The 72,089-nt window shown below is 47.2% G+C and overlaps 2 protein-coding genes across 2 annotated transcripts; one reads left to right on the top strand and one right to left on the bottom strand.

Annotated features, from left to right (window-relative positions):
- Positions 1–12,753: 12,753 nt before the first annotated feature.
- Positions 12,754–24,046, top strand: GPR37L1 (G protein-coupled receptor 37 like 1). Its single transcript, XM_075335737.1, has 2 exons — positions 12,754–13,421; positions 19,452–24,046. Exons 1-2 carry the CDS (start codon positions 12,858–12,860, stop codon positions 20,220–20,222), a joined length of 1,335 nt encoding a protein of 444 aa, XP_075191852.1. The 5' UTR covers positions 12,754–12,857; the 3' UTR covers positions 20,223–24,046.
- Positions 24,047–33,003: 8,957 nt separating this feature from the next.
- LOC142289779 (ADP-ribosylation factor-like protein 8A) lies at positions 33,004–71,609 on the bottom strand. The gene is made up of 7 exons (XM_075333709.1): positions 71,365–71,609; positions 59,912–59,992; positions 58,805–58,878; positions 53,801–53,894; positions 50,481–50,548; positions 38,612–38,682; positions 33,004–34,106 (listed from the first exon to the last, which is right to left on the bottom strand). Exons 1-7 carry the CDS (start codon positions 71,485–71,487, stop codon positions 34,057–34,059), a joined length of 561 nt encoding a protein of 186 aa, XP_075189824.1. The 5' UTR covers positions 71,488–71,609; the 3' UTR covers positions 33,004–34,056.
- Positions 71,610–72,089: the final 480 nt, after the last annotated feature.

Raw genomic sequence — 72,089 nt, 5'->3', positions numbered from 1 at the left:
AGCCCCTTTCTCCTTGATGCAAGGTGAACTGTACTGCGTCTCCAATTTTCAAATTTCTGCCTGAATGTCCTCTGGGCAGGTGGGCTTGAACATCTCTCCGATTCACAAATATGCCCTCTTTTATTCCTCTGGCTACAATAAAGCCGTATCCGCTTTTCAAATTGAAGTCCTCCACTACTCCTCTGCAAAGGGGTCCTCTGACCTGGGCTCTGGACTTTCTCAGTAACCTTTTCTCCCGCAGGTCTCTGGCTGTGACCTCTCTCTGCTCTGGGGATGGCGGTGCAGGGGAAAACTGGGTTCTACTGCGGCGCTGTGTCTTGCGGCCTGAACTCTGCGTGGTACAGCTTGCAAACTCCCAGGTGAGACTTTTGGGCAGTTCTTCGTCAGCGGACGGTGTCAGGTCTTCCTCATCCCAGCGAGAATAGGGCAGCATCTCTGGCTCTGGGTATGGATCCACTGCTGGTGGCTCCGGAGTCAGCTCCTCAGCTTCCTGGCCTCCTCTCCCCCTTAGTTCTTCTTGGCACTCCTTTGGTGGCAGTGCTGGGGATGGGCTTTCTTCAGCTGGTCTGGGCGGTGGACTCTCTGGCGCGGCTGCAGGGGTTGCCGGAATCTCCTTGGGGGTATGCGGAGGGAGCAGATACCGATCCACCATCTCCTGTGGGAACTGGGCCTCTAGGTCAGCCTTCAGCTTCCAGTATTCAGGGTCCTCTCCTATCAGGGTCTTCCTAGCAGGGACCTCTCTGGACTGGGGAGCGGTGTCTGCTCTGGCCTTGCAGGCCGGGGAAAATAGTGAGGTAATCTCTTCTTGGCGGGCCGCGCCTGGCATGGCGGCGGCCTGGTCTTGGCGGGCCGCGCCCTGGATGGCGGCGGCCTGGTCTTGGCTGGCCGCGCCCTGGATGGCGGCGGCCTGGTCTTGGCGGGCCGCGCCCGGCATGGCGGCGGCCTGGTCTTGGCGGGCCGCGCCCGGCATGGCGGCGGCCTGGTCTTGGCGGGCCGCGCCCGGCATGGCGGCGGCCTGGATCTGTGTCGCTGTTGCAGGGGGCTCTGTGCAGGCTGGGCTGGACGTCGCTGCAGCGATCGGAGCTTGGCGGGCCGCACCCGGCGGGGCTGCGGCCTGGTTCAGCATCTCACTTGCGGCGCGGACGAGTGTCGCTGCTGCGGTGGGGTCTTGGCGGACTGGGCTCAGCAGGGTGGCAGCCTGGGTCAGTGTCACACCTGCGGCACGGATCAGTATCGCAGTGGTAGTCGGACCTTTGCGGGCCAGGCGGGGCATGGCTGCGGCGGCCTGGATTTGGCGGGCCGCATCTAGCGTGGCTGCGGCCTGGTTCGGTGGCGCCGCGCCGGGCGCCTCTTCCGGGACCGCGGGCGTGGCAGCAGGGGTCGGGGCACTTGCGCTGGCCGGGGCATCACTCGACTCACCCATCTGTGGCAGCATCGGGGTCTGCGTCGTCGCCGCTCGGTCTGACATGCGTCGCGCGGCTCCCTCCTCGTAGGTCCGCACCGCCGCAGCCATCTCCAGGAGCTCCGTGCGTTCTTCCCTGAGCTGTCGCACAATCCTGGCCTCCAGCTGGTCGCAGAAAATAGCAAGCTCCCGGCACCACCAGGCAGCAGAGCCTGGCTCTGGGTATCCGCGTCTGGACTCCATTTCCTCTAGCACGCTACTGGCTTCTCTTCTGCTCCGCCGTCTCTGGACGCTTCCGCTTTCTTCATAAGCGAGGTCAGAACTCTGCAGGGGATCTCTGGGTAGCCACACCTCTTCGTGGGCGGTAACTTCTTCCAGCGCGGGCTGCTGTTGTTTTTCAGCGCGCTTTTCATGGTGGCAATATGGCGGCGCTTCCAATTTTTCAAGTGGACCGCCCAGGCACATGGTCACCTGTCTGAACAGGTCTAGTCCTTATCCTGTTCGTGACGCCAGATGTGAAGCCCCACAGGTGTTGTGTCGGTGTCGGTGCGTTACCTTCAGGGACTCCACGTTGCTGGATCTCCGTCACTGGTAGGAAATCTTCTGTTTTTGATCGTGACGCCACTCTCAGTATTGCGGCCAGTAGGGACCGCCACTGCAGGTTGAGGGTCGCCTGGGGCTGATGGTGTGTGCAGTTAGATGTAGGAGCCTCCTGAGAGTGAGGCAAGCCCCAGGGCCCTGTGTAGATTTGTAGTACCACAAGTCGCAGAATGACCACACAGGCAGGATGTCTTTCAGGGTTTTTACTCACTTCAGGTGGCAGGGTGAGTAACCCGGGCGTAGCTGAGATGAACCAGGTAGGAACCAGGTATCCTTCAGGCTGACTTTATGAGGGTGACTACTGACTCGCCTTCCTTAGCCCTTGGTGGTTTGGGGTGACCCCGACTTTGAGTCCCTATGGGGGTCACCCAGGGAAGATGCTGCAGCCTCTCTCCCCTTGTTGTTTGCCGTGTGCTTGTTCCCCGGACCAGGCCACTCCAGCTGCTTGCCTCCTGTGACCTATGGGCCCTCACTGCGGTTACGTGGCTGCGGCTTTTGTGGTGTTGTGGTGTGGGCTTTGAGAGCCCCACACCGGCAGGTTTAGCAGAAGAAAGCTGGATCTATCTTCGCTTCGGGATCTGCCGCCCGGTTGGGCCTGGTGCTCTCTAGCAGTCTCCTTACTTCCCACTCCGTTGCACTCTCTAGCTGAAGCTGGCTTTCAGGTAGCACTCCTAGTTGACCGTTCTCCCCCGTCTGTAGCCACTGCGCGGACGCTGTCAGATTGCACAGCTCCAGGGATCTGCTCCTCACTTGAGCTCCCTGGACTCTACACTGAACTGGCTCACTGCTCCTCCTCTCCTGTTCTTGCCTACGCCACCTAGCAACCAGACTCTCCACCACACCCCTTGAGAGGAGATGGAGGCTCTACCCCCTCCACTATTCCAGTGAAGGTGAAGGCTTGCCCCCTCCTGGGATCCCCAGGGGTCCTCTCATGGGTACATGTGTGAGACCTGGTCACTATGCGCCTGTGTTCCACACCCCGGTCAGCCTTCTGGATTACCTGTGTTGTACTGTCCCCAGCATGGGTGCAGTACTCAGTGGTGCCTGACCAGGTCAGGGGCGCCACAGAACGACGCGTCAACGATCAACGATTAGGTAAGTTATTTTGATCGTTAACGGTCGTTCCTGTGTTTCACACTCAATGACGTCGCTTACGAGGCCAGATGTGTGTCACGAATTCCATGACCCCAACGACATCTCGTTAGCAATGTCGTTGCGTGTAAAGCGGCCTTAAGCCAAAACTAGGAGTGGGTTAAACAAATACAACTACAAATACAACTACAAATACTGAGGTAAAATACTGACCAAATACTCAACATGGGCACATGACCTTAGAATAGGCGATTACAGTGAGAGGTTAAACATCTAAGTATTTAATCTCTACTGGAAATAATCTTCCCTTTATTGATAGAGAGAAAAAATGTCCTCCAGACACAACACAATCCACTATACCAAGACCAATAATACCACATAAAAGGGAGAAATACCGCCACACCGTGACCAGACAACATATTACCACCACATAGTAAGCGAATACAACCACATACAAGAAAGAAATACTGCCACACCATAATCAGAGCACATAATGACCAAATATTACCACATACAAGGGAGAAATACCTCAAGACTATGGGGTACTTTGCACACTACGACATCGCAAGCCGATGCTGCGATGCCGAGCGCGATAGTCCCAGCCCCCGTCGCAACTGCGATATCCTTGTGATAGCTGCCGTAGCGAACATTATCACTACGGCAGCTTCACATGGACTCACCTGTCCTGCGACCGTCGCTCTGGCCGGCGACCCGCCTCCTTATTAAGGGGGCGGGTTGTATGGCGTCACTGCGACGTCACACAGCAGACGGCCAATAGAGGCAGAGATGAGCAGGATGTAAACATCCCGCCCACCTCCTTCCTTCCGCATATCCTACAGAAGCCGCAGTGACGCCGGTAGGAGATGTTCCTCGCTCCTGCGGCTTCACACACAGCGATGTGTGCTGCCGCAGGAACGAGGAACAACATCGGACCGTCGCGTCAGCGTAATCATGGATTACGCCGACGCTGCACCGATGATACGATTACGACGCTTTTGCACTCGTTAATCGTATCATCGAGCCTTTACACACTACGATGTCGCCTGCGATGCCGGAAGTGCGTCATTTTCAATTTGACCCCACCGACATCGCACCTGCGATGTCGTAGTGTGCAAAGTACCCCTATGACCAGACCACATAAATTACCAAATAATACCACATACAACAGAGAAATACCACCACACAGTGCCCGAATAATACTACAATAATGATCATGAATAAAAACCACAATACTAATAACACTACTATTACCATCAGTGCCATTATACACAGGAGCTCTGTATATAGTGTCAGTGTACAGGTAATACAGTGATCACCAGTGACATTAATTACTGACATTATACACAGGAGCTCTGTATATAGTGTGTGTGTGTGTGTGTACTAATACACTGACTTACCAGTGACGTCTCTAGCTGAAGTTATTCATCTTCGCTTTTCCGCTTCATCCAGCGCTGACCGCCATCACTTCTTCCTGCCATGACTCAACTCTGCAGAAAATAACACACAGTCACCTATAGCTGATCACTCCCAGAGCACATTCCTCACTTTTCCACCAATTTTTACTCCACGGCAGACTTTTGTTCCACCCCATGAAAGACAGCATCCTCAAAATTACAGTAAAGGCCACTTTACACACTGCGATATCGGTACCGATATCGCTAGTGTGGGTACCTGCCCCCATCTGTTGTGCGACACGGGCAAATCGCTGCCCGTGGCGCACGACATCGCCCAGAGCAGTCACACATACTTACCTGCCTAGCGACGTCGCTGTGACCGGCGAACCGCCTCCTTTCTAAGGGGGCGGTCCGTGCGGCGTCGCAGTGACGTCACAGCAGCGTCACTGAACGCCGCCCAATAGCAGCGGAGGGGCGGAGATAAGCGGGACGTAACATCCCGCCCACCTCCTTCCTTCCGCATTGTGGCCGGGAGGCAGGTAAGGAGAGCTTCCTCGTTCCTGCGGTGTCACACGGAGCGATGTGTGCTGCCGCAGGAACGAGGAACAACTTCGTTACTGCTGCAGTAACGATAATCAAGAATGGACCCCCATATCACTGATGAGCGATTTTGCACGTTTTTGCAGCGATGCAAAATCGCTCATAGGTGTCACACGCAACGGCATCGCTAATGCGGCCGGATGTGCATCACGAATTCCGTGACCCCAACGAGATCGCATTAGTGATGTCGTAGTGTGTAAAGCCCCCTTTAGTTATATTACAGCAGTAATAATGTCCCCTAATTTTCCCCTACAGTAATTATCTCCCTATTTGCCACCATAAACCAATAATGTATGTTCCTCGTTCTGGCCCCATATAGTAATAATATCTCCCATCCTGGCCCCCTTTACAGTGCTGGCCAAAAGTATTGGCACCCCTGCAATTCTGTCAGATAATACTCAGTTTCTTCTTGAAAATGATTGCAATCACACATTCTTTGGTATTATCTTCATTTATTTTGCTTGCAATGAAAAAACACAAAAGAGAATGAAACAAAAATCAAATCATTGATCATTTCACACAAAACTCCAATAATGGGTCAGACAAAAGTATTGGCACCCTTAGCCTAAAGGCTGCTTTACACCAGACAATCTATCGTGCGATAGATCGTCGGGGTCACGGTTTTTGTGACGCACATCCGGCATCGCTGGCGATGGCGGCCTGTGTGACACCTCCTAGTGACGCAGTATCGCTCACAAATCGTGAGTCGTGTACTGCTCGCTAGGTTCCATAATATCGGTTCTGAAATCGGGCGCCGGTTGTTCATCGTTCTCGTGGCATCACATGTCGCTTCGTGTGACACCACGGGAGTGATGAACATCGCGTACCTGCCTCCCGCATCAGCCGCCGGCTCTATGTGGAAGGAAGGTTGGTGGGCGGGATGTTTACATCCTGCTCATCTCCGCCCCTCCGCTTCTATTGGCCGGCGGCCGTGTGACGTCGCTGTGACACCGAACGTCCCTCCCACTCCAGGAAGTGGACGTTCGCCGCCCACAGCAAGGTCGCACGAGAGGTAAGTATGTGTGACAGGGGTTACCGACTTTGTGCGCCACGGGCAGCGATTTGCCCGTGACACAAAAAGGACGGGGGCGGGTACGATCGATTGTGAAATCGCACAATCGGTCGTACCATGTACAGCAGCCTTAATACTTAGTTGCACAACCTTTAGCCAAAATAACGGCGAACAACCGCTTCCAGTAACAATCAATGAGTTTCTTACAATGCTCTGCTGGAATTTTAGACCATTCTTCTTTGGCAAACTGCTCCAGGTCCCTGAGATTTGAAGGGTGCCTTCTCCAAACTGCCATTTTGAGATCTCTCCACAGGTGTTCTATGGGATTCAGGTCTGGACTCATTACTGGCCACTTTAGTAGTCTCCAGTGCTTTCTATCAAACCATTTTCTAGTGCTTTTTGAAGTGTGTTTTGGATCATTGTCCTGCTGGAAGACCCATGACCTCTGAGGAAGACCCAGCTTTCTCACACTGGGCCCAACATTATGCTGCAATATTTGTTGGTAGTCTTCAGACGTCATAATGCCATGCACACGGTCAAGCAGTCCAGTGCCAGAGGCAGCAAAGCAACCCCAAAACATCAGGGAACTTCTGCCATGTTCTGTAGGGACCGTGTTCTTTTCTTTGAATGCCTCTTTTTTTTCCCTGTAAACTCTATGTTGATGGCTTTTCCCAAAAACCTCTACTTTTGTCTCATCTGACCAGAGAACATTCTTCCAAAACGTATTAGGCTTTCTCAGGTAATTTTTGCAAACTCCAGCCTGGCTTTTTTATGTCTCGGGGTAAGAAGTGGGGTCTTCCTGGGTATCCTACCATACAGTCCCTTTTCATTCAGACGCCGACGGATAGTATGGGTTGACACTGTTGTACCCTCGGATTGCAGGGCAACTTGAACTTGTTTGGATGTTAGTCGAGGTTCTTTATCCACCATCCGCACAATCTTGCGTTGAAATCTCTCGTCAATTTTTCTTTTCCTTCCACATCTAGGGAGGTTAGCCACAGTGCCATGGGCTTTAAACTTCTTGATGACACTGTGCACCGTAGACACAAGAACGTTCAGGTCTTTGGAGATGGACTTGTAGCCTTGAGATTGCTTATTCTTCCTCACAATTTGGATTCTCAAGAACTCAGACAGTTCTTTGGTCTTCTTTCCTTTCTCCATGATCAATGTCGTACACACAAGAACACAGGACAGAGGTTGAGTCAACTTAAATCCATGTCAACTGGCTGCAAGTGTGATTTAGTTATTGCCCACACCTGTTAGGTGCCACAGGTAAGTTACAGGTGCTGTTAATTACAGAAATTAGAGAAGCATCACATGATTTTTCAAACAGTGTCAATACTTTTGTCCACCCCCTTTTTATGTTTGGTGTGGCATTATATCCAATTTGGCTTTATGACAATTTTTTTTTTTTAATTGAAGACAAAATGAGTGAAGATAATAAAACCAAAGAATTTGGGATTGCAATCATTTTCAAGAAGAAACTGAGTATTATGTGACAGAATTGCAGGGGTGCCAATACTTTTGGCCAGCACTGTATTTAATAATGTCCTCATCCTGGCCTCCTTTATTTGATAAAGTCTCCCATCCTTGGCCCCTATGTTCCCTCAAATGATAGTTCATTCCTAAGGTGGGGAGACAGAAGCTAGTAGTGATTGGACGTGGGGCTCCCGTGATGTCACAATGTCATTTGAGCCACAAATCATGATTACTGACAGCGCTGAAACGGTGTCAGCACCAAAGGTGAATACAGGGTCTTTTATTTTATCTGGGGGGAAACAAGGAGAATCAGAAGGGGTTTATTTCTTTTGCACAAAATATCCACCCTCCAAAATAGCACCACAAAGTGCCCCTTTCCATAATGTCCCCCAAAACTTGCCATTTCTATAATATCTCCCCCATACTATGTCTCTGCATAAAGACACCCCCGCTCCTCATTATACTAATTATACTATGCCGCCTTTAACAATCTCCTTCCTAATTGCTCCATCCTGTCCCACATAGCCCCATCCTGTCCCACATTGCCCCACCAAGCCTGTCCCACATTGCCCAACACCGTCCATCATTGCCCTATCATGTCCCACATTACCCTATCCTGTCCCACATTGCCCCCTCATATCCCACATTGCCCTATCCTGTCCCACATTGCCCCATCATGTCCCACAAATTTCCCTATCCAGTCCCACAAATTTCCCTAACCTGTACCACATTGCCCCATCATGTCCCACATTGCCCCATCATGTTCCACATTGCCCCATCATGTCCTACATTGCCCTATCCTGTCCCACATTGCCCAACACTGTCCCACATTGCCCTATCCTGTCCCACATTGCCCCACCATGTCCCACAAATTTCCCTATCCTGTCCCACAAAGTTCCCTATCCTGTCCCACATTACCCCATCATGTCCCACATTGCCCCATCATGTCCCACATTGACCCAACATGTCCCACATTGCCCCATCCTGTGCCACATTGCCCCATCCTGTCCCACATTGCCCTATCCTGTCCTATATTGCCCTATCCTGTCCCACATTGCCCTATCTTGTCCCACATTGCCCCATCCTGTCCCACATTACCCCATGCTGTCCCACATTGACCTACCCTCTCCCACAAATTTCCCTATCCTGTCCCACAAATTTCCCTATCCTGTCCCACATTACCCCATCATGTCCTACATTGCCCCATCATGTCCCACATTGACCCAACATGTTCCACAAATTTCCCTATCCTGTCCCACAAATTTCCCTATCCTGTCCCACATTACCCCATCATGTCCCACATTGACCCATCATGTCCCACATTGACCCAACATGTCCCACATTGCCCCATCCTGTGCCACATTGCCCCATCCTGTCCCACATTGCCCTATCCTGTCCCACATTGCCCTATCCTGTCCCACATTGCCCCATCCTGTCCCACATTACTCCATGCTGTCCCACATTGACCTACCCTCTCCCACAAATTTCCCTATCCTGTCCCAAAAATTTCCCTCTCCTGTTCCACATTGCCCCATTATGTCCCACATTGCACCATCATGTCCCACATTGCCTCATCCTGTCCCACATTGCCCCATCCTTTTCCACATTGCCCTATGATGTCCCAAATTGCCCTATCCTGCCCCATGTTGCCCTATCCTGTCCCACGTTGCCCTATCCTGCCCCACATTACCCCATCATGTTCCACAAATTTCTCTATCCTGTCCCACATTGCCCCATCCTGTCCCACATTGCCCCATCCTGTCCCACAGTACCCCATCCTGTCCCACATTGCCCCATCATGTCCCACATTGCCCTGTGCTGTCCCACTTTGCCCTATCCTGTCCCACTTTGCCCTATCCTGTCCCACATTGCCCTATCATGTCCCACATTGCCTTATCCTGCCCTATGTTGTATCCTGTCCCACATTACCCCATCATGTTCCACAAATTTCCCTATCCTGTCCCACATTGCCCCATCCTGTCCCACATTGCCCCATCCTGTCCCACATTGCCCAACCCTGTCCCACATTGCCCAACCCTGTCCCACATTGCCCTATCCTGTCCCACATTGCCCCATCCTGTCCCACATTACCCCATGCTGTCCCACATTGACCTACCCTCTCCCACAAATTTCCCTATCCTGTCCCACATTACCCCATCATGTCCCACATTGCCCCATCATGTCCCACATTGACCCAACATGTCCCACATTGCCCCATCCTGTGCCACATTGCCCCATCCTGTCCCACATTGCCCTATCCTGTCCTACATTGCCCTATCCTGTCCCACATTGCCCCATCCTGTCCCACATTGCCCCATCCTGTCCCACATTGCCCCATCCTGTCCCACATTGCCCAACCCTGTCCCCAATTGACTCCAGGGGCCCACCCTACAGCTATGTGTAAATACCTGTTAGCCGTTATCCTCGTTTTAGTGGCGCTTCGACTGTGAAACACAGGCGGCTCCTGCACATCTCCTGTGCACACACAATAACTGTACAATTACAGTAGTTTGCAGTAAGGGGGAACTTTGGTGAAAACAAGTTATCACCGATCCACAGGTTAGGTAGATGATAAATTAGTGAATGAATGGAACAGGGGACGAGTCGGACATGAGCTCCACTTACCCACATTGCCCTATCCTGTTCCACATTGTCCTATCCTGTCCACATTGCCCTATCCTGTCCCACATTGCCCTATCCTGTCCCACATTGCCCTATCCTGTACCACTTTGCCCGATCCTGTCCCACAAATTTCCCTATCCTGTACCACAAATTTCTAATTCGTGCCCCACATTGCCCCATCATATCACACAGAATTTGTGCGATCTCTTCAGTTTATGATGGAAAGGCTGGGAGGCCCCTCAGAGCATGGGGGCCCAGTCTGCCCACTCTAACACTGGCCCTGAGAAACACCCCTGCCCAGCCTGTAGTAACAAGCCCCCATTGGAGGATTCCCCGGTGCTCCGGTGGGCCAGTCTGACGTTGTATATGTGACGCCCTGGAATAGTCAGGTAGTCACAAGCACAACATCACACACACCCCTCCCCTGGATAGTCAACAACAGTCAAACAAAATCCTTGTTGCCTCCTCCAGGGTCTGATGTCCACACCAGGTGGGGCGGAGCCAGGCAGTTGGCCCCACCCACCGAGGAGTTCACAGGCCTGGAGGCGGGAAAAAGCAGTTTAGTTTAAGTTGGGAGTTAAAAGTGACAGGAGCAAAACTGTTGGTGTCTGGGTAGGAGCCCAGGCACTGTCAGCAAGGTCGGCAGACGGTGGTGGCCGTCTGCAGGAGGTGGTGCAAGTCAGCGGAACCGTAGGAGCAAGGATGGGTGGTGGCCCGCCGGTACCGAGCCGGGGAGCAGATCTGCACCAAGCACAAAGGCAGGGCCATCAGACCCCGACCAGGCTAGGAGCCGCTGACAACGGTCAAATCCGATAGTGACCGGAACCCTAGGGGTTCCCTAACACCCAAGACCCGACAGAAGGCAACCGTGAGGATAAAAAGCCACCGCCATAGGCTAGAGATCCAAGGGCCAGCGCCTGCGGGTAAAACGGGCTCCTTCGGTACATACACGCCGGGGAGTTGACTACCAGTGGGAAACCATCGGAGTCAATTCATACACAGCGGTGCAGGGAAAGACAGCCACCATCAACCTGTCCGGGGAGAGCAAAGACACTGCAGCCGGCTGCGGGACCCGTCCATCCAGCCATTTGATTTACCAGAGACTCTGTGAATCTGTGCCTGAGTGAGTACAACAGTGCCATCCGGCACTGTGCCGCGTTGCCTCCGCAACCCTGCACCCCAGCTACCCTGCCTCCCCGTATCACCACCGGGCCCCGGGACGGGATCACCAACCCCTACCCACGGAGGGGGAACCAACATCCTAGCTGCTCCCTGCCATCGCTCCCGGGATCCCCGTCACCAGCAGTGGTGGTGCCCATTATTCCCACGACCCGTGGGTGGCGTCACGGACTATCCCCCCAAATAAAGCACCCCTTTTCACTCGTGGGCGAGGAGCGCTGCTCGAGTCCCCGGGTCCGGCCCACCGCTCAAGCCACCGAGCAGCAGCAGCCCCGGACCCGAGCGTAGCGAGCGCGGCCCCTCCGCCCGCGACACATACAGCACTGGGGTAGGGGGGACATACAGCTCTGGGGGGATATACAGCATTGGAGTGAGGTATATACAGCTCTGGGGGGTATACAGCATTGGGTCGGGGACATACACCACTACTGTGGGGGCATACAGCTCTGAGGGGTGTACAGCACTGAGGTGGAGGCATACAGCTCTGGGGGGTATACAGCACTGGGGTGGGGGACATACAGCACTGGGGTGGGGGACATACAGCTCTGGGGGGTATACAGCACTGGAGTGGGAGGGCATACAGCTGGGGTGGTATACAGTACTGGGGTGGGGGCATACAGCTCTTGGGGGTATATACCACTGGGGTGGGGGACATACAGCTCTGGGGGATATACAGCACTGGGGTGGGGGGGGACATAGAGCTCTGGTGGGGTATACAGCACTGGGGTGAGAGGAATATACAGCTCTGAGGGGATATAAAGCACTGGGGTGTGTGGCATATAGCTTTGGGGGGTATACAGCACTGGGGTAGGGGGACATACAGCTCAGTGCTGACGGGACGCTGTCAGCCCTGCTGTTCCTCTCTCTGTTGTTCATCTGTGGGATGGGAGTGCAGCACATCGTGCGCTATCTCTGCCCACAGATGAATTTTAATGCCCCTGCATGCAGCGTTCAGTGTGCAAGTATGGATTTAAAGCACTGTGAACACTGTGGTCACCCGGAAATCGGCCTGGTGACTATAGAATACATCACCGCCCCTGCCAATGGCAAATTGGCTTCCCCAGCGGTCCCGGGCCCCGGCACTTGCCATGGTGCGCCAGGTGCTGACGCCGGCCATGCATCTTCCCATTCACTTATAATATATAGTTAGGAGGTCATTCTACTCTATACCCCTTTTCACAGATCGATACTTTACACATCAGTAACTGAGATGCATGGCACAGTGCACATTTGGGCCATAGCACTAGGAGGCGGCAGAGAGCAGAAGGCCGAGGCTGGTACACAATGTATGTAAATAGCGAATGAGGAAAGTGTCTGGCACAGTATCAGGTCATGTGGGGAAGACATTGTGAAGCATTCACTGAGGAATAAGTGCTCCTTTGTGTTGCTCTATAGAGTTTCTCGCCACAGTATCACTGCTTTATCTCAGCCTTCTCCTCTCTGCTGTAAAGAAGGGTATTTCTGTCTTTTTGGAAGTATGAAACTTTCAAGGGTTTTATTGGACTCCTTTCTGTTTCTTCTGTTTTTACAGTTTACAAACATCAGGAGCAGTGATGGTAATGAAGGATCCAGACACTCAACAGCAGTACATGAGGCTGCCAAAGCGAGAGTCAGGAGAGGATCACAGGGAGAAGGAACCAAAAAAGATGCTGCGAATTCAGGATACCCAAGGCTCATCCATTCACCAACAACTGGATTACCGGACGTGAATCGAATACAAAATGACTCGTCACAGTCACCGACCTGGGGACCAAAGCTGAAAAACTCATTGTATCCTCTGAGCGAGAACTCCCTCAGCGCTTATGGAGTGCTCCTGTTGTCACTGGTGGTGTTTGCCGTGGGCATTGTTGGCAACCTGTCCATCATGTGCATCGTGTGGCACAGCATGTCCATGAAGAGTGCCTGGGATTCCATCTTGGCTGGCGTCGCTCTGTGGGACTTTCTGCTTCTTTTCTTTTGTTTGCCTGTAGTTGTTTTCCAAGAGATCACACATCGAAGACTTCTGGGGGTCCTCTCCTGTCGCATTGTACCATTCATGGAGGTGAGAGTTTTCTTTCTTCATGTATGTGTATGCAAACAGAAAACTCAGTATAACAAGATTATTATGTATTGAGATCAAAGTCAAAAACTTACATTCTCAAGAGGCGTAAAAATACAATTTCTCTTACTGGCCAGAATCACTTTACGTAATGTTTGCATCACTTTTTTAACAGACATTTTTAGTATTTTTTCTGTTAAATTCTATGATCAGAATAATGAGATAGGTAACATCCAAATTTCAGACAAATCTAGCAAGACTGAATAATGGGGAATGATCTTTAAAGGTATTGTCCATTACTTTTACATTGATGGCCTATCCTTAAGGCTACTTTACACACTGCGATATCGGTCCCGATATCGCTAGTGTGGGTACCTGCCCCCATCTGTTGTGCGACACGGGCAAATCGCTGCCCATGCCGCACAACATCGCGCAGACCCGTCACACATACCTGCCCGGTGACGTCGCTGTGACCGGCGAACCGCCTCCTTTCTAAGGGGGCGGTCCGTGCGGCCGCCCAATAGAAGCGGAGGGGTGGAGATGAGTGGCCGGAACATTCCGCCCACCTCCTTCCTTCCTCATAGCGGCCGGGAGGCAGGTAAGGAGAGGTTCCTCGTTCCTGCGGCGTCACACATACCGATGTGTGCTGCCGCAGGAGCGACGAACTACATCGTTACTGCTGCAGTAACGATAATCGAGAATGGAGCCCCATGTCACCGATGAGCGATTTTGCACGTTTTTGCAACGATGCAAAATCGCTCATCGGTGTCACACGCAGCAACATCGCTAATGCGACCGGATGTGCGTCACAAATTCCGTGACCCCAACGACTCCGCATTAGCGATATCGCAGCGTGTAAAGCCCCCTTTAGGATAGGTCATCAATGTCTGATTGACCGGGGTCCAACACCCGGCACTTCCGCTGATCAGTTGTTCTCGGTGCAGGCGGCCGGAAATGCTTATTTCTGGAGCTGCCCGATCTTCTGATAGGGTACTGCACATCCACCTCCTATTGATTTGAATGGGAGGCGGATGTGCAGTGCCCGACCAAAGGCCGCTATCAGAAGAAGAGTTTGCTCCGGAACTGAGGATTTCATGCTGCCGCTACTGGCACTGAGGTCAGCTGATCGGCGGAGGTACCGGACCCTAGCCAATTTGACATCGATGACCTATCTTAAGTGTAGGCCATTAATGTTAAAGTAGAGGCCAAACTCTTTCAGTGTAGCTATGCATTTGCAAATATAATAGGAAGTACATCCAGAGGATTAACTATGCGCCCCTTAAAATACTGGTGTCTTCTTATGTGTCAGACGCCATTTGAGGCTGTTCAGGCACCTGGGCCTAGCCCTGACTGCTACCTCAACACCCCTTATAGAAAAAACCTTCCCCACAGGCTCACATGTAAAAGTCAAACAGAACTTCAATTACCTTTCTTATCTCCTCCACTTTATGGTGTTTGACTTCAGCGGTGATGTCATGTCGAGATTCGAGAATGCTGCAGCCAATCAGTGAGCTCAGCAGCTCTAACAATGTAGAAAGCATAATGTGATGTCACCACTGCAGCTGAACAACAGAGCTGGAGATACAGCGCTGGACCCAGGGCATGTAAGTAAATCTCTGTTTGCTTTTTGAAATGGGATAACCACTTTAGGTTTTTAACAAACATCATCACTGTTTCCATCTTCACATTAATCAACTTTATAGCTTCTAGAAAATGCTAATGTATCGCCCCATACTCGGCAGCCGAGCCGATCGGATCCGGACCTTCAGTGGGTGGCTCGAGGGTCTCCGGACCCGGGGGTCCTGTGGTCACTCCAATCAAAAGGGGGATTGTGGTTTGGGGACGTAGGTGTACGTCCGGAGCCGTGTTAAGTTCGTGATGCCACCCATGGGATGTGGTGAAGGTGGACACCACCGCTGCAGTTACGGGGCACCCGGGGGAGATGTTTGGCAGCAAGTTGTTAACCCCTCCGTGGGCAAGGATGGTGGCCCCGGGAACCGTTGGGAGAGTGCTTGGTGGTGCAGGGAGATGGGCGGCCGGAGGGCACTGATGTACTCACTATTAGTAAACACACGAGTCTCTGGTAAACCAAGGTGATGGTGGTCAGTGCCCGCAGATGGCTGCAGTCTGGTCCCCCACCCGGCTGGTGGTCTCTGTCTTTCTCCCGCACCTGTTTGTGATGGTGGACTACCTGCGCTTGCAACTTCAGGAGTCCGCTCCTGGCTTGTGGTTGACTGAGGAGCCCTTTGCCCGCAGACGCTGGCCCGTGGGATCTCTGAGCCGTGGCGGTTGCTTTCTATCCCCCTCGTTGGGCTGTTGCGTTCAGTCGGGACTTTGGGTGGGACAGGACCTCTAGTCCTGACCACAATCAGTTAATTAACTAGCTCCCAGTAGCTTCTGGACCTAGCTTCAGGGTCTGAGTACCCCCCTTTGTGCTCCGGTTTCCGAGTCGGTTCCCCGGGTCGGTATCGACGGGCCACTACCCTGTCCCGGTCCAACCTCGGTTCCACCTAGCCGTCTTCCCGGCTCCTGCAGACAGAGGCCTCCGTCTGCCTCCTAGCCAGAGGTACCAGGACTCCTACCCTGCCACCTACCCAAATTGGTTTCTCGCCTCCACTGGAGCTGCACACAGCTCCAGCCCACACACCTCTCCAACTTGAACTCTAGACTTGTTCTATCCTTTACCTTCCCGCCTCAGGCTCTCTGAACTCCTCGGTGGGCGTCTTCCAACCGCCTGGTTCCGCCCCTTGGTGTGTCCATCAAGCCCTGAGGGGGCTGACTAGGGTTTATGTGTTTGGCTGTATGTTACCTATTAGGCACAGGTGTAATGCGGGGCCCTATCTGTGACTATCTGGCTGGCCAGGGCGTCACACTAAAAAAAAGCCATCTTAAAGGGGTTGTCCCGATTCAGAAAATCACAGTCCCTGAGCACATTTTGTTATAAAAATACAAACAGTGCTTTGCTCACCGTCCCCAGGTCCAGTACTGTGTCTTCGCCGGTGCTATATCTAATATTGGTTGCAGCGCTAACATAAACAGTATGGTATCCAATCACTTAGCTCAGCAGCTCTTTCTGTGTAAATAGACCTGCCTTGCACAGCCTCAGAGCTCACTGCTGTTGGTAAACAACTGTACCCAGGGACCAAGATTTTCTTCAAGGGCACATCCTCTTTAATTTTTATTACATATTTTCAGATGACTTCAAGCAATTCTCCACATGAGGAACTTTAACCCATAGATTTAATGTCAAAGGTCTCTCCCCCACTCAAACCAATTCTCCTGCTTTGCATTGAGGGTCAAAATCCCCAAATCCTAAATCGGATAGAACTCGAGTTTCTGCCCTATTCCTATCTGTAGATGCTATTATAGCGCCCAGAGAAGGGGGTACTCGGTTAGTGATGGAGAACCGCCGCTGCTCAATGTGGGTACTCCCAGGGCTGGTGGTAGTGGCAGCTGAGATGGTAGGCCCTCCGCAGGTAGGGCTATGCCTGGGAGATGTAGAGGGGCAATAATGGAGACCACACCAGGTTGTCTTTAATAGTCTCTACTCACTGTGGACCCAGGGGTTACTGGTTCAGGTCCCCGGAGGATCAGTGCCAATGTAGAGACCCAGGTTGCTCTGTCCTCGGCCCTCTCTGTAGATTGAGTCCCCGTAGCGTGGAGCATTTGGGGACCCCAACTGTCCCTTGTGGGGTACAGTCTCCTTCTCCGTACGGCAGGCAGTGCGGACCCTGCGGGGAGGTAATTGTCCGAACCCCGATCCTAGTTTACTGCTGATGCCCCTGGATTATTTGGTTTGATGAAGTACGTGAAGGGGTCCTCACCCGGCAAGTATTTGCCAAACAGTCTAAAACTTGCGCTTGACTTATGGTCCTGTACCCCGTGCGTGCTTCGGTCCCAGCGGTATCTTGGTACCCGACCTGGCGACTTCTCTCCTATGCCCCCGGGGTCACCGTTACACGGACCCAGCTCGGGCATGTCCGCACACCTTACCTGTGTGCTACTCGACTCTCTCCTCACTCCTGACTGACTGACCCCTCCCACCAGGCTGACTATACACAGGGACTCGTTCCTATGGTGACCATCCCCTTACGTGGATGCGCAGTGTGGAGAGGAGAACTAGGATTTAGATTGTGTTTTGGTGGAAAAGGCACTGATACTCCAGCTCCCAGGGGGTAGGGCCTGCATCCCCAAGAGGAAGCAGTTCCCTGTAGTGCCCTGAGGGTCTTGGGGCGCTACACTATTTTGCATATATCAATTTTATACAAATCAGGTGCAGACAGTGAAGGGACCTGTGCAGAAAACATATGTGGGCCCATTACTGTTTAACAGCTGATTTACCAAATGTGAGCTGATCATAGAGCGCCTTAATAGGATTTTCTATTTAATCTTTCATCTGATGAATCAGAATAAGAATACAATCTGTATTTCATTTTTTATTTTTTTTAATCTTGCAATTTTGACACTGAGCACTGGTACTGTTCTAGACTTATACTTCCTGTTGATTGTGGATATGCACATGTACATTAGCAGTCATAGACTGGCTCCAACCATATTTATTGTATTGAAGCATTTAATGAGAGTGTGCAAAGGTAATTGTGATATTGCTTATTATGATTGCTAGATCCTGTGTTAGGGCTCTTTTCCACCTGTGTACCGCTTCCAATGCTAGAGCATCGGAAGCGATATGCTAATGACCCTTTGCTGCGGGTGTCAGCCGAGGGTCATGCGACTGTGATGCGATATTGCGATCGCATCACAGCTACAGAGAAGAGGGAGGGAGTACTTTCTCCCATCTCCTCCGCTGTCTGTCTCTGCATACACCACACTGCAGTCACATAACATGCGAGTGCAGTGCGATTTTACACACGCGTGAGCTGAGACTCGGTGAAAAAGGCAGCATGCTGTGATTGCACCGAGAGCAGGATTCGTGTGGAGAAAAAACGGGACAGAGGAAACTGCCTCATTGATTAACACTGGTGCGAGTGCAATCCAATTTTTTATCGGATCGCACTCGCACAAGAAAATCGCAGGTGGAAAAGCGCCCTGATACAAAGAGTATAGAGGTGTTGCCTGGCATCGTAATACTGCCTCTGATGCTAATAAGCTGCTGGAAACTCTTCATGAGAAAAACAAGAAGTGAGTCTAAAATAGCCCCAGTGACCAATGATAAAATGAAAACATTACTAATTGTATTGTTTAATCAAGATCATAATATAAAAAAGTTGAAAAAAATAGAGTACATGTAACACAAAAATTTTATTAAAACAGTAGGTCATTTTCTGATAATACATTTCTTCTAATTTAATCTAAAACATGAGATCTTAAAGCTGTAATGGTCTGAAATGAGTGTTCGCAACAGAGCGCAATGGAGCTCAGTGCCCCTTTGTTCTCTTATGCTAAGGATATGCCATCAATGTTTATTAGTACAGAATGCCTTTAAAGGGAATCTGTCAGCAGGTTTTTTTCTATGTAAGCTGAAGGTAGAATGCTGCACAGGTTAAAACATAGAATTCAGGAATGCCTGTCATGTCAAGGTCCAATCTTTTGATTATTTGCTATGTTTATTTAAGCAGCAGGACTTCTCATTGCTCGGACTACAATGTCACGCACAAAATAGTCCGGCACTCCCCCTACTCTGACACCTCACTGTGAATGTACAATCTCTATTGAGAGCCTGGTGTGAGGTGGACAGCTCTTTCAGCTCTGCTATGTGGCTAAATCTAAAAGTTCTGATTGTGTCAAAACAGCTGCACCTACTAATCTAAGTAATACATCATTGGATTCAGGCTCTCTTTGTCTAATCATGCTGCTCTCAGATGCGGTAGCAAAAACCTGCTGACAAATTCCCTTTAACACATTTAGGTCTTGTCTCTTTTGTGTATGAAGATCTTAGAATTCAGAGTACATCTGTCTGTTGGATTATAGCTGCAATTTGGAATCTACTGCCTAATGTCTAATCTAATATATGTGCTTACACAATTAATCAAAGCTATAAAATGTATTTATTTTGTGTTTTTTTTACTGGTTTAGGTTTCTTCCCTTGGCGTTACCACATTCTCCTTATGTGCGCTGGGCATAGATCGCTTTCAGTCAATAACTTCATCCCAGCTCACTCCAAGACCAGTGGAGCAGTGCCAATCCATCCTGGGAAAGGTATCAGTTATCTGGATTGGTTCCTTAACCCTGGCACTCCCTGAAATCCTATTGTGGCAGCTGAATCAGGAGCGCTCGCCCGTATCAGGATTAATAAGTGATTCCTGCGTGATGCATCCCTCTCCTGATCAGCTAGAGGTTCTGCACTCCTTAGTGCTGACGTATAAGCATGCCCGCATGTGGTGGTTCCTTGGATGCTACTTCTGCCTACCCCTCCTTTTTACAATGACCTCGCTACTGGTGACTTTGCGAATTGTTGGAAATACAAAGAATATGAAAAATAGCCAGTGTCAGCGCCAGCTGAGCTGGATCGTGGCGGGGCTGGCTATTGTATACGGAGTGTGCATCCTACCGGAAAATATCACAAATATCTTGGTGGCCTACACCAACCTAGACCTCCCCGAGAATCTCCTCACACTTATCACTCAGTTTTTCTTATTCTTGAAGTCTGCAGTAACACCCGTCCTCCTCTTATGCGTCTCCAAACCACTAGGACAGGCTTTCCTGGACTGCTGCTGTTGTTGCTGTGATGATGAGTCGAAACCAGGAGCAGAACATAATGCTGAGGAGAACAGTGCAAAAATGGAGCCTCTGAACCCTCCATACAGTGTCAATGATTCGTCACTACAGCTGGGCACCCCCTGCTAAGAGAGAATAAATGCATACCATATAGACACTGGTAGTGACCCTATCCTCATCACCTAACAAGAGGACGGGGAAGTAGAAGACAACTGGAATAACATGGTCAGGGATGTCTGAGGTGAACAAATTAGACTGAATGGAGAAGAGTGAAGTGTAATGTAAGTGCTGGACAGATCGGACTAAACAAGACAACCTAGAAGGCACCGATGAGTAGAATACACCAATAAAGGGATATTCTGGTCTAAACAAGTGTTCACCTACCCACTATAAGGGATAATTGTTAGATTGGAGTCATTTCCACCGCTGTCTCCTCCATTCTTCCCTGGTACAAAAATGAAGCCAGGACGGGTTGAGCATACGGCCTGATTGCAGATGGGCCATGATGCTCCATTTAAAGAGGACCTGTCACCAGGAAAAAGTGTCCAGTTTTTTTACTCTTACTTTATTCCTGCTGATATCCTGAGTATTCTGTTTTTATTTTTTTTATATGGCCCCAAACATAGGGGCATTTTTAGTTAGTGCAAATTTTTATAATCTTTACAGAGAGGGCATGGGGTGAAAATTCAGAGAAGACTAAAGAATCCTGTGAACCAGACACCTAGTAGAGATCATGAAAAATAGCATTGAATAAAAAGGCCATATCTCTTGAACCTTATGGTGGATTTAAAAACATAAAAATAGAATACTCAAGAACAACAGGAATAAGGTAAGAGAAAAAACGCTCACTTTTGACCTGGTGACAGGTCCTCTAAAAGTTCATGGTAGTCAAGAAAGGAAGATTGGTAAGTACAGCGCAGTAATTGAGAGGCACAGTGTGTGCACAAAGTCATGCACGTATGTGTGTTGGACACACGTTCTGACAAATGGGGCAGGTCTGGATGATGAGACCCACATGCTGAAATTTCTGCAGCGATTTGGCAGCACATGTGCACTGCAAATCGCTGCAGAAACACTGCGCAATGGATGCAGTGTGTCTGCAGATAGATGCCGATTTCATGCGCTCTGAATGCTGCCTGTCCCATAGACAGAGAGGGAGCAGCATCCAAAGCGCACGGAAGAAGTGACATGCTGCATTTTTGAACGCAGTGATTTTGTCAAATTTTTGACTCTCAAATCGCTTCATTGAAAAAACCATCATGCGCACGGATCATGCACAATCTTCATAGATTGTGCAGGGGACGCAGGACGCATGCATTTACGCTGCATGCTAGACGCAGCGTAAATGCATCAAATTATGCAACGTACGCACATAGCCTTATAGTTGTCACCTATCGAGTGTATAGATGGGAATACCTCTTTTGTGACTTAAAGGGGTTTATTATTTTTGCATATGGGGTTCAGAATATATAGCAGTCAATTGCTAACTACCTGTCTTTTCTGCCCGGCGCTGATCTCTACCTGCTCGGAGTAGCAATTCTCCTGCTTCCTATAAAGTCATGTTGACAGAGCAGCTCTTTCTCTTGCTTTGCTCTGTCATCAGGGATTCTCTGCCAATGTCATGAAGATTGACAACCGCCCCCCACTGCCTAACTGCAGGATACCGGCTGTCAATCAGCATAATGTCTGCTGAGACGCAGAGCGGAAGCGAAAGAGCTGCTCTGTCTAAGATAGGTGAACTGAAGCAGGGGAATCACAGGCTGAGCAAGCAGAGATTGTCACTGTCCAGAACTGGAAGGTACCGTAGTTAGCAACTATTAGTTCTTAGCTCAATACGCAAAAATAATACAAGTCCCGGATAACAATTTTAAGTCACAGAAAGTTTAGTAAAAAATCATTAAAGTTTTGGATAACCTGTCATTAGATTCATGCTGCCCAAACCACAGGCAGGTTGTGATTTATGCTGCCCAAACCACAGGCAGGTTGTGATTTATGCTGCCCATGAATCTAAAGACAAGGTCCCTTTAAAAACCGCATCATATATCTGAATAGGATTGTTCTGAAGCAGGTTCATAGATTTCTGTAAACCCCTTTGAGATGAATGGGACATATGCAGAAATCCTGCAGTAAATTTGCCATTTTACATCTAGCACAGCCCTGTTCAAACAGATTCAGAAATACTATGATAAAATAAAATGTTATTCCCTCACATTATATGTGTGTTTGTAAGAAAAGTGTCATCACCAGGTTGCCCTGCAGAATAGAACCGAGACTGAAAGACTATTATGTTTAGTGGGAAATAGAAAATGTGCTTAATTCAGCTGAAGCCAAATGTGAAGATACATTAAATGATAAATCCTAGGTATTTTCTATGAGCACTGGTTGTAGTGTCTGCCTCATAAGCGAGGGATCCTGGGACTCCTGCCTCCCATCATGGTCCATCTACTAATCCTCTGGAATCCAGCACTCTTGGAGTGTGAAGCTCCACATTAGGATCATTACCAGATTTGATGAAAACATACACCATGACCTATGAACATTGTAGCCATATTCTATTTTCTCTTTTCTAGCTGAATACTGTGACTTTTTTCAGGTCTGAAATGCTTTCATTATTTATTGCCCCCTTAAAAAGATAGCCTCCAAAATAATACCTAACATCGTAAAATAAGAGACATACATGTTTTTTATTTTTCTAAAAATACAGAACACACTGTATAGTCATCCTGAATCGTAAGCATCACTAATGTTGTGCTCTGTAGTCACTTAAAGGAAATCTGTCAGCAGGTTTTTGTTATGTAATCTGAGAGCAGCATGATGTAGGATCACAGAGCCTGATTCCAGCATTGTCACTTGCTGGTCTGAAAGCTTAAACTTTGACACAATCACTGTTTTGTCTGCTGAAGATCTGTGAGTGCTCAGAATGCTGAGCCCTTTGTAACCCCACCCACACCACTGATTGACAGCTTCCTGTATACACTGTATACTTCCAGAAATCTGTTAATAAGTGATAGAGGAAGGGGGTAGGGGGTTACAAAGCAATTGGCTAGGAAGCACAAGACACCTAGTCCTGTAATGATAATCTCCTGCTGATAAAACACTGATTTTATTGAAACAGCAACACACAGCTATGTAAACTGAGAGCCCCTACATCAGGCTGCTCTCAGTTTACTATTGAAAACCTGCTACCAGAATCACTTTAAAGGGGCTGTCTGTTATTGGACAACACCTTCTTAAATGCCATAGTCGGATGTAAGAGGAAGGCATGGATGTGCTGCAGCCCATTTGTGGCCACTAATTGGCTGCAGGGCTAACATGACATAATAAAGTTATGCAAACCCTAGGAGACCCGATGCCAATATCATTGTAATGGTACTGATTCAGGAGGTGAATGCTAGTTTATTTCACTTGGGGCACTGCAGTATTTAAGAAGGAGTAGTTTAAGTAGTGGACAATTCCTTTAAAGCGGACAAGTCAGCTCCCCTGGCATATCTGTTTTTAGTAAGTAATTGTATTCCCCATGACATACCAGTGCTGGTACTCTTTACAGGGACCTCCAAACTCTGCTAGTCCTCTGTTTTTCCTCCTGGAATATAAATAAATGGCTACCCGGATCTCACCATTCCCCCCGTCAACCATTCCGCATTACTAACTAGTAACACTCAATTGTAAAAAAATGTTAATACATTTCTAATAGAAATAACAGAGGAACATCAGGCCATTAAAAGGAGGTGATCTAATCATAATCTACAACTACTCCTGTTAATTAGGGCAAATACACAAGACCATATTAAAGATCAGTACAAAACAGATACCATATCCAACTACGGTATGTTGATCGGAATAATCCTTAAAGGGAACCTGTCAGGTCCCATATGTGTTCTGACCTACAAGCATGGTGATGTTTGGCCTAGTAACCCCTTCCTACCCATCCCTGTGTTGTAATATTGTGTAATATGAATGTATGAAAATACGTTTTATTACTTACATGTTCCCTATGTAAATGATCAGAGGGGCTAGTCACCTGGACGACGCATCGCCCCGTGGGCATTTGCATGCTTTCTGTGGGTTCACGCCCCTGTGGTCGTGATACCATGGATTTACATGAGTGACGTCACTGTCAGGTCCTTGAGATCCTGCACGTGCGCATTTACCATTCGCGCAGCCTTCATTTCCGGGTGCTTACTTCTCAGCTTCAGACGCACTCTGCACATGCGCAGAAGACTCCGGTGCTTCCGACCATGCACATTTGAAGCCGAGAAGCAAGCACCCGGATATGAAGGCTGTGCGAATGGTAAATGCGCACGCGCAGGATCTCAAGGAGCTGATGGTGACATCAGTCATGTAAATCCATGGTATCACGCCCACAGGGGCGTGAACCCACAGAAAGCATGCAAATGCCCACGGAGCGATGCAATGCCCAGAGGACTAGCCCCTCTGATCATTTACATAGGGAACATGTAAGTAATAAAACATATCTTTATACATTCATATTACACACTATTACAACACAGGGATGGGTAGGAAGGGGTTACTGGGATACACATCACCCTGCTTGTAGGATAGAACGCATATTGGACCTGACAGGTTCCCTTTAAGGCCTCATCCAGATGTCTGTGATTTCTCATTTCACCGATTTTCATCGGTGTCGGTCAGGGTCAGTTTTTACCATGAGTGTTTCATCGGTGATTTTCCCATATTCTCCTATCCTTTGCAATCTTAAGCACGGACAGCACACGGACAGAACACGGACAGCACACGGACAGCACACGGACTATACCGATGCCATCCATGTGCTGTCTGTGATTTTCACAGACACTGACTTATATGATTTTCATCTGTGACGTCGATAAAAAGTGAACACATCTATGTAATTTTTATTTTGCCGACATAGAGTCTGGTAAATAAACAGTTATGTAAACATCCCAATAGCTTATAATGAGTACATGACCACAGATAGATCACATTAATAAAAAAAACGACGTCGGAATAAGTACTTAAATTGCTATGGATTTTAATGTGTATTCTGCACCAAACACATCTGCCATGTCTGGAACGCTCTACCCCAAGAAGTTAGGACGAATCACAACTTACTCAGCTTCAGACGCACCCTAAAAACGCATCTTTTTAGGGCGGCCTATCACACTCCCTAGCCAAACTAATTTCACCTAATCCCTCTACAACTTCTCAGAACATAACCCCACGTCAAACTCCATGGCACCGAAATGCATCTCAAGGTTCAGGCCAATGGGTCCAGGAAGCCATTATCTATCCCCCATTTCCTTGAGATGGCTGGATTGTCATTGTAAATAAGCACTTGTACCTTGCCCCCCCTTCATATCTCATTGTAGATTGTAAGCTCTCACGAGCAGGGTTGTCTTTTTTTTCCCCTCTAAATATTGTATTTTCTATAACAGTTACTTGTTTGTATATGGTCCTCCTGATTTGTAAAGCGCTGCGGAATATGTTGCCGCTATAGAAATAAAGATTATTATTATTATGCCTGAACGTCTTCAAATTGACCAAATCCACAATAAAATTCCCAGTCCCAAAAAAACATCTAAACGATTGTGAGCAGAGCGAAGTTACTAACGACAGTGTGGCTTTTATTCTTTATTTTAATTTAGAAGTTGATTTATTTTCTTTTTCATAATGTATAACTGTACTTATTTAAATCCATCCGAACACTTTCCGACCAGAGTTTCTTCTCCCGGGTTCTTGTTTCCTTTCCGGCAAGAAAAGTGTAAATAAGCTATGGACAACAAAAAGAAATGATGAATCCACTTGTATTGTATCTGCCATGTATGCGTGAACAAACTTCTAATAAAACTAGTAATTGAGAAAGAGTAACTGCTGATTTACTAACTGTGAGGTTTCCATTTGCTCCCATAGACTCAATATCTACCTAATATAATGAAGTAGTTATACGCTTCAGATGACGCGGCCTAAGTAATGCACATCTTTCTTGTTGCTCACGGACCCATTTGTCTATTTCAGATTGCAGTCCGATTTTGTTGTATTAGTGTCAGATAAAAGGTTATTCTGGAGAATAAAGTCGTCCTGCTGGTCAGAGGCGGCCTCATCTCTTCTCCTTCTTTGTGGCGGAGAAAGCTCTCTTTGTTGTCTTCAGCTGGGTGGGAGTGGGGAACAGCCACTGTTATAAAGAGAAGAAAGCATGGGGACGCTGACGTTTCCATGGAAACCAAACTCGTAACGGCTACAAGAAATCATTTACATGTCCTGACGGAGAAAAAAACAAAACTCATTCATGACTGTAATCAGACATAATCGGGAAAGCTGTTACATACAGTGCCTTGACAAAGTATTTATACACTGTGAACATTTCCAGTTTTTCATGTTACATTGACTAGCTAAAATGGATTTTATTGGGATTTTGTGTGATATACCAACAAAAAGTAAAGGAAATGATACGTGGGTTTCTAAATATTTTAAAAATATAAATCTGAAAAATGTGACGTGAATTTGTATCCAGTCCCCTGTAGTCTGTTACCCCTAAATATAATCCTGAGTGACCAAATGACTCCAGAAGTCACATAATTAGTAAATTGAATCCACCTGTGTAAGTTATTCTCAGTATTAGGGCTCGCTCACACGAGCGTATAACATAGGTGAGTGCTATCTGATGGTTTATCGGATAGCACTCGGACCAGTGTAATATTATCTGCAATGTTTTTCTATTGCTAATTCGGCATGCTGCGAGTGCCTCCGTAAATCAATGAAGTGCAACCATACAAGTCTATGGGTGCGTGTGAAATATCGGACTGCACTTGGATGACCTTTGAGTGCAATCAGATATATGCCAAGACAGACAATAGAGAAGTTGGAGAAATTAGGCTTTCCATCTCATCCGCACTTGTGCTCTAATTCTCGCATTGGAGCACAGAGAATGACACTCGGCTCACGCTCGGAGCAGTGTTTGTGCTGAGTGTCATTAGTTTCGCATCTGATAAACTCGCATGAGAGAATCATCGGATGTTAAACGCCAGTGTAACCCCGACCTTACTACAGCTGTTCTGTGAAGGCCTCAGAGGTTTGTTTGAGAACAATAGAGATCACAAAGCATCATGAAAACCAAGAAGCACACCAGACAGGTCAGGGATAAAGTCGTCGAGAAGAGTAAAGGAGGGTTGGGTTATAACAACATGGAAAAGTTAACTGGGTATGAATATTTTTTTAAGGCACTGTATATGTACAGTATATAGGACTTTTGTAAAGCCAAACATGCCTGCTTAGGAATCTAACGAAAAGCAAAATATGTTGCCTATAAATGCCAATGGGATTCTTCATATCAATTGTTAGAGGCCTTTTTAGTAAATTAAAGCAGCAACCTAATTGGCTGTTAAGGTACATTTTCCTATGTAATAGTCTTTCATAAATCTCTGTGACTTATCCTATTTTAAAGGGAATTTGTCACCAGGTTTTGCAAGCTAATCTCAGAGCTGCATAATGTAGAGACAGAGACCCTAATTGCAGCAGAATGTTACTTAGGGTACCGTCTCACTAAACGATGTACCAGCGATTACGAACACGATACAACCTGGTTAGGATCACTAGTACGTCGCTACATGGTCGCTAGTGAGCTGTCAAACAGTCAGCTCTCACCAGCAACCAGCCACCAGCGACTCGTGTAACGATGCTGCGCTTGGTAACCAGGGTAAATATCGGGTAACTAAGCAAACCGCTTTGCTTAGTTACCCGATATTTACCCTGGTTACCAGTGTACGCTGCTTACACAGAGTCGGTGCTCGTTGGTCTCGCGCTGTGAAACACGCCGATGTGTGCTGCGCAGCGGGAGACCAACGAGCAAAAAATGAACCAGAACAGTGTGTAACGATCAGCGATTTCACAGCAGGGGCCAGGTCGCTGCTTAGTGTCACACACAGCGAGATCGCTGATGAGGTCACTGGTACGTCACAAAACCTGTGACTCAGTAGCAATCTCGCTATGTGAGAAGTACCCCTTCATGAGCTGCATGCTATAGTTATGATCACTTTTATCAGCAGGAAATTAAGAGGACTAGTAAACTTACTGGCATTTAGTCCTCAATATTCATGAGCTCTGTATCACCTTGCCTACTTCTCTGTTTAGCAGCTTTCTGCATATGCACTGTGCACACAAACAGCTGTCAATCAGTGGTGTCTGCAGGGTTATGCCGAATTCCTCATTCAGAGAACTGTATAGACGCACTTCCATCATCGTTAGTGACGTCGTTGCATGTGACACCTACGTGCGACTCTGAACGATCGCAAATAGGTTGAAAATCGTTGATCGTTGACACGTCGTTCAGTTTCAAAATATTGTTCGTTGTTTGGAAAGCAGCAGACATATTGCTAGGTTTGACACCCTGCCAACTACGAACAACATCCACACGACCGCCTTGGTCAAACAATATATCGCTGAACGATGTTGCGTCATTTGTGAGATGTGTACGTGTGACCGCTACTAAACGACCTATGTGCGATCTCGGCAAATCGTAACTACGATCTGGGCGTGTCACATCGCTACTGAGATCGTCAGATAAATGGTAGCGTGTAATGGGGCCTTTAGAGTTACAACAGATAAAACAGAAATTTTATCAAAATTACACCATGCAGTCCTGCAAGTGATACATTTCTGGAATCAGTCTCCATCTCAACATCATGCTGTTCTCAGATGGGGTAGCAAAAACCTTGTCACAGATTCTTTATCAAAAATCTTTTCTAAATGAAAAAGTTTGTAAAAACTTCCCCATTATGCTCTTAAAGGGTGCTTTACACGCTGCGACAACGCTAATGATATATTGTCGGGGTCACGGTGTTTGTGACGCACATCCGGCGTCGTTAGCGACATCGCAGCGTGTGACAGCTAGGAGCGACGATCAACGATCGCAAAAACGTCAAAAATCGTTTTCCTTTTCATAATATCGTTGGTGGTGCATGCCGCTGGTTGTTCGTCGTTCCTGCGGCATCACACATCGCTATGTGTGACAGCGCATGAACGACGAACATTTCTTTACCTGCGTCCACCGGCAATGAGGAAGGAAGGAGGTGGGCGAGGAAGGAAGGAGGTGGGCGGGATATTCCGCCCGCTCATCGCCGCCCCTCCGCTTCTATTGGACGGCTGCCATGTGACGTCGCTGTGACGCCGCACAAACCGCCCCCTTAGAAAGGAGGCGGTTCGCCGGCCACAGCGACGTCGCAGGGAAGGTAAGTCCGTGTGACGGGTGTAAGCCATGCTGTGCGCCACGGGCAGCGATTTGACCGTGACGCACAACCAACAGGGGCGGGTACGCTCGCTAGCGATATCGATAGCGACATCGCAGCGTATAAAGTGCCCTTAAGATTCAAGCTTTAGCTCTACATTCCCAAGCATATATAATTTTGATCCTGTCTTAATTTTTGGCCTGACTGCTGGAACACCCACCACTCACCTGAAGAAAGGGTTGTAAGCATTTAAAGAAATGCAGAAGCCCATTACACTTATCTTCTCTATACAGTACTGCTCTTAACCTGGCGCTGCGTAAGGTCCTAAACTCAGTACGCTGCTGCAGGTACCATTTTCCTGCTCCTTTGACTGCATTGAGTAGAAAATTGTTGCTTATCCAGGCTCCGATATAGAAAGTAATCACTGGGAGCTAGACTGTTGGATGGATGGTTAAACCCCATGGTAGTCACATTCCCTGATAGTAGCTTTGTGATTTGCGAGACCTGTGAGCTGGCACATTATCGTGAAGCTTCAACATACCGTAGCTGCCCACAACTTCCCATGGAGTTTCTCTCCGATTGACTCATGTAATGCCTTCTTTGTTGAAGCATGAGCGTCTCCAATTATTGTCTTGTGTGGCTTGAATTATAGTAATTAATTGCCTTCTGTATCCAAAAAATGTGCAATGATCTTCTCAGCTGACTGCTGGACACGGAATTTGTTTGGCCTTGGTGACCCCTTGTGCTTCGATTACATGTTTTCTTCTTTGTTCTCAGGATCATGATGGTGGACTTTATCACCCGTAATAATTTGAGAATAGATGTCTCCTGGATTTTCTCTAAGCATGTCTAAATTATCTGCACTAAATTTCTGGCAACATGTTTTTTGAACATTCGTAGCATTCACCGGGAACTGACCTATGACATCAAAACATCATGAATGATAGTGGAAACCGTGCCAACTGAAATACCTAATTCATGAGCTATAACACTGACTTTGACCAGAAAATCTTTCAAAATCATGGCATTTACGGTACATTTTCCCTGAAAATGATTTGACAGGTTACCCTGAATGGGGCTCATCTTCAGTAATCTCTACCCCGTTTAAACTGGCTTGGCCAAAAACATTACTAAATAGTAGGCATTTGCATCATTCCTATATACAGCAATCATCCTTTCATGGATTTCTTTACTCTTCTTCCTTTGTAAGGAATTTAATCACGAAACAAATCCCTCACTTTGTACTGCACTGCCATCTGTCACCTCCAGTGCTTTCATCAGACTGAACTTCTGCTATGTCTGTTGCATGTCCAAACATGTCTCAACATGAACAGAAAAGCTCAGCTTTCGAACAATGACAGGACATGCTGGGGTAGTTTACTTACTAAACACCCTCATACAGGACAGCCTCTTGTCTGCATAGCAGAGCTGACTAGGTCTCCAAGAACCCAGCAGCTATTGCCCTGTCCCCACACCCAGTGATTAACAGAGCTAAGAGTGCTTCCTATTACAGTGCTGTGTACAGCAAACGGGAAGACAGAAACGGTAATAAACCCTCTCTGTCTTCTCTATAGGGAGTTTGCCTGTGTCTGACTCTTGCAGCTGCTATATTATGCAGTGATGTTTTAGAATACCACTGAAAAGTATAATGTGAATAGCTGGACTTTTAAAGTTGGACGATAAGTAGTTAAACAGGACCTTTCACTAGATTTTAAAGTGATTATGTCTTCATTAAATGGTTACAATAGTTTTTTTTTGCTTGGATGTTTAACTAATTTTTTTTTTTTTTTTGCTTTATTATTGTTGTATTTTTATAGAACTTGTTTTTATAATACAGTTTACAAATTTATAATGATAAAGTGTATGATAAAATGTGTAACATTTCGACAAAGCTCACCGAGAACAGTTGCAACAGCTATTAGCCGAAACGCTCAGTCAAAAACTTTGAAGCACTCCCAGAAAGATTAGGGTATGAGGTATCAATTAGTATCAAAAGCCATGATGCATCCCCAAAAAACGTTTTGTTATTAAAGTCGCAGTAGCGGTCAAATAAATTGTTATGGGTAAATTAATACCGGTGTAATAGATATTAAACTAACCACCTGTGAGTTACGTTTATAGTTAATAGTCCTCTGTATTTATGGGTAATGGGGTGGCATTTTCCACATGGATATAGCATGCTCGTAGTGTTGAGTCCATGTTATTCATGAAGGGAGCACTCCGCCTTTTTCTCCTTAATAATTGAAAGTTGGGCACTGTCTATATAGATGCAGAGCAGCACATCAATCAGCATGAGGAGGGCAGGGAAAGTGCCATTAGATTGCTCTCGGGCAAATGATGCTTTGATCATTCAACCGGTAGGCATCTCATCCGGATCTCCAATAGACGAGTGTGCTCTTCTGGCCGAGCGCTCCTATGTTCTCTATGAGAGTGCTACTGTGAAGCCCAGTCGTCCCAGGGACATCGATCCACCTTAGGGACGCCACAGGACCTTCTTCTGAATATTTGGCAAGGCAACAGGTATGTAGTTTTTGTTTGTATGTGTCGTGACGCCACTCACGGTTTGCGGTCAGGGATATGGGTGACCGCCACTGCAGGTTTAATGAGTATCTGGGGCTGATGGAGTCTGCAATTGGAATGGTGTGGCCTCCCGTGAGTGAGGCAGGCCCCAGGGGCTCGGATGTGTAGAACAACAGGTCCCAGAATAACTCAGTCTCAGTCCAAAATGTCTTTCAACTGCTCTTTACTCACTTTTGTTGTTGCTGTGAGGTAACCCGGGCAATGCTGAGATAAACCAGGTGAAATCAGGAGCTCCTTCAGGCCGGTCTAAGGGTAACCATTAACTCGCCTTCCTTGCACTCCTTTTTTCGGATAAACCCTTACTTGAAGTAACGTGGGGTCTATCCAGGGAAGTCGCTACTGCCTTTTCTCCCCTTTTTGGCCCATTTGCCGGCAGCGTGGACCAAGTGAGATGGCTCCAGGCTTGATCTCCTTATGGGCCCCCTCATTGCTGCTGAGGCTTGGACTCTAGATGGTTGGTGAGGCACTTGTAGTTCCCCTCACTGGCAGGTTTAGCAGGTAGTTAAACTTGAGCCTACTCTGGGAACCTGTATCCCGTACGTGCCTAGTCACCAGGAGTCCCCGTACTCAACTGACTCTCTCTCTGTCTTTCTGACTGACTGGTAACCGTTCTTCCCCGCTAAAGGCTACTCCACGTGCAGAGTCTGACTAGGGTGAGCGTGCGTCTGCGTCTCCTAGCAACCGCCTCTCACAACTACCAGACTGGCTTGCTCCACTACTTTCCTTTCTGCCTCTGCAACTTTAACTCCCAGGCCCTCTACTACACCCCTTGATGAGATGTGGAGGCAAGCCCCCTCTTGAGTCTACCCAAGGGTCCCCTCTCAAAGTGTGGGAGACCTGGTTGCTATGTGTCTGTGCGTACACACCCTATTCCAGCCTTAGGATTACCTGGAAGTACTGCCCCAGCATGGATGCAGTACTCAGTGGTGCCTGACCAGGTCAGGGGCGCCACACCACCACCAGACATCTCAGGTGGCAGCTTATCTCCGAGAGAACAGAAGGATCAGCAGTCCGAATTCGGCCATGCTGGATCCTTCTTTGTCTGGGGTTCCCACAGACCTTAGAAAACCCAAAGTTTGGCAGACATTAATGTGTATGAGGAACTGAAATAACACAGTAAATCAGAAATATTTTAATGTTGACAAAGTTATTAATTTATTAGACAGCAAAAAAATAAAATATACACAAGAAACAGACCTCAAGAAACAAAAAAAAAGTCTTTGCAATTAGTACTGTATAACAGTGCCAATGATGGCACCGACCAGGGTATGGCAAACTGTTCTGAATATCTATTATTAACAAACATTTGCTGTAGTCTCAGACATGAGCAGCACTTCCAATACTCATACGTATAGAATGCAGCTTTTCTGTATTTCTACATGAGACAAGTACTTCATTAAAGATGCATTTTCTTCTAACAGGTGGTGGTGAGCACCTGGATTAAAATCATCCGAAACCCTTTGAAATGTAATACCGAGTCATCTTAGAAAATAAGTTCACAGAAAAAAAAAATTCAACCGGTTTTATCCACTTTTTTGTTCTGCTCCTTATGATGGTGGTCACGTCTTCAGGTGACGACAGTGGGTCGAGCCGAGCACAGGCCATTACTGCCTATGTACTTGGTCTTCTGTAGCAGGTCTCTATAAATAGAATGGAAAATGGCCTGTTCCTTTTTTCCTTTAGGTATAATTTCTGTTGTAAACCATTAGTTTAGACATACCAGTCTCCGTACAACTATATGATATTTCATACATACATACATATATATATATATTGACAAGGTGGTCTATATAAATTAATGTTGATACGTTATCAGTCAACCAGCAGATAACTAAATTCATACATTTAAATAAAAACAAGAGAAAATGAAATTATATACATGTACACAGGTATAGATATATACACACACTCCAACAACAAGAAAAGGGTATCATAGAGATGGCTGAATGAGCGAGGAGGTGGACAATATCTTACAATGGAAGTGAGGAGAGTGTAAAAATACCATTAAAATCGAGACGGAAGGAAATGAGAAGAAGGAGAGAGAATACCCAAAAAGATAAGAAGGAAAAAGAGAGAATTCTGAGGACTTGGACGCCTTTTCTTTTTCTCGGTATTTGTGGTAAGTCCTAGAAGGAACACATTCTCCAGGATATTTAAAAGTGGTAGCCAGGGATTTGGTGTTTTCAGCTCCTCCGGGACTTGGAGTGCTGAATAAGCCACTGTAGAGTGATGTCTGAAAGAAACATATAAGAAAGACATATATAGTAACAAATATATAATCATGTGCATGTTATTTACTCATTGTGCTAGCTTACATAGTGCCATCATATTCCACAGCACTTTACATACATCATCATCAGTGTCCTCATTGGTGTTCACAGTATAAATTCCCTATCAGTATGTCTTTGGAGAACCTGGAGAAAGCCCACGCAAACACAGGGAGAACATACAACTGTAAGATAAAACTTAAAAAGTGCATGCTCGGATGAGATTGTATGTTTAGCTTAAAGGGAACCTGTCACAAGGTTTTTCCAATATAAACTAAGGCCACAACCTATTCAACCTCTTTTACAATAGTCTAGCAACCTGTATAGAAGTCCCTTAAAATACCTTTAATAATTCCCTCATACGGCGAGGTCCAATTTGATGGGCGTCACTGGTCTTGCTCAGCACCTCATCTCTCCCCGCAAATACTGTTCTCATGCCCTGCTTCATGTGGATGACATGACCCATGTCATCCGCACAATACCCCCAAGCTTGTTACTGCGTAGGTCTAGTAAGAGTAGAGGAAATGTACTGTAGTGGGCATGCGCCAGCTTTACTTCTGAATGATTTATGCTTTTCTTTGTCCTCTCTCAGCGCATGCGCATTACAGTACTTTGCTGTAGGTGGTGGCTTTGGTTTATATTGGAAAAACCTGATAATTCCTTTTAATAGGGTACAAACGGATACAGACGGATAGGGTACAGCTGTTTTCCACCTGCAGAAGAAAAGGATCAAACATGTTCTATTGATAAACACTATAGATTGTCGCATGGAACTTGATGAAATTCTGCTGGCAAATTTTATCTAATGTGTATAGCCAGCCTCTGGATCTGTTACCTTACATGTACAATGGACATAAAAAGTAGTGATGGGCGGACCTGGACTGTGAAAGTCCAGATCCGCACAGTTTCAAAAGTATCCGGGTGCTCAGGGAATTCCGGCTAATCATCCGGGTCTGGCACTCCAATAATACAAAAAAAATAAAGGAAAAATAAAGAAAAAAAATAATAAAGCAAGCAGCGCTACATACTTACTGAGCCTCCGCCGCGGCTATAACTGCTCCCGTGGCCGCCCATTCCGGAGCCACTCATTAGGCTCATACATATGCACTGCTTTCCCATTGGCGTCTGTCATTGGTTGCAGTCAGACGCGCCTCCACGCTTAGTGACAGCTTGTCTGACGCGTCCAATCACAGACCCGGTCGGTGGGTCTATAACGTACAATAAAAATAAACAAAAAATTGGCATAGGGTCCCCCCATATTATCATACCAGCACAGATAAAGCCTACGACTACAGGCTGCAGCCCCCAGCCATGCGCTTATCTTGGCTGAGTATCAAAATAAAAGGAACCACATAGGCTTTTTTTTTTAATTATTTAAATAAATAATTTAAAAAATCAATGTGTGGTTATTAAACTAAATTAAAACCATTTTGAGGAGGAAAATAACAATTAGCAAACTAAAATAATGTGGTTTCATAAGTGTGAACATCCTCTTATAAATGGGGATGTGGTTGTGTTCAGAATTAGCCATTTAAACTCATGTAAAATAGCAGTCAGTACACATGAGCCATCATTTAAACTGATCCCGATTAACAATATATAAAGTCAGCTTTACCATATAGAGAACATGGTAAATAAAAACCCTAAAACAATTGTGTAATTGCAATATGGTAAAATCAATGGTGTTACTCACAATTACAGCTTGTCCTTCAAAAAACAAGCCTTTATTATGGCTATATTGACGGAAGAATAAAAAAAAAGATATGGCTCTTGGATTGGGAGGATAAAACAAAAGCGCAAAAATAAAAAAAAAAAAAAAAAAAATCGCAAGGTCATGAGGGGGTTAATAACCTATCTTGCTACTGCAACTTTGTTTGCTCTCCTCTGCTTCACTCTAATTCAGCTATGTCCTTCTTATACACTGCAGCTCAAAATTGTACACAGTATGTTAGTGTGGCCACGCTAGTGACTTGTATAGAGGACAAACTATGTTCTAGTCTGGAGCATGTGTTTTTTTTAATGCATCCCTTCATAGAAGATGGTCAGATTTGCTTGACAGGACCGATCCCTCACACACATGATGACGTTGGGTCATGAGATTATTTTTATTGATGTACTCCAGGATAGAATCTCATAGAAAACCCTCAAAGATTTTACCCACATTAGAAGTGCCTATAACTTCCAGGCTCAGATTTTGTCCCCTTTTTGAATATTGGCACCACATCTGCTATGTGCCAGTCCTGTCATACAGACCCTGTTATACAGAATCCTTGAATATTAGAAATAATGGTCTGTCTGAGCCTGGTGATTTATCTACTTTAGTGTTTTTGAGGTGACGCCGTACTTCCTACTGGGTTAAGCAGGTGACATTTAATTAAGAATTTATGGCATGGTTATGGATCATGTTATCTATCATTTTATTTTCTTTTGTAAATATTGTGTAAGCACTGTTTAGTAGACTGTCTTTTTCCCTCATTCTCTTCCACCTACTCTCCCACATTATTTTTGAGGGGGCCAAAAATATCACTTTTGAGTTTCTTACCATCAACGAATTGAAGAAATATAGATGAAAAGGCAAAAAATTGGTCCAGGAGGCTGCAAATAAGTCTACAACATTAAAAACGCTGCCGAAATGTATGGCAAGTACTGGTTGTGTACCGCAAGTGACTACAGTCTCTTGTATTCCTCATATATTTGACCTATTGGGTAGGGTGGCAAGATGGAAGCCTTTTCTTACAAAGAAAAACATCCAAGCCTGGCTATGTTTAACCAAAACATACAAGTCTACCAAAAGCACATGGAAAATGTGTTATGGTCTAATGAGGCCGAGGTTGAACTTTTTGGGAATAATTCCAAAAGGTGTGTTTGGCGCAAAGCCGACATTGCACATTACCAAACGAACACCATACACACAGGGAAGCATGGTGGACGCAGCATTCTGCTTTGGAGATGTTTTTTGGAAGCTGAACCTGGGGATTAAATGATGGTGGAGGAAATTATGAACAGTTCGAAATATCAGTCAATTTTGCAACAAAACATTCAGGCCTGTGTTAAAAAGATGAAGATGAATTCCACCTTTCAGCATGGCAACGACCCTAAGCATACCTTCAAATCAACAAAACAAAGCTTTTCCACAATACATCAAAGTTTCGGAATGGCCCTTCCAAAGCCCTTACCTGAATTTAATTGAAAATCTGAAAGTGATCTGAAGAGGGCACTGTATACAGTAAATTCCCTCACAATCTGATAGGTCTGGAGCGCTACTGCCCGGAAGAGTGGGCAAAGATTGCCAATTCTAGATGTTCTATGCTGATACTGATAGACCCCTTTTCCAAAAAGACTAAGCGCTGTCATAAATTCAAAAGATATTTGAAAAAAAGTTAAGGGCGTGCATATTTACACAACCACAGAATTTCAGTTCCATATTCTTGCATTTCCAGCCCAAAATATTTCAGTTTGTTTTTCAATTGAATTGGTATGATCTTTGTCAATGACAAAAACCTGACATTTAAACAGGGGTGTGCAGACTTTTTATATCCACTGAATATCTGTGTATGCCAGATATAAGGAGACTGTATTAGTGGCAGCATGAAATAATGTGCACCAATACAGTCTGTGTATAGAATAGAACTGCAGTATGTGATGACCCTTATACAACATGACAAACTTTTTCAGTGTGGGGGATGCTATTTTGCCGAACCCACATTAGGTGAGAAGTGCAACCTGAAGCAATAATGATGGCAGCCATAGTTAGGTGTTGCACTTACTCCACAGCCATGCTTTCTACATACTGGTCCAGCAGTCAGGGTGGACCACACCAGCTAATAGTAGTGCATCTATACAGTATAATTAACCAATCACGGGCACAGTGCAATACAAAACTACGAGGAGGAAAGCCTGGTGGCCTAACGTTAAGATCTACTAGTCCTTATTTTGAAGAAAACCAAACAAATAGTGCCCCCCCCCCCCCCCTCCAAAAAAAAAACAAAAAACAACCCCGCCCTCCATCCCACCAGAAATGCTCTGTTTATGGCTGGCTATATGTGGGCAGAGACCAGAGCAGGCCAATCATTGACTTTTCATAACGCTCATTACTCACGCAGAACTTGTCCGAGTGTCTGACCAGCTCGAATCGTGTAATGAGCATTCATCCACTTAGTGCTCACCCATCACTAGTTACTATATAGCACATTATGTGTACAAGCATCTTTAGGGAATAACAAGCGTAATCTGTAAAAGTATTCTCCTGGACATCCTACTTGGAGCCCAGGTGGTAGCCATATCACATATGTACCCCTGAGATGTGAGCCTGCAAGATTACCTGGAGGTGCCTGCGAGGAGATCATCCTGCCAATGACAGGATATGTAATATCGAAATGAAATGCTCATAGTAAGTAAAGTCTTCCTGAAATGTGAGTCTCCAAGATCAACTCATTTTAGCCATACACCACATGTTCTCTTTGTTACCTACCGATGTTATCCTTTTCTTTGCAGGAAATTGAGTAGCAGCAGATCTCCCGATCCTGGATGGCCGATAGATTCCTAAAGAGGAGAGAGAACTGAATGAATGGAGCATGACTAGGCCCGTGAAGAAGAACATGTTCTGTGTGGTCACATTACTGGGATGGTTGACCATGGTCATGAAATTCAACCAAGGCAGAAAAAAGGATGTGGAGGGTAATGGGGAAAAGCATACAATATACAACATTGAGAGTGAAGAAAAGCTGGTCATGAATGGATGCTCAACCGACAAGAACAAGTAATTTGAAGTGGATACACGTCGCATCAGAGCAAGTGGCGCCAAAGCCTCCTATGAACTGAAGTACATGAGATCTGCACCAAATAGATACCATACTTCATGCACACTTCCTTTACATGTGATAATATTCCAGTATCCAGGGAATAACAAACTGTTACACAGTGACATAGCCAACAAAGAAATCCCATAACCATATGTGATACGTGAGGGTGAGGGTACATCCATATGTCATATGTTATATGTCATATGTGAGGGTACGTCCACATAAAGTGGAAGAAGGGAATTTTGTTTACTTACCGTAAATTCCTTTTCTTCTAGCTCTAATTGGGAGACCCAGACAATTGGGTGTATAGGCTATGCCTCCGGAGGCCGCACAAAGTATTACACTTAAAAGTGTTAAGCCCCTCCCCTTCTGCCTATACACCCCCCGTGCTCCCACGGGCTCCTCAGTTTTGGTGCAAAAGCAAGAAGGAGGAAAAGATTATAAACTGGTGTAAAGTAGATTCAATCCGAAGGAATATCGGAGAACTGAAACCAAACAACATGAACAACATGTGTACACAAAAAAACAGGGGCGGGTGCTGGGTCTCCCAATTAGAGCTAGAAGAAAAGGAATTTACGGTAAGTAAACAAAATTCCCTTCTTCTTTGTCGCTCTATTGGGAGACCCAGACAATTGGGATGTCCAAAAGCAGTCCCTGGGTGGGTAAAATAATACCTCGTAATAGAGCCATAAAACGGCCTCTTCCTACAGGTGGGCAACCGCCGCCTGAAGGACTCATCTACCTAGGCTGGCATCCGCCGAAGCATAGGTATGCACCTGATAGTGTTTCGTGAAAGTGTGCAGGCTCGACCAGGTAGCCGCCTGACACACCTGCTGACCCGTAGCCTGGTGCCTCAAAGCCCAGGACGCGCCCCCGGCTCTGGTAGAATGGGCCTAGAGCCCTGAGGGAACCGGCAGCCCGGTAAGCTTCGAGAATTGGTTCCTTGATCCACCGGGCCAGGGTTGATTTGGAAGCCTGTGACCCTTTACGCTGGCCAGCGACAAGGACAAAGAGTGCATCCGAGCGGCGCAGGGGCGCCGTACGAGAAATGTAGAGTCTGAGTGCTCTCACCAGATCTAACCAGTGCAAATCCTTTTCACATTGGTGAACTGGATGATGACAAAAAGAAGGTAAGGAGATATCCTGATTGAGATGAAAGGGGGGTACCACCCTTGGGAGAAATTCCAGAACCGGACGCAGAACCACCTTGTCCTGGTGAACACCAGGAAAGGGGCTTTGCACGACAACATTGCTAGCTCAGACACTCTCCGAAGTGAAGTGACTGCTACTAGGAAAATCACTTTCTGCGAAAGGCGTGAGAAAGAAATATCCCTTATTGGCTCGAATGGTGGTTTCTGAAGAACCGTCAGCACCCCGTTCAGATCCCAGGGTTCTAACGGCCGCTTGTAAGGATGAACGATGTGACAACCCCCTGCAGGAACGTGCGTACCTGTGGAAGTCTGGCTAGGCGCTACTGGAAAAAACACAGAGAGCGCTGAGACTTGTCCCTTAAGGGAGCCGAGCGACAAACCCTTTTCCAGTCCAGATTGAAGGAAGGACAGAAAAATGGGCAAGGCAAAAGGCCAGGGAGAAAAACCCCGAGCAGAGCACCACGACAGGAAAATTTTTCCACGTCCTGTGGTAGATCTTGGTGGACGTTGGTTTCCTAACCTGTCTCATAGTGGCAATGACCTCTTGAGATAATCCTGAAGACGCTAGATCTAGGACTCAATGGCCACAGTGTCAGGTTGAGGGCCGCAGAATTCAAATGGAAAAACGGCCCTTGAGACAGCAAGTCTGGTCGGACTGGTAGTGCCCACGTTTGGCCTACCGTGAGATGCCACAGATCCGGGTACCACGACCTCCTCGGCCAGTCTGGAGTGACGAGGATGGCGCGGCGGCAGTCGGCCCTGATCGTGCGTAACACTCTGGGCAACAGTGCCAGCGGAGGAAACACATAAGGGAGTTGAAACTGCGACCAATTCCGAACTAAGGCGTCTGCCGCCATAGCTCTGTGATCGTGAGAGCGTGCCATGAATGCCGTGACCTTGTTGTTGTGCCGGGACGCCATTAGGTCGACGTCCGGCCTCCCTCAGCGGCAACAGATCTCCTGAAACACGCCCGGGTGAAGAGACCATTCCCCTGCGTCCATGCCCTGGCGACTGAGAAAGTCTGCTTCCCAGTTTTCGACGCCCGGGATGTGAACTGCGGAGATGGTGGAGGCCGTGGCTTCCACCCACATCAAAATCCGCCGGACTTCCTGGAAGGCTTGCCGACTGCGTGTTCCGCCTTGGTGGTTGATGTAAGCCACCACTGTGGAGTTGTCCGACTGAATTCGGATCTGCTTGCCTTCCAGCCACTGCTGGAACACTTTTTAGGGCAAGATACACTGCCCTGATCTTCAGAACATTGATCTGAAGCGAGGACTCTTGCTGAGTCCACGTACCCTGAGCCCTGTGGTGGAGAAAGACTGCTCCCCACCCTGACAGACTCGCGTCCGTCGTGACCACCTCCCAGGATGGGGGTAGGAAGGATTTCCCATGCGATAATGAAGTGGGAAGAAAGCCACCCCCTAAGGGAAGCTTTGGTTGCCTGAGAGAGGGAGACGTTCCTGTCGAGGGACGTCGGTTTCCTGTCCTATTTGCGTAGGATGTCCCAATGAAGAGGACGCAGGTGAAACTGCGCGAAAGGAACTGCCTCCATTGCTGCCACCATCTTCCCCAGGAAGTGCATGAGGCCCTTCAAGGGGTGTGCTTGACCTTGAAGGAGAGATTGCACCCCTTTCTGTAGTGAACGCTTGTTGATCAGCGGAAGCTTCACTATCGCTGAGAGGGTATGAAACTCCATGCCAAGATATGTCAGCGATTGGGCTGGTGTCAGATTTGACTTTGGAAAATTGATGATCCACCCGAAACTCTGGAGAGCCCCCAGAGAAGCGTCGGGGCTGTGTTGGCATGCCTCTTGAGAGGGTGCCTTGATCAGCAGATCGTCCAAGTAAGGGATCACCGAGTGACCCTGAGAGTGGAGGACCGCAACTACTGTAGCCCTGACCTTGGTGAAAACCTGTGGGGCTGTAGCCAGGCCGAACTGCAGTGCCACGAACTGCAGGTGTTCGTCTCCTATGGTGAAGCGCAAGAAGCGTTGGTGCTCTGGAGCCACCGGTACGTGGAGAAAAGCATCTTTGATATCGATCGATGCAAGGAAATCTTCTGGGGACATTGAGTCGATGACGGAGCGGAGGGTTTCCATCCGGAACCGTCTGGTCTATACGTGTTTGTTGAGCAGTTACGGGTCCAGGACAGGACGGAAAGACCCGTCCTTCTTTGTAACCACAAACAGGTTGGAGAAAAACCCGTGACCCTGTTGCTGAAGAGGAACAGGGACCACCACTCCTTCTGCCCTCAGGGTGCCCAGCGCCTGCAGAAGAGCCTCGGCTCGCTCGGGAGGCGGGGATAACCTGAAGAATCGAGTCGGGGGACGAGAGGCGAACTCTAACTTGTAACCGTGAGACAGAATGTCTCTCGCCCAACGGTCTTTTACCCTTGGCAGCCAGGAGTCGCAAAGGCGGGAAAGCCTGCCACCAACCGAGGATGCGGATTGAGGAGACCGAAAGCCATCAAGAAGCCGCTTTGGTAGCGGCACCTCCGGTGGTCTTTTTGACTTAGACCGCCATGAATCGGAGAGCCCTTGATATATTCAGAGGCCTTTTGGACGAGGAGAATTGGGACCTGCCCGCGCCCCGAAAGAACCGAAACCTCGACTGCCCCATCCTCTGTTGGGGTATGTTCGGTTTGGGCTGGGGTAAGGATGTATCCTTTCCCTTGTATTGTTTGATGATTTCATCCAAACGTTCGCCAAACAGTCGGTCGCCAGAAATTGGCAAACTGGTTAAACGCTTTTTTGGAAGCAGAATCTGCCTTCCAGTTCCGTAGCCACAAGGCCCTGCAGAGTACCACCGAATTGGCGGAAGCAACCGCCATACGGCTCGCAGAGTCCAGGACAGCATTAATAGCGTAAGACGCAAATGCCGACGTCTGTGTGGCTGCGTCAATTTGCGCTTGACCTGCTGAGATAGCTTGTAGCACCCATACGGCTGCAAATGCTGGTGCAAAAGAAGCGCTGATAGCTTCATAGATGGATTTCAACCAGAGCTCCATCTGCCTGTGAGTGGCATCTTTGATTGATAGACGCTATAAGATCGTTCACTATGGCGTCCCCGTCAGGCGTATCAAGATTGAGAGCGGCCTCAGGATCAGAATCCTGATCAGCTGTCTCCGCTTCATCATCCAGGGATTCCCCCCGCTGAGACCCTGACCAATTGCGTGTCTGACCTCCTTCGCACAAAGCAAAAAACTGAGGAGCCCGTGGGAGCACGGGGGGTGTATAGGCAGAAGGGGAGGGGCTTAACACTTTTAAGTGTAATACTTTGTGCGGCCTCCGGAGGCATAGCCTATACACCCAATTGTCTGGGTCTCCCAATAGAGCGACAAAGAAAAGAATCACGTGTGAATACGCAGCAAAATATGCATACTTTACTTGACAGGGGTTTTGCTGTGGATTTTGCCCAATATCTTGGATGAATTCAGTGGTAAATAACCGCAGCATAAACTGACAGGCTGTGGATTTAGAATCTGCACTGCCGCTCAATTTTTGCATTGATTTGGTAACATCTCATCCACATTGCTGGTGCAATGCAGTTTCCAAGTAAATCCCGCAAGAAAATCAGCGGCATATCCGCCCTAAGGCTATGTCCGCATTTTGCGTCGTCCTAGTTGCAGTTCTAAACGCATCCTCTGGCAGAAATTACTTTTGCCAAAGTTGCTTTTGAGCACAGAATTGCGGTAAATACGAGAGCGTTTTAGCCGCATTTTTAGTGCTTTTTACATGCTTTTCCATTGCGTTTAGACAGATGCGTTTTGAACATAAAGACACTGCTAAATAAAGTTTAAACAGTCAAACAGAATGAAAAGAAGGGAATTTTGTTTACTTACCGTAAATTCCTTTTCTTCTAGCTCCAATTGGGAGACCCAGACAATTGGGGTGTATAGCTTCTGCCTCCGGAGGCCACACAAAGTATTACACTTAAAAGTGTAAAGCCCCTCCCCTTCTGCCTATACACCCCCCCGTGCATCACGGGCTCCTCAGTTTTGGTGCAAAAGCAGGAAGGAGGAAACTTATAAATTGGTCTAAAGTAAATTCAATCCGAAGGAAGTTCGGAGAACTGAAAACCATTCAACATGAACAACATGTGTACACAAAGAACAACAGCCCGAAGGGAACAGGGGCGGGTGCTGGGTCTCCCAATTGGAGCTAGAAGAAAAGGAATTTACGGTAAGTAAACAAAATTCCCTTCTTCTTTGTCGCTCCATTGGGAGACCCAGACAATTGGGACGTCCAAAAGCAGTCCCTGGGTGGGTAAAATAATACCTCGTAATAGAGCCGTAAAACGGCCCCTTCCTACAGGTGGGCAACCGCCGCCTGAAGGACTCGCCTACCTAGGCTGGCATCTGCCGAAGCATAGGTATGCACCTGATAGTGTTTCGTGAAAGTGTGCAGGCTCGACCAGATAGCCGCCTGACACACCTGCTGAGCCGTAGCCTGGTGCCGCAGAGCCCAGGACGCACCCACGGCTCTGGTAGAATGGGCCTTCAGCCCCGAGGGAACCGGAAGCCCAGAAGAACGGTAGGCTTCGAGAATTGGTTCCTTGATCCACCGAGCCAGGGTTGATTTGGAAGCCTGTGACCCTTTACGCTGGCCAGCGACAAGGACAAAGAGTGCATCCGAGCGGCGCAGGGGCGCCGTACGAGAAATGTAGAGTCTGAGGGCTCTCACCAGATCTAACAAGTGCAAATCCTTTTCACATTGGTGAACTGGATGAGGACAAAAAGAAGGTAAGGAGATATCCTGATTGAGATGAAAGGGGGATACCACCTTAGGGAGAAATTCCGGAAACGGACGCAGAACCACCTTGTCCTGGTGAAACACCAGGAAAGGGGCTTTGCATGACAGCGCTGCTAGCTCAGACACTCTCCGAAGTGATGTGACTGCTACTAGGAAGACCACTTTCTGCGAAAGGCGTGAAAGAGAAATATCCTTCATTGGCTCGAAAGGTGGTTTCTGAAGAGCCATCAGCACCCTGTTCAGATCCCAGGGTTCTAACGGACGCTTGTAAGGAGGGACTATGTGGCAAACCCCCTGCAGGAACGTGCGTACCTGTGGAAGTCTGGCTAGGCGCTTCTGAAAAAACACAGAGAGCGCTGAGACTTGTCCCTTATGGGAGCCGAGCGACAAACCCTTTTCCAATCCGGATTGAAGGAAGGAAAGAAAAAAGTGGGCAAGGCAAATGGCCAGGGAGTAAAACCCTGATCAGGGCACCAGGATAAGAATATCCTCCACGTCCTGTGGTAGATCTTGGCGGACGTTGGTTTCCTGGCCTGTCTCATAGTGGCAATGACCTCTTGAGATAACCCTGAAGACGCTAGGATCCAGGACTCAATGGCCACACAGTCAGGTTGAGGGCCGCAGAATTCAGATGGAAAAACGGCCCTTGAGACAGCAAGTCTGGTCGGTCTGGTAGTGCCCACGGTTGGCCCACCGTGAGATGCCACAGATCCGGGTACCACGACCTCCTCGGCCAGTCTGGAGCGACGAGGATGGCGCGGCGGCAGTCGGACCTGATCTTGCGTAACACTCTGGGCAGCAGTGCCAGAGGAGGAAACACATAAGGCAGTTGAAACTGCGACCAATCCTGAACTAATGCGTCTGCCGCCAGAGCTCTGTGATCTTGAGAACGAGCCATGAATGCCGGGACCTTGTTGTTGTGCCGGGACGCCATTAGGTCGACGTCCGGCATCCCCCAGCGGCAACAGATCTCTTGAAACACGTCCGGGTGAAGGGACCATTCCCCTGCGTCCATGCCCTGGCGACTGAGAAAGTCTGCTTCCCAGTTTTCTACGCCCGGGATGTGAACTGCGGATATGGTGGAGGCTGTGGCTTCCACCCACAGCAGAATCCGCCGGACTTCCTGGAAGGCTTGCCGACTGCGTGTTCCGCCTTGGTGGTTGATGTATGCCACCGCGGTGGAGTTGTCCGACTGAATTCGGATCTGCTTGTCTTCCAGCCACGGCTGGAACGCCTTTAGGGCAAGATACACTGCCCTTATCTCCAGAACATTGATCTGAAGGGAGGACTCTGGCTGAGTCCAGGTACCCTGAGCCCTGTGGTGGAGAAAGACCGCTCCCCACCCTGACAGACTCGCGTCCGTCGTGACCACCGCCCAGGATGGGGGTAGGAAGGATTTCCCCTTCGACAATGAAGTGGGAAGAAGCCACCACCGAAGGGAGGCTTTGGCTGCCTGAGAAAGGGAGACGTTCCTGTCGAGGGACGTCGACTTCCTGTCCCATTTGCGGAGAATGTCCCATTGAAGTGGACGCAGATGAAACTGCGCAAAAGGAACTGCCTCCATTGCTGCCACCATCTTCCCTAGGAAGAGCATGAGGCGCCTCAAGGGGTGTGACTGGCCTTGAAGGAGAGATTGCACCCCTGTCTGTAGTGAACGCTGTTTGTCCAGCGGAAGCTTCACTATCGCTGAGAGAGTATGAAACTCCATGCCGAGATATGTCAGTGATTGGGCCGGTGTCAGATTTGACTTTGGGAAATTGATGATCCACCCGAATCTCTGGAGAGTCTCCAGAGCAATGTTCAGGCTGTGTTGGCATGCCACTCGAGAGGGTGCCTTGACAAGCAGATCGTCTAAGTAAGGGATCACTGAGTGTCCCTGAGAGTGTAGGACTGCTACCACTGTTGCCATGACCTTGGTGAAAACCCGTGGGGCTGTCGCCAGGCCGAAAGGCAGTGCCACGAACTGAAGGTGTTCGTCCCCTATGGCGAAACGCAGGAAGCGCTGATGCTCTGGTGCAATCGGTACGTGGAGATAAGCATCTTTGATGTCGATTGATGCTAGGAAAACTCCTTGGGACATTGAGGCGATGACGGAGCGGAGCGATTCCATCCGGAACCGCCTGGTTTTCACGTGTTTGTTGAGCAGTTTTAGGTCCAGAACAGGACGGAAAGATCCGTCCTTTTTTGGCACCACAAACAAGTTGGAGTAAAAACCGTGACCCTGTTGCTGAAGAGGAACAGGGATCACCACTCCTTCTGCCTTCAGAGTGCTCACCGCCTGAAGAAGAGCATCGGCTCGCTCGGGGGGCGGAGATGTTCTGAAGAATCGAGTCAGAGGACGAGAGCTGAACTCCATCCTGTAACCGTGAGACAGAATGTCTCTCACCCAACGGTCTTGTACCTGTGGCAGCCAGGCGTCGCAAAAGCGGGAGAGCCTGCCACCGACCGAGGATGCGGTTTGCAGAGGCCGAAAGTCATGAGGAGGCCGCTTTGGGAGCGGTTCCTCCGGCGGTCTTTTTAGGACGTGACTTAGACCGCCATGAATCGGAGTTCCTCTGACCCTTCTGTGGCCTGTTGGACGAGGAGAATTGAGACCTGCCCGCGGGCCGAAAGGACCGAAACCTCGATTGTACCTTCCGTTGTTGAGGTCTGTTTGGTTTGGACTGGGGTAAGGATGAGTCCTTTCCCTTGGATTGTTTAATGATTTCATCCAATCGCTCACCAAACAGGCGGTCGCCAGAAAATGGCAAACCGGTTAAAAACTTTTTGGAAGCAGAGTCTGCCTTCCATTCACGTAGCCACATGGCCCTGCGGACTGCCACTGAATTGGCGGATGCTACCGCCGTACGGCTCGCAGAGTCCAGGACAGCATTAATGGCGTAGGATGCAAACGCCGACGCCTGAGAGGTTAAGGACACCACCTGCGGAGCAGAGGCACGTGTGACTGCATTAATCTCCGAGTGACAAGCTGAGATAGCTTGGAGTGCCCATACGGCTGCGAATGCCGGAGCAAAGGACGCGCCGATAGCTTCATAGATGGATTTCAACCAGAGCTCCATCTGTCTGTCAGTGGCATCTTTGAGTGAAGCCCCATCTTCCACTGCAACTATGGATCTAGCCGCCAGTCTGGAAACTGGAGGATCCACCTTGGGACACTGAGCCCAACCCTTGACAACGTCAGGGGGGAAGGGATAACGTGTGTCCTTAAGGCGCTTAGAAAAGCGCTTATCTGGACAAGCTCGGTGTTTCTGGACTGCCTCTCTGAAGTCGGAGTGATCCAGAAACGTACTCATTGTACGCTTGGGAAACCTAAAACGGAATTTCTCCTGCTGAGAAGCTGACTCCTCAATTGGAGGAGCTGGGGGAGAAAGATCCAACACCTGATTGATGGACGCTATAAGGTCATTCACTATGGCGTCTCCTTCAGGTGTATCTAAGTTGAGAGCGGCCTCAGGATCAGAATCCTGATCTGCCACCTCCGCTTCATCCTCTAGAGAGTCCTCCTGCTGAGACCCTGAGCAATGTGATGAAGTCGAAGAAAGCTCCCAGCGAGCCCGCTTAGGCGGTCTGGGACTGCGGTCCGTGTCGGAGACCTCACCTTGGGACCTATGAGTCACCCCAGGAGCACTTTGCTGCTCCAACCGAGGGGGGCCTGGGGTCAATGATTCAACAGTGCCCGGGGCCTGTGTTACCGGTCTGGACTGCAAGGCTTCTAGTATCTTAGCAGACCATTTATCCATAGACTCAGAAAGTTTGTCAGCGAATACTGCAAACTCCGTCCCTGTCACCTGGACAGTGGTAGCAGGTGGTTCCACCTGGGCCACCAGTGGCAGAGGCTCCGGCTGAGTAAGTGCCACAGGGGCCGAGCACTGCCCACAATGAGGGTAGGTGGAACCTGCCGGTAGCATAGCCGCACATGAGGTACAGGTTGCAAAGTAAGCCTGTGCTTTGGCACCCTTGCTTTTTGCGGACGACATGCTGTTGTCTCCTCTGAGAACAATCCGGGAGGGTATATAGCCAAAAACCAACAGTGCGACCGTACAGAGTAAATGTATAGCATATAAGCATATATATATATATACACTTCGGCACCCCGGGGGGCCAGCACCTAGTAACAGGTGCGGCTTACCGACCGCCCAAAGCGGTTGTGTGACCACCAGATTCCCTGCCTGGGCCTCCCAGAGCCGTGTTGTCTCTCCTCTCCAGCTTCAGCAGTGCTGACAGGAATGGCTGCCGGCGTTCTGTGAGGAGGAGGGGGCCGTGGTCGTGCCCTAGAAAGTGCGGGAATCTGGTGCCCCACGGTGCTCAGTGAGGGGGGAGGAGGATACAAAGTATGCTCCAGCCCTCAGCGCTGACGTCCAGTGCAGCGTCCCTCCCTTCCCCTGACTGGCAGGCCCGGGGGCGGGAGTATGCGGTACTAGGCCGCAGAAGCCGGGGACTAAAGTTATAAGCGCGGCCGGCAAACAAGCGCGGTCAGCGCGGTAGTCCCGGCGCACTAACACACTCAGCAGTGCTGCAGCGTGTATAACACAAGCGCTCCATGCTCGTCCCCAAGGGGACACAGAGTACCTCACAGTAGCAGGGTCTTGTCCCTGACGATACCCGGCTCCTGTCCAGCAGATTCCCCAGGGGCTGCGGAGGGAGCACGGTCCCAGTGCCTGGAGACCGATTAGGATCCCACTTCACCCAGAGCCCTTAAGGGATGAGGAAGGAAAACAGCATGTGGCTCCTGCCTATGTACCCGCAATGGGTACCTCAACCTTAACAGCACCGCCGACCAGAGTGGGGTGAGAAGGGAGCATGCCGGGGGCCCTGTTATGGGCCCTCTTTTCTTCCATCCGATATAGTCAGCAGCTGCTGCTGACTAAAATGTGGAGCTTGCGTGCATGTGTGCCTCCTTCGCACAAAGCATAAAAACTGAGGAGCCCGTGATGCACGGGGGGGGGTGTATAGGCAGAAGGGGAGGGGCTTTACACTTTTAAGTGTAATACTTTGTGTGGCCTCCGGAGGCAGAAGCTATACACCCCAATTGTCTGGGTCTCCCAATGGAGCGACAAAGAAAAGGGGAAAAAAAGGAATACATGTATAATTATTGAAATCATAACGAAAATAGTTATATTTCATATAATTATAGCGGTTTTATACTATTTATCACTAAAATAGCAATAAATTAATATTTTTATTAATTTAATTGTCGGACTATGTGTGTGTAAAGGGACATATCATTCCATTATTTTGATGTCATAAACGCATGCTTTCTGCACCTAAAAAGCATGTAAAATGCTGGAATTTTGATGTTTGTTGCTTTTAACAACTTCTCATTGACTTCAATGTTAGTAAAACGCTGCCCAAATGGCAAAAACAATTGACATGCTGCTTCTTTGAACGCTGAGTTTTTGCCCAAAATTATGAAAATGAAACGCAGCGTTTTGAACAGTAAAGTGCGCACAAGAAATCCCCATTTCCCATAGACTTTGCAGGAAAATCAAAACACGTGCATTTTGGCATGAAAACACTGCAGTTCAAAATGCAGCAGAAAAGCAGGTGAAAACGCTAAGTGCGCACATAGCCTTATGGATCAAGGTGAACTTTCCATTACCATTTATTTTAATAGAGAGCAGAATACCATATACTAACATTCTTTCAATTAACTCCTTCTCATCAAGAGCACCGGCAATGTCTCTCTTGTTTCCAAGGACAAGGACCTGAAATAGAAACATAAAAAAACAAATAAACCTATTTTGTTTGGCACAATTTAAAAAAATCCAGCAAGATGTCAAAATCAGCTCAGGTTGTTATTGTGCATTTGTACATGGGAATGTGGCCTAAATCAAAGGTTTTTCAATAACATTATTTTTAGTGTTCATTTAAGAGGAGGTATCACTTGCTCAAAGAAAAAAATTAAAGGGAACCTGTCACCAGTTTTTTGGCGTATAACCTACGGCCACTACTACCGGGCTCTTATATACAGCATTCTAACATGATGTATATAAGAGCCCAGACCGGGGGTATAACATAAAAAACACTTACCTAAAATTCGCGCTGTGGGCCTAATGGGTGTCTCCGTTCTCCGATGCCAGTGCCGCCTCTTTTGGCCATCTTTGTGCTCCTTCTTCTCTAGCCGCGGTGCATGCCGTCATCCACGCTCGCCGGCATTCAGGTCCTGAGCAGGCGCACTTTGATCTGCCCCGAGCAGGGCAGATCAAAGTATTGTAGTGCCCCTGCGCAGGAGGACCGGCGAGTGTGTATGACGTAGTCGCGTCATGCACCCAGGATTCAGAAAGAGGACGAAGATGGTTGAAAGAGGAGGTGCCGGCACCGGAAAACGGAGACGCCCATTAGGCCCACAGCGCGACCATTAGGTAAGTATTATAAAGTGTTTTCTATATTATACCCCCGGCCTGGTCTCTTATATACAGCATGTTAGAATGATGTATATAAGAGCCCAGTGGTGGTGGCCGCAGCTTATAGGCCAAAAAACTGGTGACAGGTTCCCTTTAAGTAAAATAACTTGTAAAAACCTCTAGGTTCACTGATTCTGTCATTTTTGTTTTCTTCTCATTTTATGTTGCGTCGCTCCATTGCGGAGATATTGACATTTGTAGCTTCTGCTGTGCAGTATGAGAAATTTTTGCTGGCAGTTCATCTGGGTGTTTCTTCAGTCTTCTCTTGGGGCGTGCGCATTCACCACTCCCTCCTAAACTCTGCCAGTCACTGCTCAGCCCCAGATCAGCAGCCAAACTGTGATTGGCAGCATCTAGGAGGGAAAGGTGGAAACGCACAGCCCTATAGATTATGAAAAAACGTCTAGTTGGTCTGCAAGCAGAGATTTCACATAGCACACTGCAGAAGAAACAAATGTAAATATCTCTGCAATAGACTGATGCAGAGCAAAACGGAAAAAAGCGGAAGAATCAGGAGAGCTCAGGGATTTTTACCAGGCATATAACTGAATTTTTTGGAGCAAGTGACAGGCCCACTAGTATTCTGAGAACATATCTGTGCTCCTTTAGAAGCCGGGCCACATGCAGGGTGTGTGTTATTGCCGCTCAACTCAATTTCATGAATCAGGTTGATCAGCAATATCCCACAATCCCACACAACCTGTAATCAATAATGGTACTGTTTTTGAAAGAAAGAAGGCAATTTTTTGTTATCGTACCCTTTCCAACAAAAGTAAAATATATACTAAATTCTGTACATTTGTGAGGCTGTTGAGATCAGGTCAGGAGACCTGCGGTGGGTCGGAAAATCGCATTCTGTTCATTAAAAACAAAAAAGACAATGGAAATTTATGATGAGTTGGAAAAATTACTTTGAAAACAGCCACAAGCTCCTTCTAAGGCCCTGTACGCACGTTGCGGATTTACTGCGGATTTTGCAGAGGATTTGCTGCAAATTTGCTACAGAAAATGTGTCTAACATTGATGCAGTCAATTTCCCAGCAAATCCTATGGGTTTGAAAAAAATGCTGTGAGCACACTGCAGTTTTTTATACCTGCGGATTTTCCGCTGAGGAATTAATGAGCATGTCACTTCTTTTTTGCAGGTACCTGCGTTTTTTGCCATAGATAATGGTAAACATTCACGGGGACCAACTTGTGCAGAATCCACGGTAAATCCGCGGCAAAACCGCATGTGGATTTCGGTGCGTTTTTTTACCGCAGGTGCGGGATTCTTTAAGAGGGTCCGGTTTTTTCTTAGTCACTTTCTAGTGTGCACATAGCCTCAAGGCAGCTTTACACGCTGCGACATCGCTAGCCGATTCTAGCGTGATAGCACCCGCCCCCATCGTACGGCCGATATGTGGTGATCGCTGCTGTAGTGAACATTATCGCTACGGCAGCGTCACACGCACATAACTGCTCTGTGACATCGCTGTGACCGGCGAACCGCCTCCTTTCTAAGGGCGCGGTTCGTTCAGCATCACAGCGACGTCACTAAGCGGCCATCCAATCAAAGCGGAGGGGCGGAGATGAGCGGGACGACCATTCCGCCCACCTCCTTCCTTCCTCATTGCTGGCGGGACGCAGCTAAGGAGAGGTTCCTCATTCCTGCGGTGTCACACGCAGCGATGTGTGCTGCCACAGGAACGACGAACAACATCGTAACTGCAGCAGCAATGATATTTGGGAAGAGGGGGGCATGTCACCGATTAGCGATTTTGAACGTTTTTGCAACGATTCAAAATCGCTAATAGGTGTCACACGCAACGACATCGCTAATGCGGCCGGATGTGCGTCACAAATTCCGTGACCCCAACGATATCGCTTTAGCGATCTCGTAGCGTGTAAAGCCACCTTTAGAGTCAAGTAGGCGGTGCTGCAAAAAAGATTAGTCCTGGCCGCCTCACTTCCAGAACGGCTACTCAGCTGCGATGGACATCCAACCTTACACAGCTTTCTTTATAACCTGGGAGATGCTGTGTTACTGTACAGTTCCCCTAGTTTTGGTACCTAAATAAGGACAATTTAGTTTGTGCTTTAGGCACTTTATTGGCATCATTTGAAAAGGGTGTTGCCTACAGGAAAAGGAGTGTGGCTAAAAGGCTTTTTCCACTATAAAACCAACATATTGGATGCAGTAATTACATGGTATTGTTTATAGGGTTCAGAGGGGAGGAGCAGCACCAGTTTGGGAGGAAAGTATACGTTTTTTATTTGTTTAGCCAGTCATAATAGAAGGTCCAGTAGCGGACAACCTCCTTAATATGAGATACTATTCTCCAAAAACCCTAGGCACAAAAAAAAAGTACCACAAACTAATACAACCAATAAGTTGTGTAAATTTAGACACAGTATCCAAAGATGCATTCAATGTATCCCCCAGCATTTTGTGCATTTTCAGTTTGGTCTAACTTTTCCCTGAGGCACAGGATTAGTAAATGTGCCCAATTTATTTAAAAAATAAAGTTTGGTTGCAGGCAGCCTGAGCGGCTTGAGGTGTAGGAGACTTACCGGAATACCTTGCAGTTGAGCCTTATCCAGTAAATTATGTAGCTCATTTTTTGAGGCCTCAATTTTGTCTTGATCTGCAGCATCCACCATGTATCTATAGAAAGATAAAGGATGTCAGGACAACAGGATTGCTTCTTGACCGCTGCTCTGAAGTAATAACAGAATTAAAGAAATAGCAATTCTGCAATTTGTTGGGCTTCAGCGTTCAGTTGTTTACTATGTATGTAGTGAACAACATGTTAAAAGGGTTGTCAGCTACTTGTACAAACCCTTCTCAATCACCATACTTCCTCTGAGTAAATTATAGCAGCTAAACTCACCTACAGTGGCTATGCCATTCCGGTACTATCGGTGCCTGCTCCTCCGAGGCTTGCGTGACATGGTTGTGGTCAGACAGCAGCTCTCACTTCCAGGTCTCAGTGATGGAAGCAGACGCTGACTGGCTGCAGCGCTTGCGTAACATGACAATTTCACGCGAGCCACAGGTGACTAGGTGCCGACATAGTTGGAACGGGTACAGCTGCTACTATTTTACATGGGGGAGCTATGGTGATTGAGAAGGGGCTGTCCAAGTAATGAACTATATTGCTGTTTAATAAACCCTAATATGAGAGCACTGAGGGAATATAGATCTTCATTAAATCCCACTGACCACGGTGTAGGGTCGGCCGCCATGACAATATAGTACTGCTTCATCCTCGGCTTAGAATGTGAAACATCGTCACATTCCGGGAGCCATAGTATTTTTCGTTGATGTCGCTGTATGAAGGTTTATTTTTTAGGATGCAGGTTATTTGCCAGTGGTAGCATTTTGAGTGAGCACAATTATGGAGAGTCCAAATTTATATAATTTTACTTATGTATTATTACTTTTGTATAATAAACATACTGTTCTAAAAAAATGTGTCGCCATATTCTGAGAGCCATAAGTTTTACAATTTTCTGTTAATGGAGCAGTATGTTATTTAAGTTTTAAAGGGAACCTGTCAGGTGCAATATGCAGCCAGGACCACGAGCAGTTCTGGGTGCATATTACTAATCCCTGTATACACTAGCATAGATAAAGAGATCTTTAGAAAAAGTATTTCTAAAGATCCTTTATGATATGCTAATGAGCACGGGGACTAGTCACAAGAGCATTATTTCACCCGACTAGTCCGCCCTCTTAGCATGTTAGCACACCCACAGGGGAATGCTAACATGCTATTCAATGCCCAATGCCAAGCGTCATAAGTGGTAACATGCATACCTAGACATATAATTTTTTTATTTCCCCTATAAACAGAGGCTTATAATTTTAGGATACATACAAACTTTTAGAGCACTTTTTATTTCATTTTTTTTATTTTCATATTGTGTCTTGGATTTTTTTCTAACGGTGGGGACCATATGGGATAAATAATGATATAGTTCTACAGTATGGGTCAAGATGATTCAATATTCAATCTACAGTCATATGAAAAAGTTTGGGCACCCCTATTAATGTTAACCTTTTTTCTTTATAACAATTTCGGTTTTTGCCACAGCTATTTCAGTTTCCTATATCTAATAACTGATGGACTCAGTAATATTTCTGGATTAAAATGAGGTTTATAGTACTAACAGAAAATGTGCAATCCGCATTTAAACAAAATTTGAACGGTGCAAAAGTATGGGCACCCTTATCAATTTCTTGATTTGAACACTCCTAACTACTTTTTACTGGCTTACTAAAGCACTAAATTGGTTTTGTAACCTCATTGAGCTTTGAACTTCATAGGCAGGTGTATCCAATCATGAGAAAAGGTATTTAAGGTGGCCACTTGCAAGTTCTCCTATTTGAATCTCCTATGAAGAGTAGCATCATGGGCTCCTCAAAACAACTCTCAAATGATCTGAAAACAAAGATTATTCAACATAGTTGTTCAGGGGAAGGATACAAAAAGTTGTCTCAGAGATTTAAACTGTCAGTTTCCACTGTGAGGAACATAGTAAGGAAATGGAAGAACACAGGTACAGTTCTTGTTAAGCCCAGAAGTGGCAGGCCAAGAAAAATATCAGAAAGGCAGAGAAGAAGAATGTTGAGAACAGTCAAGGACAATCCACAGACCACCTCCAAAGACCTGCAGCTTCATCTTGCTGCAGATGGTGTCAATGTGCATCGGTCAACAATACAGCGCACTTTGCACAAGGAGAAGCTATATGGGAGAGTGATGCGAAAGAAGCCGTTTCTGCAAGCACGCCACAGAGTCGCCTGAGGTATGCAAAAGCACATTTGGACAAGCCAGTTACATTTTGGAAGAAGGTCCTGTGGACTGATGAAACAAAGATTGAGTTGTTTGGTCATATAAAAAGGCGTTATGCATGGAGGCAAAAAAACACGGCATTCCAAGAAAAGCACTGGCTACCCACAGTAAAATTTGGTGAAGGTTTCATCATGCTTTGGGGCTGTGTGGCCAATGCCGGCATCGGGAATCTTGTTAAAGTTGAGGGTCGCATGGATTCAACTCAGTATCAGCAGATTCTTGACAATAATGTGCAAGAATCAGTGACGAAGTTAAAGTTACGCAGGGGATGGATATTTCAGCAAGACAATGATCCAAAACACCGCTCCAAATCTACTCAGGCATTCATGCAGAGGAACAATTACAATGTTCTGGAAGGGCCATCCCAGTCCCCAGACCTGAATATCATTGAACATCTGTGGGATGATTTGAAGCGTGCTGTCCATGCTCGGCGACCATCAAACTTAACTGAACTGGAAATGTTTAGTAAACAGGAATGGTCAAATATACCTTCATCCAGGATCCAGGAACTCACTAAAAGCTACAGGAAGCGACTAGAGGCTGTGATTTTTGCAAAAGGAGGATCTACAAACTATTAATGCCACTTTTATGTTGAGGTGCCCATACTTTTGCACCGGTCAAATTTTGTTTAAATGCGGATTGCACATTTTCTGTTAGTACAATAAACCTCATTTCAATCCAGAAATATTACTCAGTCATCAGTTATTAGATATATGAAACTGAAATAGCTGTTGCAAAAACCCAAATTGTTATAAAGAAAAAAGGTTAACATTAATAGGGGCGCCCAAACTTTTTCAGATGTACATATTTTTTTTTCAATTTTACTAGTTTTGCACAAGAAAATTGCTTTTTAACAAAAATATGTACCGAATATTCTTTTGCATCATATTCTGAGGGTCATGACTTTATTTTTCATTTATAAATCTGCATAAGTGCTTGTTTTTTATGTGTAGTAAGCTGTAGTATTTATTGATAACACTTTTGGATACTTAAGTTTTAGATCACTTTTTATCTAGTGTTTTTGTGTTAGGCAGGATAAACAAAAAGGGCAATTATGATGTATTTTCAATTTTTTTTGCATTCCAGGTGTGGGATAAATAATGATATAGTGTTATAGGTTGTGTAATTGTGGTGTAGCAGATATGTGACTTTTTTTACCTATGTTTATTTTTTACCGGATTAACATAATTTATATACAGTACAGACCAAATGTTTGGACACACCTTCTCATCTCTAGAACAACTGTTAAGAGGAGACTTTGCGCAGCAGGCCTTCATGGTAAAATAGCTGCTAGGAAACCGCTGCTAAGGACAGGCAACAAGCAGAAGAGACTTGTTTGGGCTAAAGAACACAAGGAATGGACATTAGACCAGTGGAAATCTGTGCTTTGGTCTGATGAGTCCAAATTTGAGATCTTTGGATCCAACCACCGTGTCTTTGTAGAAAAGGTGAACGGATGGACTCTACATGCCTGGTTCCCTCCGTGAAGCATGGAGAAGGAGGTGTGATGGTGTGGGGGTGCTTTGCTGGTGACACTGTTGGGGATTTATTCAAAATTGAAGGCATACAGAACCAGCATGCCTACCACAGTATCTTGCAGCGGCGTGCTATGCCATCCGGATTGCGTTTAGTTGGACCATAATTTATTTTTCAACAGGACAATGACCCCAAACACACCTCCAGGCCGTGTAAGGGCTATTTGACTAAGAAGGAGAGTGTTGGGGTGCTACGCCAGATGACCTGGTCTCCATAGTCACCAGACCTGAACCCAATCGAGATGGTTTGGGGTGAGCTGGACCGCAGAGTGAAGGCAAAAGGGCCAACAATTGCTAATCATCTCTGGGAACACCTTCAAGACTGTTGGAAAACCATTTACGGTGACTACCTCTTGAAGCTCATCAAGAGAATGCCAAGAGTGTGCAAAGCAGTAATCAAAGCAAAAGGTGGCTACTTTGAAGAACCTAGAATATAAGACATATTTTCAGTTGTTTCACACTCTTAAGTATTTCATTCCACATGTATTAATTAATAGTTTTGATGCCTTCAATGTGAATCTACAATTTTTAAAGTCATGAAAATAAAGAAAACTCTTTGAATGAGGAGGTGTGTCCAACCTTTTGGTCTGTACTGTATATTGGGAAAAGTGTGATTTGGGGCAGGAAGTTTTTACCTTTATTTTAACAAAACTTTTTTTTACTTTTATAATATTTCTTAGTCTCTGGAGGGGACTTTAAACATGCGATCTCATTAGTAATACACGTCACTATATTACACTGTTGATGCTTGATTGACAGTTGACCTATCAGACTCCGCCTTAGTAGGATTTCATTGGCTGTGGTCTATGGTAGATGCAAAAGTCTTTGTTAGAACTCCACTGGCCATAGCAACACATTGGTCCCCACAATCACATTGCAGAGGTATCAATGGGCTGAAAGAGGGATTATTGAGAGTGCTGATCCTAACGTACACGATATATGGGTTCTAAAGAACGAGAAGCCTCTGCCAAAAATGTCTGCCAGCAACTTACTGCCATCCCCCATTCACAATATATGCATTTCCTCCTGGGGGAGTGTGCATTAGTAATGGAAGACAGATAGAATCGCTGGTTATTGGACAATTATCTAAAATGTATGGCTAGAGTTGATCACAAGCCATAGTGCAATTAGACATGGCTTACCAATGAGATAAGGAAATCTTCGGCATGCATTACGATACTCACACAATGGCGCTTACACCTCGGCAATATCTTTCCCACATGCTTCGAAAACGTGGTTGACCTCCAATGTCCCACAGCTGGTTGGAAGAAAAGAGTGGAGTGTTAGAAATGTCCCTTCTAAGTCACATGCACATTCTTGATAATATGTGTGTAAGTTCAATTTTTGAATAGTTTGTATTTTTTAATTATAAATGATCAGTTCCTAAAAAAGTTGGTTGCTATGAGTAGAAGATATCTGGGAAAGTCCTTTTGGTTGACAGCTCCAGCATTTCTATACCAATTTCCTTTTCTATCCTTTCCTCGTCATCAGAACGCCAGACAAGCTTTGTATCAGTGTTGTAAGCCTTAAATTGCTTGTATGCCAGTCTAATAGTGGTTGGCCACTACATTTCAGAAATATAGGACTACTGTGATTAACATACACTCAACTATAGAACACGCACCGATTCACTACATTGCTGTCTTTGTAACCCTGCTGTTCTCCTCACTTGCTTTTTCAACAGATGTTACCTGACCACTGGAGTCAATCAGCAATCACTGATTGGCTGCAGCCTAGGTGATCGGCCCCAGTGTGAACAATGTCCCTGGGGTCACGTCTCCTTTTCTACCTTCACTTCTGGCTTGGATGCTACATCAAAGGTACAAAAGCCACTGATGGCTGCAGCGTTCATGTGACATTATCTGCCAATGAGGAAGCGAGGAGACTGGAAAAGGATGGCTAACAGTGCAGAAAAAAGGCTGGGTGCTGTTTAAACCCTTCCTGATTTATTGTAATATTTAAGCCCCCTTACATATTAGACCAATGTTGGCCCAACCAGGAGATATCAATGGTTCGGCCAACACTGTGCTCATTGGGGCGACGGTCAACTGATCATCATAAGGAGATCATGATTGGGCATGTTTGATTTCGGACTGCCAAATGCTTTGTTCCATGGGAGACAAGGTGACCAACTCAGATGTCAGCTAATGACTTTCTCACTGTGAACACAGGAGTGCTCGGCTGATCGGCCAAAGCATCATTTGTCCGACAGCCATCTAATTTGTATGAGGGTCTTAGGGCTATAGTAGAAGGTTCTTCATACGTAAACTGTGAACAGTCATAGGCTTTACCTTGATGGTTACGTTTCCTTTGGTTATTTTCCGCATATTAAATCCAACAGTCGGAATCATGTCTTCATTAAACTGTCCAGACTGAAAGAAACAAAGGGAAGAAATCTTCATGAAGCACTACACTCAGAAGACAATTTCTGTACTTCTCACTTTAGTGAGTCACAAACGGATGACTAAAACCAGTCACTAATAATTAGACGTGCTCCCTGCTGGGAAGGCATGATTGATAAACGCTGGCAATGAGGTAATATGACAAATCTATGGCTCATAGTTATACAGGCAAAGTGATGAAAAGTGATTTAATAGCATATTATAGGATGTCCGATCGGCAGAGGTCCAACCGACTGCTGGAATACAATGGCGTGCAATTCCCCTCAGCATGCAGATATTCATGAACATGATTGGTATACGTCACATACAGGATAGGTGTTAACTAATTGATCGTTGGCGTTCAGACAGCTGGGACACACACCGATAGGCAGAAACGTTTATCCCGAAAAGAATGAAGTGGCAGTGGGTATGCGTCTAATGTTTGCAAGCAATCAGTGTCAGTTAAGGCCGCTTTACACGCAATGACATCGCTAACGAGATGTCGTAGGGGGTCACGGAATTCGTGACGCACATCCGGCCTCGTTAGCGACGTCGTTGTGTGTGACACATACGAGCGACCGCTAACGATGCAAAATACTCACCAAATCGTTGATTGTTGACACGTCGTCCATTTCCCAAATATCGTTGCTCGTGCTGGACGCAGGTTGTTCCTTGTTCCTGAGGCAGCACACATTGCTACGTGTGACACCCCAGGAACGACGAACATCACCGCACCTGCGTCCTCCGGTAACGAGGTGGGCGTGACTTTCATGCGGCTGCTCTCCGCCCCTCCGCTTCTATTGGATGCCTGCCGTGTGACGTCGCTGTGACGCCGCACGAACAGCCCCCTTAGAAAAGAGGCTGTTCACCGCCCACAGCGACATCGTTAGGAAGGTAAGTATGTGTGACGGGTACTAGTGATTTTGCCCGCCACGGGTAGCGATTTGCCCAAGACGCACAAACGACGGGGGCGGGTGTGAACGCTAGCGGCATCGCCAGCGATGTCGCATCGTGTAAAGCCCCCTTTAGCTGCAGCCAACGCACATCAAATCATAGGGTACATAAAAAAAATGCAGTTTTACCTTATAAGATATGGGCAAACAGTTTTTAGAGTAGATACTGAGCGTAAACTTTCCAAGTCCTCCTCAAAAACTAGGAGTTTCCGCTCTAAAAACTCAGCAAAAAAGACTCAATGTGCACACAGCCATAACATACTTATGAGAATACCTCTGGAATAATGTGCTCCAGGGTATACAATAGAGTCTTAGAGGAAACACATATCCATAGCCATTACTTTGATATGGAAAATTGATCCGGTGATTTTACTGTTAGCTATATTCAGAATGAGGACAATGTTTTTTCCCTATTCCTGGAAGACAAACTGGTAACTACCTAACGTAGGCTGTTTTCACTGTCGCTTGGATCAATACTACAAGAAAATACTCATATATATGTCATGTTTTCAGCCCATTATAAGTGCAAACCAGAAAAGCCTTCAATGACTATTGTAGCTCTGATTTTAGTCTGTGACATGTACCACTGTATAGACAAACAAAAAAATAAATTGTAAAATGCGTGATATAGGGGTACTTTTTTACTGTAACTATGTTATTCCAGAACTTAATAAAAGGTATAGTAAAGTATACCAGTCCGACAGGACAGTCTTCAGGCTTCTGGTGATTGGAGCTCCTCCTGGTGTACACCGGTATACTAAAGTATACCAGTCTGACAGGACAGTCTTCAGGCTTCTGGTGATTGGAGCTCCTCCTGGTGTACACCGGTATACTAAAGTATACCAGTCCAACAGAACAGTCTTCAGGCTTCTGGTGATTGGAGCTCCTCCTGGTATACACCGGTATACTAAAGTATACCAGTCCAACAGAACAGTCTTCAGGCTTCTGGTGATTGGAGCTCCTCCTGGTGTACACATCATGTGTGATGCCAAAACGCGATGGACCTTACACTGCATGAACCTTGAGGTCTCACTAACTACAGTGAGTGTCGTCTCCTAAATCTGGCACAAATCACTCCAGGTATCGGCTTTTAGGTCCAGTCACACTAAGCAACTTACCAGCGATCCCAACAACGATAGGGATCGCTGGTAAGTTGCTAGGAGGTTGCTGGTGAGCTGTCACACTGCGACGCTCCAGCGATCCCACCAGCAACCTGACCTGGCAGGGATCGCTGGAGCGTGGCTACACGAGTTGCTGGTGAGCTCACCAGCAACCAGTGACCAGCCCCCAGTCTCCTAGTTACAGCACACATCAGGTTAATTAACCCGATGTGTGCTGCAGCTAAATGTGCACAGAGCAGGGAGCAGCGCACAATGCTTAGCGCTGGCTCCTTGCTCTCCTAGTTACAGCACACATCGGGTTAATTACCTGATGTGTGCTGCAGCTAAATGTGCACAGAGCAGGGAGCAGCGCACAATGCTTAGTGCTGGCTCCTTGCTCTCCTAGTTACAGCACACATCGGGTTAATTACCCGATGCATACTGCAGCCACATGTGCACAGAGCAGGAGCCGGCACTGACAGTGAGAGCGGAGGAGGCTGGTATCAAAGGTAAATATCGGGTAACCAAGGACAGGGCTTCTTGGTTACCCGATGTTTACATTGGTTACCAGCCTCAGCAGAAGCTGGCTCCCTGCTCACTGCACATTAGTTGTTGCTGTCTCGCTGTCACACACAGCGATCTGTGCTTCACAGCAGGACAGCAACAACTAAAAAATGGCCCAGGACATTCAGCAACAACCAACGACCTCACAGCAGGGGCCAGGTTGTTGCTGGATGTCACACACAGCAACATCGCTAGCAACGTCACAAAAGTTGTTCGTTACCAGCGATGTTGCTAGCGATGTTGCTTAGTGTGACGGGGCCTTTACTTCTGAGAGGTAAATGCAGTGGTAAAGTAATCTGTGAGGTTCAAGTATAGGGTTCTCAAACTCTATGGGCCGCACTTAGAAAACATTTTGAGTTGGGGGGCCGCATTTATGGCAGGGGCAAAATTACATGTTTAGCGATACCATATTTTTTTTCTATATACACATTTTGATCATTTTTTTTAGCATTTTTCACTCATTTATTTTATTTTTTTTTAAATTGCATTCATTGTATGGGTTATGGTACAGTTTTACAGCTTGGGTTGTTATGGATGTGGCGATAAACTTGCAATTTTTTTGTTTACTTTAGTTTATATATAAAAGAGCAGTTTTACTGGCAAAATAATTTTTCATGCTATATTTTGATTTTTTTTTACTTTTTACAATTTTTTTCCCCCATTTGCCACATACAGTAATATTATCTTACAATTAGCACCATATAGTAATTCTGGCCAACATCTCGTCGTAATGTCCCCTTCTTGTAGTAATGCAACCATCTTGTAGTAATGTGCCCCATGCTGGTCCTCATCTTGTAGTAATGTCTCTATCGTGGTCCCCTTCTTGTAGTAATGTTACATCCTGTAGTAATTGGCCCCATTCTGGTCATCATCTTGTAGTAATATCTCCCATCCTGGTGCTCATCTTGTAGTAATGTGCCGCATGCTGGTCCTCATCTTATAGTAATGTGCCCCATGCTGGACCTCATCTTGTACTAATGTCCCCCATCCTGGTCCTTATATTGTAGTAATGTCTCTATTGTGGTCCCCTTCTTGTAGTAATGTTCCATCCTGTAGTAATTGGCCACATCATGTTCATCATCTTGTAGTAATGTCCCCCATCCTGGTCCTCATCTTATAGTAATGTGCCCCATCCTGGTCCTCATTTTGTAGTAATGTGCCCCATGCTGGTCCTCATCTTGTAGTAATGTGCCCCATCCTGATCTTCATCTTGTAATAATGTCCTCATCCTGGTCCCTTCTTGTAGTAATGTGCCCGCCCATCCTTGTCCCCTTCTTGTAGTAATGTCCCATCCTGTAGTAATGCCCCATTTTGGTCTTTATCTTGTAGTAATGTCCCTATCCTGGTCGTTATCTTGTAGTAATATCCCTCATCCTGGTGCTCATCTTGTAGCAATGTCCAAGGGGGCCACTGATGTCAGCGCTTTCTTTCAAGTGAATGTGGATGCACATAAAATTAAAATGTATTGGAGAGCAAAGACAAGATCTTTGCACAGCAGGACCATTGAAAACCGCTGGAGCGGGCCACAATCGTCAAGGGGTCTACAATTCCTGTGGACCACATGGGCTGAAGGCGGCCTACATCTTTGAGACCCATGTTCTAGTGTAAACGTACACATTTTGTTAAGCTGTTACATTTTGTTACATTTTGCCTGGCTAGGTTCACATTATCATTTTAATTTTTCTTATTCTGTTCATAATAAAGTAACTGACTTCATGGCAGGGACAGGTCCTGATGACAGTCACCATTGGGGCCGGACGGACCTCACTGTCTTATAAAGGTGTGTGTCAGGTTTGGGCCATGGAGTTACCCTAATCATTTTAACAGAAAATGTAGTGCTATTTGTTCTGGTAAAAGTAATGGAATCTGCTATAAAGGCTCCAACGCAGATGTGAACCCTGCGGAATATGGTGGTCACATCACACACTGACTTTTTCTGCACGTGTTAGGCTGGATTCATATACAACATTTGTGGTGTCCTTCATATCACTTTTATTGGCTTTTTTTTTCAGTGGTCTCTCATTTTTATAAGTGTTTAAAAAATCTAAAATAAGAATAAAGATAAATCTGAAGGATGTCTTAAAATAAGTGTGCAGATAGGCATTAGTGTTTTATAGAGGGGCCGGCTACCAGTATTGGTCCTCACACCCCGACCATCTGGTGCTTTATTAATATAGGTGAAGGAGGGTATGAGAATTACAATTCCAGGGGGTTTCTTCACAGTACGTCAGCCGACGAGGCTTTGTACCCCAGCTTATATCATACTGGTGGCAGCAGATGTTAAAGAGGACCATTCATGGCCAAAAGTGACCGTTTTTTGGTCATACTGTATTCCTGTTGCTTCCTGAGTATTGCGTTTTTTCAAAATCAACCATATTCCAGAAATTGGGGGTCTTTTTATTTAGGGCTCATTTTTATGGTCTTTTTCCTGCCCCCTTTTGGGTCAAATAACCATAATGTTATTATGGTGTTGGCAAAAAAATGCACCATGGTTTGTGAATCCTGACTGCTAAGAACAGCTCTCAAGGTGGAGAACTAAAAAGAGGTTCCTATGCACCGTAATATGCCTTTACTCCATGAGTTGGACCACTGGTGGTCCGCTCTTTGTGGGCAGAGGTCTATTTACAAGTTTGCAGCGGGTGGAGTAATATAAGTAACTTTCCTACACCCCTACGTACCCCTAGTCAAATAAGTCAAAGCTGTGATGATTGTAACCGCTGATGTACATTAGAAGTACTCCATTAGTACCATTGATGACCACCATTAGGATATGTGTCCACGGTAGAATGTACCTGCGGATTTTTCTGCATGAAAATCCGCGACTTTCGCGGAAAATCTGCACCCGCGGATTTCTTTTTTTTTTTTCCCATTCTATACCCAAAATCCGCAACAAATAATTGACATGCTGCAGATTTTTCCGCATCAAAATCCGCGGCAAATCTGCAGCGGAAAAATCCGCAGCATGGACACAGCATTTCCAAAATGCCATTGAAATGGCTTGGAAGTGCCGCTGCTGCAGATTTTCGTGAAATCCGCGGCAAAATCCACGGTAAATCCGCAGCGTGGGCACATAGCCTTAAAGTGCTATAAAGAGAAGGCAAAATGCTAATTTTTACCAAGGGGGCTCAGGTGGTAAGTATGCAAGGCAACCTATGGACATGACCCCCCACATCTTCTTACAAAATACCATAAAAATTAGCACCAAATAATAACGCCCATATAGCGGCAACGGTATGGCGGATTAAAAGAATACAAAAAACAAACCACTCATCAACAGGAAAAAAGTAAAAGAGGCCCCTTTACTTTGATGACAACTTCTCTTTAAACCGTTCCAACCACGTTCCCGCTGAGGCCACTAATTGGCTGCAGCGATCACATGCTCATGGACAGAACACCATCACCACAGTTCACAAAAACTCACAGGATATCGCAACCGTGACCATACGATGGGGGGCCATTGACGCCAGCGCCTATTTCAGGTGGATGTTAGAGACCTTGTGCTCCTCCACATTCCATTTGAGGATCCCCACAGATGCTCAGTAAGGTTTAAGTGTGGAGACATGTTTGGCCAGTCTAGCGCCGTTACCTTCAGTTTCTTTAGTAAGGCAGTGATCAGCTTGGAAGCATATTTGGGGTCATTATCAAGTTGGAATCCTGCCCTGCTGCCCAGTTTCTGAAAGGAGAGGATTATGCTCTTCTTTAGTATGTCACAGTACTTGTTGGCATTTATGATTCCCTCAATGAACTGTAGCTTACAGCCGGCAGCACTGCTGCAGCCCCAAACCATGACACTCCCACCACCATGCCTGACTGTAGGAAAGACACACCATGTACTCCTAACCTGGTTTCCACCACACACGCTTAAGATCATCTGAACCAAATAAGTTTATCTTGGTCTCATCAGACCACAGGACATGGTTCCAGTAATCCATGTCCTTCGTCTGCTTGTCTTAAGCAAACTGCTTGTGGGATTTCTTGTGCATCATCTTTGGAAGAGGCTTCCTTCTAGAATGACAGCCGTGCAGACCAATTTGGTGCAGTGTGAGGTGTATGGTGTGAGCACTGACAGGCTGAACCCCCACCCCTGTAACCTCTGCAGCAATGCTGACAGGACTCATGCGTCTATTTTGAAAAGACAACCTCTGGATATGACGCTCATCGGGTACACTCAACTTCTTTGGTCGACCATAGTGAGGACTGTTCTAGTCTCCCTTCCTGTGCCCTTTCCAATAATAAAGTCCCCATCTTGGTGTATGCTCCCCATCCTGAATAGTGTCACCTATCCTGGGCCTCTTCCAGTAATAATTTCCCAATCCTGGGCCACTTCCTGGCATAATGTCCCCTATCCGGGTATAACGGCCCTTCCAGTAATAATATACCCCATCCTGGTATAATGTCTTCATCCAGTCCCCTTCCAGTAATAATGTCCCCCATCCTGGGATAATGTCTCTCCTACTGGGCCCATCCTGTAATAATGTTCCTTGTACTTCTGCTCTTCTCTAACACACTTAAAAAATAAATGATTCTTCCCACGTTTTGCCACTCTCACGACGTGCGGCATCTTCTTCTATAGCCAGGGCAGAGGCGTGCAGCTGACTTCGATGTGCCTGCTATGGCAATGCATGATGTCACTGCTGTGTGCTGCTTGTGACTGGCACGCCAACATCAGCTGCTGGCCTCTGAGTGGCCGGCTGCGTGTATTGAAGTGCAGGGACCCGGTGGGCATCTACACTACCATTCATGTCAGCTGAATCTGTGTCCATGGATGCTCCTCTGTGCTGTCCCTCCCCTCCTCAGTGCCGGCCCGCCCCCCGCAGCTGTGGTCCAATCGCATGATCGGACCTCAGTCGCAGAGACACTTGTATGACATTCGACTCCCGCTGTGCTGCCAGCGTGTGCCGAGTGTCATGCGAGGATCGCTGTAGTCCCCCGTGTGGCCCCAGCCTTATACAAGCTGCACACTGACTACTTTACATTGTATCAAAGTGTCAGATCTTCAGTGCTGTACTATGAAAAGTTATAATGAAATATTTACAAAACTGTAAGGGGTGTACTCACTTTTTGTGATATACTGGATATTACTGGAAAGGGCTAAGCCATGGATGGGGATCTTATACCAGGAAGGGGTCCAGAATGGGGGATATTATTACTGGAAGGGCCCCAGAATGGTTGACATTATACTAGGAAAGTTCCCAGGATGTTGGATAATGTCCAAGGAAAGAGCCCAGGATGGGGGGACATTATACTGGAAGGGGCATTGGGTGAGGGACATTATACCAGGAAGGTGCTCTGGATGTTGGAAGTTATTACTGGAAGGGGCCCAGAATGGGGGGATATTATTCCAGAAAAGAGCCTAGGATGTTGAACAATATACAAGGAAGGGGCCCAGGATGGGGGACATTATTGCTGGAATGGGCACAGGATGGGGGACATTATACTAGGAAGGGGCCCTGGATGTTGAAAATTCTTACTGGAAGGAGCCCAGAATGGGTAACTGAAAGGGGCACAAAATGAGGGACATTATTACTGGAAGGGGGACAGGATGGAGGACATTATACCAAGAAGAGGTCCAGAATGGCTGACATTAAACTATGGGGGAGGGGACAACACGTACCTCTTTAGAGGATTTAGAAAACTACAAGGACCCATACTGCCCCAATTGGACAGACTATCAGCAGATCTGGCTTCCAGTACCATCTTTATGCTGATGACACACAGCTATACACCTCATCCCCTGAGCTCACCCCCGCTGTACTACAGAACACAAGTGACTGCCTGACTGCAGTTTGCAATGTCATGTCTGCTCTCTATCTGAAACTTAACCTTTCAAAACTGAACTTCTTCTTTTCCCTCCGTCTTCCAACCTTCCTAAACCTGACATCTCCCTCTCTGTGTGTGGCACAACGATAAGTCCTAGGCCGCAGGCCCGCTGTCTGGGTGTTATACTTGACACTGATCTCTCCTTCACCTCCCACATACAATCTCTTGCCCACTTCTGCCACTTGCACCTCAAGAACATCTCTAGAATCCGCCCCTTTCTCACAATGGAAACGAAAAAAACCCTCACTGTGGCCCTGATCTGCTCTCGCCTTGACTACTGTAACTCTCTATTAATTAGTCTCCCCCTAACTAGACTCTCTCCTCTACAGTCCATCCTTAATGCAGCAGCCAGGGTCACCTATCTGGCTAACCGCTACTCGGATGCCTCTGCTCTGTGCCAGTCATTGCACTGGCTGCCCATATATCACAGGATCCAATTCAAACTGCTTGTTCTCACCCACAAAGCTCAGTCTCCACAGTGCGGCACCCCCCTACATCTCCACCCTCCTCTCTGTCTATCAGTCCACCCGTTCTCTACGCTCTGCAAATGACTTTCGACTAACATCCACACTAACTCGAACCTCCCACTCCCGAATCCAAGACTTTTTCCGAGCTGCACCAAACCTCTGGAATGCTCTACCCGAAGACGTTAGGACAAATCACAACTTACTCAGCTTCAGACGCTCCCTAAAAATGCATCTTTTTAGGGCGGCCTATCACACTCCCTAATCAGATTCGATTCACATAGTCCCTCTACAACTTCTCAGAACATAACCCCACGTCAAACTCCATGGCACCCAAATGCATCTCAAGGCTCGGGCCCACTGGTCCAGGCAGCCATTATCTATCCCCCATTTCCTTGAGATGGCTGGATTGTCACTGTAAATAAGCACTTGTACCTTGCCCCCCCCCCCCCATCTCATTGTAGATTGTTACCTCTCACGAGCTGGGTTGTCTTTTTTTTTTTCCCCTCTAAATATTGTATTTTCTATAACTGTTACTTGTTTGTATATGATCCTCCTGAATTGTAAAGCGCTGCGGAATATGTTGGCGCTATAGAAATAAAGATTATTATTATTATATATCTCACCAATATACAGGTAGGGGCTCAGGTCCAAATTTTTCTCCGAGGCCCATAAGACTCTAGTTATGCCGCTGACAGAGAAGTATATGTTATGCTATTACCTGAATGTATGTCTTGCAGTGTGCCGCGCTGACAACCCATCTGTCTGCATGGGCTAAAAGAGAGATCAGCCAAGTGGCCAGTAGCACCTTTATAAAATGTAGGCAGCCACTCAGCCAATCAGTGCCATGTAGACAATGAGCGCTTCCTGTACCATCTGTAATGGAGCCATTCAGTCACTGATACTGAGCATCATGGGCGAGGTACTGGGACACCTAGGCCTCACCAGGAGAGCAGCCATGGGGACAGTCATCAAATAGAGAGCAGGAGAAAAGGGGCACAGTCTGTGCAGTGTCGGACTATGGGCAACCTCCTGTAAGGGCACATGGGTGAGGACCATGGGGCATGAACATACAGATTTGGATAGACAGCCAGATCATAGATAGACGATTGATTGGTAAGATAGATGGATAGATATGGAGATAATAGATGGATAGATATGTGATAGATAATAGATAGATAACGTAGATGGATAATGGATAGATATGGAGAGATAATAGATGGATGATATGTGATAGATAATGGATAGATAGATATGTGATATATAATACATGGATAGATATGTGATTATGTGATAGATAATGGAGAGATATGTGATAGATAATAGATAGATATATAATACATGGATAGATATGATAGATAATGGATAGATATGTGATAGATAGATGGATGATATGTGATAGATAATACATGGATAGATAGATAATGGATAGATATGTGATAGATAGATAGAGGGATAATGGATAGATATGGAGAGATAATAGATGGATGATATGTGACAGACAGATGATGAATAAATACTCGCAGCTGGCTGGCAGGCTGCAGTGTGTGGCTGGCAGGCTGCAGTGTGTGGCTGGCAGGCTGCAGTGTGTGGCTGGCAGGCTGCAGTGTGTGGCTGCAGTGTGGCTGGCAGGCTGCAGTGTGTGGCTGGCAGGCTGCAGTGTGTGGCTGGCAGGCTGCAGTGTGTGGCTGGCAGGCTGCAGTGTGTGGCTGGCAGGCTGCAGTGTGTGGCTGGCAGGCTGCAGTGTGTGGCTGCAGTGTGGCTGGCAGGCTGCAGTGTGTGGCTGCAGTGTGGCTGGCAGGCTGCAGTGTGTGGCTGCAGTGTGTGGCTGGCAGGCTGCAGTGTGTGGCTGGCAGGCTGCAGTGTGTGGCTGCAGTGTGTGGCTGGCAGGCTGCAGTGTGTGGCTGCAGTGTGTGGCTGGCAGGCTGCAGTGTGTGGCTGGCAGGCTGCAGTGTGTGGCTGGCAGGCTGCAGTGTGTGGCTGGCAGGCTGCAGTGTGTGGCTGCAGTGTGTGGCTGGCAGGCTGCAGTGTGTGGCTGCAGTGTGTGGCTGGCAGGCTGCAGTGTGTGGCTGCAGTGTGTGGCTGGCAGGCTGCAGTGTGTGGCTGCAGTGTGTGGCTGGCAGGCTGCAGTGTGTGGCTGCAGTGTGGCTGGCAGGCTGCAGTGTGTGGCTGGCAGGCTGCAGTGTGTGGCTGGCAGGCTGCAGTGTGTGGCTGGCAGGCTGCAGTGTGTGGCTGGCACATGTGTGGCTGCCTCCATACCCCTGCACTGGCCTACTACCCCCATCATCCAGTGCAGTCCTCCTGCAGAGCCTGAGCTCCGGGCCTAGCATCTCACATCAGTGGTACACAACAAAATGGCTGCAGCCCATCCAGTGATGTTATTCCACCGGGCAGCGTTAGCTGCTCGTACAGGCAGGGTATGTGTGCCCACCGCTGCCCACCCCCGCTGTCTGCCATCTCACCGCTATAACGTTGACAAAGGTGGTCTTCCCGGAGTACTGCAGCCCCACCAGGGTGAGCTCCATCTCCTCCTTCCAGAATAATGCCTTGAACCAGTCCAGTAGCTTGTTAAATAGCGCCAACATGATTGTAGCAGTGCTGAGGGCAGGACACGATCCAGAGCCGGCGGCCGGCCGCAGCTTCGTACGGTGCGGGCAGTGATGGGTGCAGCAGTCCCCGGAGCGTATGGGGGAGGGGCGAGCAGCGATGCCCGGCCCTGCCCCTCCTCCATCACAGACAAAGGAGGCCGAGGGGGCGGGTGGCACCGCCTGCTGCCTGTGTGCAGACGGGAGCGATCCGGCGCTGCCCATACACATCGGATCCAACACTCGACACACCGATCACAGAATCCTCATCTGGCCAAAGAAATCCTGGATCGGCCGATGTGATCTGTGATGCGTTTGGAGCCATTTTTGCCACTAATGGGTCCCAGATTTGGCAAGTGAGAGAAGTGTCCTTGTTGTCCCTGACAACCAGAGTTGCCCTTTTATTTTCCATTACCAAGTGGTGTTCGCCTTTAGCAACAAGGAGTGACGACGATGGACCAAGATTCATTAATGGCTACAAACATCATGTGTACGTTATGGCCCAATATTCGATTTTTCATCCGATGATGCAGCCTATGGGCGGCGTTACACGAGATGATTTATCGTGCGATCGCATGAGCGATCGCACCGGCCCCCGTCGT

Source organism: Anomaloglossus baeobatrachus, chromosome 2, assembly GCF_048569485.1.
Source record: "Anomaloglossus baeobatrachus isolate aAnoBae1 chromosome 2, aAnoBae1.hap1, whole genome shotgun sequence".
NCBI classification, from domain to species: Eukaryota; Metazoa; Chordata; class Amphibia; order Anura; family Aromobatidae; genus Anomaloglossus; species Anomaloglossus baeobatrachus.
The sequence above is the reverse complement of the archived record's forward strand: the minus strand, read 5'-3'. Positions and strand labels throughout refer to the sequence as shown.

Excerpts from the sequence above, each read along its gene's own strand:
- GPR37L1 (XM_075335737.1), top strand. The coding sequence starts at position 12,858 with ATGAAACTTTCAAGGGTTTTATTGGACTCCTTTCTGTTTCTTCTGTTT. Across the intron at positions 13,422-19,451 it reads GCATTGTACCATTCATGGAG|GTTTCTTCCCTTGGCGTTAC; the intron begins GTGAGAGTTTTC and ends TTACTGGTTTAG.
- LOC142289779 (XM_075333709.1), bottom strand. The coding sequence starts at position 71,487 with ATGTTGGCGCTATTTAACAAGCTACTGGACTGGTTCAAGGCATTATTC. Across the intron at positions 58,879-59,911 it reads AAGGAAACGTAACCATCAAG|CTGTGGGACATTGGAGGTCA; the intron begins GTAAAGCCTATG and ends TCTTCCAACCAG. Across the intron at positions 34,107-38,611 it reads CAAAGAAAAGGATAACATCG|ACATCACTCTACAGTGGCTT; the intron begins GTAGGTAACAAA and ends TGTTTCTTTCAG.